The sequence below is a fragment of the Giraffa tippelskirchi genome, chromosome 10 (genome assembly GCF_054371585.1).
Source record: "Giraffa tippelskirchi isolate mGirTip1 chromosome 10, T2T-mGirTip1v1.2.pri, whole genome shotgun sequence".
NCBI lineage: Eukaryota > Metazoa > Chordata > Mammalia > Artiodactyla > Giraffidae > Giraffa > Giraffa tippelskirchi.
The window spans coordinates 99,321,108-99,393,196 of record NC_137284.1 but is presented as its reverse complement, the minus strand read 5'-3'; positions in this window follow the sequence as shown (position 1 = coordinate 99,393,196).

The following is a 72,089-nucleotide window of genomic DNA, read 5'->3' as shown; positions in this document are numbered from 1 at the left end:
TAATTTATACAAATGAATAGTAAAAACCCCAACCAAACAAAGAAAAAAACCTCAAAAATAAAACAAACAACAACAATGAAAGGAATTTGATTCAACAATGGGCAGAGAGGATCTGAATAAACATTTTTCTGAAGTCATGCAGACAGCCCATACATACATGAAAAGTTGTTCAATATCACTCACAACCTCAAAAACGTATCACCTCACATCTGATCAGTTCAGTTCAGTTGCTCAGTTGTGTCCGACTCTTTGTGACCCCATGGACTGCAGCACACCAGGCCTCCCTGTCCATCACCAACTCCCAGAGTTTACCCAAACTCATCTCCATCGAGTCGGTGATGCCATCCAACCATCTCATCCTCTGTCATCCCTGTCTCCTCCTGCCTTCAATCTTTCCCAGCATTGGGGTCTTTTCAAATGATTCAGCTCTTCTCATCAGGTGGCCAGAGTATTGGAGTTTCAACTTCAACATCAGTCCTTCCAAAGAACACCCAGGGCTGATCTCCTTTAGGATAGACTGGTTGGATCTCCTTGAAGTCCAAGGGACTCTCAAGAGTCTTCTCCAACACCACAGTTCAAAAGCATCAATTCTCTGGCACTCAGCTTTCTTTATAGTCCAATTCTCACATCCATACATGACTATTGGAAAAACCATAGCCTTGACTAGACAGACCTTTGTTGGCAAAGTAATGTCTCTGCTTTTTAATATGCTGTCTAGGTTGGTCATAACTTTTCTTCCAAGGAGTAAGCGTCTTTTTATTTCATGGCTGCAGTCACCATCTGCAGTGATTACACCTGATGGAATGTCTATAATCAAGATTTCTGGGAAAAATATCAACAACCTCAGATATGCAGATGATACAACTCATAGCAGAAAGCAAAGAGCCTCTTAATGAGGGTGAAAAAGGAAAGTGAAAAAGCTGGCTTAAAACTCAGCATTCAAAAACATATTTCACGGGAAATAGGGAAAAATTGGAAACTGTGACAGATTTTATTTTCTTGGGCTCCAAAATCATTGCAGACATTGACTGCAGCCATAAGATTAAAAGATGCTTGTTCTTTGGAAGAAAAACTGTGATAAACCTAGACAGTGTACTAAAAAGCAGAGACCACTTTGCTGATGTTTCTGCATTTCAGGTTCATACAGTCTGTATAGTCAAAGTAATGGTTTTTCCAGTAGTCATGTAAGGATGTGACATTTGGACCATAAAGAAGGCTGAGCACCAAAGAATTGATGCTTTCAAATTGCAATGCTGGAGAAGACTCTTGACTGTTTCTTGACTGTTTCTTGACTCTTGACTGTTTGACAGCAAGATCAAACCAGTGAATCCTAAAGAAAATCAATCCTGAATGTTCATTGAAAGGACTGATGCTGAATCTTCAATACTTTGACCACCTGATGTGAAGAGCCAGCTCACTGGAAGAGACTTGGATGCTGGGAAAGATTAAGGGCAAGAGGAGAAGAGGGCAATAGAGGATGAGATGATTGGATGTCATTACCAGCTCAACGGACATGAGTTTGAGCAAGTTCCAGGTAATAGTGAAGGACAGGGATACTTGATGTGCTGCAGTCCATGGAGTCTCAAAGAGTCAGACATGACTTATTGACTTGATAACAACAAATAATTATAATGATAAATAACAAGTTTTGGAGAGGATGTGGAGAAAAAGCAACCCTTGTACACTGTTGGTGTGAATGTAAATTGGTTCAGTCACTATGGAAAACAGTATGAAGGTTCCCTCAAGATTAGCAATAGAATTAACATATGATCCAGCAAATCCAATTCTGAGTATTTATCTGAAGGAAATAAAAATACTAACTTGCAAAGATATTTGCATCTGTATGTTCATTGCCTCATTGTTGATGATAGGTAAGACATGGGGGAAAAAATCTGTTCATCAATGAGAAAAAATGGATGAAGAAAATGTGCTAAATACATATTACATATATATATATATATTTGTCAAATACTTTTCACACAAACACACACACAGAGTATCATTTGGCCATAAAAAAGGAGGAAATTCTGCCATTTACAACAACATGAGTAGAATTTGAGAGCATTATGCTAAGTGAAATAAGTCAGAAAGAGAAAGACAGGTACTGTATGATCTCACTTATATGTGGAATCTGACAAAACAAAATCGGACCAAAAAAAAAAGGAAACTCCAACTCAGATAAGAGAACAAACTGGTGGTGGCTTGAGGCAGTGGGTGGAGAGTAGGCAAAATGAGCAAAGGTAGTCAAAAGTTATAAACTTCCAACTTAAAAAAAGGTACTTTTTATAGAATTGTGGAAATGTTTATGATTAAGCCTTTACAAGCTTATAAATTGACACCTATAGTTTATTATTATTTTTCACATGAATTTAAATCCAACAGAATTCTTTTATTAGAAGAGCAACTATTAATTGTTTTTCCAACTTCAGAATTTTCTTCCAGGTCCTGATAACTTGATAACCTTAAATCACTTACATACTTGCATATATAAAATATTACTATCTGCTGCTGCTGCTGCTGCTAAGTCGCTTCAGTCGTGTCCGACTCTGTGCGACCCTATAGACGGCAGCCTACCAGGCTCTGCCGTCCCTAGGATTCTCCAGGCAAGAATACTGGAGTGGGTTGCCATTTCCTTCTCCAGTGCATGAAAGGGAAAAGTGAAAGTGAAGTCGCTCAGTCGTGTCCGACTCTTAGCGACCCCATGGACTATAGCCTACCAGGCTCCTCCGTCCACGGGATTTTCCAGGCAAGAGTACTGGAGTGGGGTGCCATTGCCTTCTCCTACCCAGTCATAATTACCCAGAATCCAAATCCAATTTTTTAGGAGGTGGGGACCAAGGAGGCAGAAGAGTTGGAGAATCAGTATGCTTAATTTTTAAATGCATCAGTTCAATAAAAATTAAAAAAAGAAAGAAAATATTTTTTCAGGCCAATCATAACCATCTGTGGATCCCAAATAAAAACAATTAAAAATAAAGAGTAACATTTGAATAAGCTCCAAATTCAGTGAAAGCTTTTATCATTTAGAAATCTGAAAAAATATAAAAAATTATTTAAGAAATATGGCAACGCAAAATACAATAACATAGCTTTTAATTTCCTACTGTTATTTATAAATGGAAGAAAGCATAATTATTAAAAAAAACTTCCAAAGTTTCAATAAATTGTTAGGTACAATTAGTGAAGGACAATGCAATCAGATTTTGAAGGACTTTTCTAATGTTGTGTATTTTTTAACTTAGATTGTCACTTTACCTAGTGACAATGTGAACTAAAATAAGTTATATATATATTTATATATATATATATAAACAGCAGATCTACATATCCATATAGGAAATAGTTAGATAAACGTATAAAATACATCCTTTAACTAAATCGTTACCTTAGAATAAAACCTGGAATCTAGCCCCAGACAATTTCCCTATTCTACAAATCCCTTTGAAAAGATAAGATTTATTGAGAGATGTTTTTACCTAATTCTTGAGAGAAGCTACCAGAACTGTAAGACATAAAACTTGTGTTGCATTTTACAATAGAGTAATGATGGTGCTCATTGAAATGCAGTTCCATACTGTTACCAAATCTGGTACATTTTTTCTAAATCTCCTTAGGACCTAGTAGTATATAGACAGTTAAAATCAAACTTTTGAATTTCTTAGATCAGTAAAATTTCCAGAAACAGTTGTGAGAACAAGCATAAGATTTTCAACAATTTTTTTTTTTGCTAAGAAAAAAAAAAATTAAAAAACCATGCTATTTAATATCATCAAAAGATTTCAACAACAAAAAAATGAATCAAAGACATAATGTCAAAATAAGTTACAACTTTTCTTAGGAAGAAGTGGTTTGGAAGCTTTATGATAAAACAAATACTACTTGCATTTCCTGTTTTGAAGTGAATCCATGACATTTCATTGTGGACTTATTATTCAAAAAATATTTACTGAGAGCTGTTGCCCTAGGTTTTGCTCTAAATGCTAAGGGATAAAATTGAACAAAACAAAGTCCCTACTTTTGTATGATTAAATTCCAAGGAGAAGAATAAACAAATGGACAAGTATAAATATCTGCTGGTGGACTTCCCGGGTGGCTCAGTGGAAGATCCACTTTCCAGTGCAGGACACATGGGTTTGATAGCTGATCCAGGAAGATCCCACATGCCAGGGAGCAACTAAGGCCGTGCACCACAACTGTCGAGACTTGATCTAGAGCCCAGGAACCACAACTCCTGAAGCCTGCCCCATAGACCCCATGCTCCACAACAAAAGAAGCCATGGCAATGAGAAGCCTGTGCACCGCAAGTAGGGAGTGGATCCCACTTGCTGCAACTAGAGAAAAGCCTGCAGAGCAAAGAAGACCAAGCACAACCAATAAATAATTAAATAAATTTATTTTTAAAAAATCTCTAAAAATGTAATATCAGCTGGTGAAATTCAGTTCAGTTTGACCGCTCAGTCGTGTCCAACTCTTTGCAACCCCATGGACAGGCCTCACTGTCCAACACCAACTCCCAGAGTTGACTCAAACTCATGTCCATCAAGTCCATGAGGCCATCCAACCATCTCATCCTCTGTCGTCCCCTTCCCCTCCCACCTTCAATCTTTCCCAGCATCAGGGTCTTTTCAAATGAGTCAGCTCTTCACATCAGGTGGCCAAAGTATTGGAGTTTCAGTTTCAGCAGCAGTCCTTCCAATGAATATTTAGGACTGATCTCCTTTAGGATGGACTGGTTGGATCTCCTTGCAGTCCAAGGAACTCTCAAGAGTCTTCTCCAACACCACAGTTCAAAAACATCAATTCTTCGGCGCTCAACTTCCTTTATAGTCTTACTCTCACATCCATGCATGACTACAGGACAAACCATAGCTTTGACTAGATGGACCTTTGTTGGCAAAGTAATGTTTCTGCTTTAACTTTTTTCCCAAGGAGTAAGCAACTTTTAATTTCATGGCTATGGTCACCATCTGCAGTGATTTTGGAGCCCCCAAAATAAAGTCTCTCACTGTTTCCACTGTTTCCCCATCTATTTGCCATGAAGTGATGGGGCCAGATGCCCTGATCTTAGTTATCTGAATGTTGAGTTTTAAGCCAACTTTTTCACTCTCCTCTTTCACTTTCATCAAGAGGCTCTTTAGTTCTTCTTCAATTTCTGCCATAAGGGTGGTGTCATCTGAATATCTGAGGTTATTGATATTTCTCCCAGCAATCTTGATTCCAGCTCATGCTTCCTCCAGCCCAGCATTTCTCATGATGTACTCTGCATATAAGTTAAATAAGCAGGGTGACAATATACAGCCTTGACCTACTCCTTACCCTATTTGGAACCAGTGTGTTGTTCCATGTCCAGCTCTAACTGTTGCTTCCTGACCTGCATATGGATTTCTCAAGAGGCAGATCAGGTGGTCTGGCATTCCCATCTCTTTAAGAATGGTGAAATATCAGATGGAAAAAAAAAATAAAGCAGAGTAAATGGAATAAGGTTTGCCAAATTAGGAAAGCTCTTTATTATTTCATATGAAATGGTCAAAGACCTCCTTAATAGGGTAAAATTTGTGCAGAGGCCTGAAGAAGTCAGAGAATAAAGCATGCTGCTATCTGGGAGAAGAATGTTCTTGGCAGAGAAGAAAGCCAGTGCAAAGGCCCTGGGGCAAACACAGGCTTACTGTGTTAGAAACAATAGCAGAGAGCTCTGTGTGGCTAAAACAAAGCGAGGCAGGGAAAGACTACTTAGGAAAAGATATTAGAAAGTTCATGGGTGGTCAGATTCTCTAGGGATTGTGAATACTTCAGTTTTGAGTGAAATGAGTAGTACTTGAAGAATCTTGAGCAGAGGAGTGAAATGATCTGCCTTAAGATTTTTCTCTCCTAATAAAGCTTTCATTTTGAAATATTTTTAAGTTTACTGAAGACTTGCAGAGGTAGCAGTGAGCGTTCCCATACATGTACATCTCACAAGTTTGTCCCATTGTTTACATATTACATAGCTTCTTTGGCAAGGTAAATAACCAACATCAGTGTATTACTATTATTTACCTTCCTTCCAGACGTATTTGGATTTCATCAGTTCCTCCATTAATGTCCTTTGTCTGTTCCATGATCCAGGCCATGCTTTGAGTGGCTTTTTTTTTTTGACAGGTCCCCAGTCGCTTCTAGTCTTTGATAGTTTCTTCATCTTTATTTATTTTTCATAACCTTGACAGTCTTGAGGAGTAGTGGCCAAATCATTCTCAATAGTATCTCCTATTCTGCTTTTGTCTGATGTTTAGTTCATGATTAGACTGAAGTTATAGATTTTTAGAAAGAATATTCAGAGGTGAAGTGCCCATATATGTTGTGTCATATCAAAGGGTTTATGATATCTACATGACGTCACTGATGATCATGACCTTGATCACTTGGTTATGGTAGTATTTGCCACATTTCCCCACTTACAATTACTATTTTTTTCCTTTCTTTATATCATCCTTTGGAAGCATAATTTATGTTTTAAAAGGATAATTTTGCTTATGTTTTAAAGGGATAATTTTTATTACTATTTTGAGAATAGAATAGATGTCAGGAGACAGTTGTGAGGCTGATGCTGTAAACAAGGAGAAACAGGGATGCTGCCTGCAGTGCGCTCATCTGGAATGAACCTCCACATAAATTAAAAGAAGGTGACTTTTCACTTGAGAATATCTTTGAAGAAGCAGTAATAATTATTAACAGTATTAAATCCCAACCCTTAGGCACAAGACTTTTAAAATATACTGTTTGAAAAAATCAGAAGAACACTTCTGCCTGCTGTAATGAAATGACTGTCTTGAGGTAAAAAAAACATTTATATGATTGAGTTGTGAGCTGAACAAGCCAGTTTTTTTCATGGTACACCATTTTTTACATAAAAGAATTATTAATAGACAAACTACAGTGATCCAGACTTGGGTACCTGGCAGACATTGTCTTTTAAAAATGGATGAACTAAATTTGTCATGTCAAGGAACACAACTGGTGTTATTTGTTGCCAATAATAACATTTGAGCTTTCAAGTGAAAATTAGAGCTTTGAACTTGTATCCAATATTCAAGATCTTCTTTTTAAAATTAAATCAGCCAAGATGGCAATGAATGTGATTTTTAAAATATTTTACAATGAGATGTGTCAACATTTGGAAGATATAAATTTGGGGAGCCAAGTTTTCTAAAGACCAATGAATGATGTTTAAAAATCATGTATGGGTCAAAGATCTTTCAAAGTGTAAGATAGGTCAATGGGTTTTGTGCACATAAGGACAAAAAGTTTATTGATATTGCTTCAGATTTCTCATTGCAAATAATCTTTAAGAAGTTACTACTATTTGCAATTTTTTTGATGAGACATAAAAAAGAATACCCATAACTATATGAAAAGACTATTATAGTACTTTTTCTATTGACATATTCATGTGAGGTTGGATTTTCTTCCTTTATTTCAACCAAGCACCATACTGCAACCAACTGAATACAAATGCAGATATAAGACTTTTTCTTTCTTCTATTAACTCAGGCATGAAAGACATTTGCAAAAGTGTAAATCAATGAAATTTTTCTTCCTGAGTAATTTTCTCTTGGAAAATACTGTTTTTTTTCCCACACAAAAAAATGCTATATGTGTTATTACATGAAGGGCTTACTATGGCTGTTTTTGGATGAGTTAATAAGTACAGATTTTTAAAATTTCTTGATTTTAATTTCTAACATAGAAATTATTAACAGGTATAAGTGACATAAATACACATTCTTTGGATTTCTCAATAATTTTTAAGAGAGTAAAGAGATCCTGAAAGTAAATGTTAGAAAATTCTTGCTCCAAAAGATAGTTCTGAACAGGTCACACCTTTTATATAAATCTTTAGTGACTTGGGCTTAAAAGCAATTGAGAGATCACATTAAGAAAAAGAGCAACCGATGTGAATGCACAAAAAAAAGACTATTACTCAAAAATACAAAGACAATTATTAGGCAAAATGTCTGAGTGGGAAAACTATTACCAAAAATATTTACAGGCAAAGTGTCATTATATTTTATGTAGAAATATGTTGGGTTTTTTTGTTGTTGTTTTAATAGTCAGTCCTTAATTTCATAAAATATTCTCTCTCTTTCGCCCCCACCCTAATCTTGCTCAGACTTTTCCTCTGTCAGGAAAATATACTAATACTAAAGAGTGGTCATCTCTAATTGGTGACATTATGTGTGTTTGTGTGTGTGTGCATGCTCAGTCACTTAGGTGTATCTGACTCTGTGCGACCCCATGGACTGTAAGCCTGTGGGTAAGAATACTGGAGGGGATTATCATTTCTTCCTCCAGGGGATCTTCTCAACCCAGGGACTGATCCTGCATCTCCTGTGTCTTGTGCATTGTCAGGCAGATTCTTTACCATTGAGCCACCTGGGAAGTCCAGTTGGTGAGATTAGGATACTTGAAATGATTTTTCTTCTTCTTTTTCTAGTCTGTATTTCCCAAATCTCTAGGTTTCAATGGGACTTCCCCAGTGGCTCAGATGTTAAGGAGTCTGCCTGTAACGCGCGGGAGACCCTGTTCAATCCCTGGGTCGGGAAGATCCCCTGGAGAAGGAAACGGCAACCCACTCCAGTATTCTTGCCTGGAAAATCCAATGGATAGAGGAGCCAGGCAATCTATAGTCCATGGGGTCGCAAAGAGTCAGACACAACTGAGTGACTTCACTTCTAGGTTTTAATGCTGGGAAAAACTGCTAACAATGTTTAAACTGCTAGCAATGTTTAAACCCAGATATTTTAAAAATCATTTTAAACTGATGATTTATTTATATTGGTATTCTTTACTATGCAAAATTGAAAATCATTTATCTTGAATCTTTAAAATTATTTGAATAAAATAGTAAGATTGCTTAAATTCACTGGTATGTGGTTTCCTTACAGATACTTATAAATGTTTTTGATGCTTCCTTCAAGCACTTAGCACTTCATCAACAGTAAAATACATATAACTTTCAAAAACAGAGTCCTAGTTGTTAGTAAATTTATACGTGTCTTTGATTAAAAAAATAAATATACTTGATAAAAGACACATGGAAAACATTGGTCTAAATAGATTTGGGTAATGGATATTGATTTTAATTATTCATGTCTTATCAGACAAGTCAAGAATTGTCACCATCTGGTTGCATATGAAAGATTGGCCCAATATTCTGAATTGTAGAAGAATTTGAGTAGTTTGCTATGTTCATTATACTTATTTCAGTACAAGATGATAAATAATAATATTCTGAATTCTTAAAATTTTATCTTCATATTTACTTACATGTTTGACATTTTAATAGCTCCATAATTTTTAACAATTAAAAATTTAAAAGATAATTTAAAATAGAAAGCTAAAACATTCTATTTTATGTCTTCTCTGTAGTGAAGTGAGATTGGAACATTTCTGTCCCACAAACCATAAAATTCATCAGCAGAACTTCTGGGTAATAACTTAAAAATGTTGGTTAATGTACAGTTTGAATTTTTTATTTCTCCTTGAAAACTAGCCAAATTCGACCTCTTTTCCCCCCATAGTTCATATTTTTTAAAAAATGTGCTTTCAGAAGACTTGAAACGAATGGCTTAGCACTATATTTTCTGTTAAATACTCTAGTACTTTGAGAAATTAAATGGTGATTTTACTACTAGTATCCTCAATTTTTAATTTCTTTTATTTGCTTCAGTGTCTGAAAAATAGTTGAGCTTCTAGTGACCGTTGACATGCAATCGCCTTGTGAGTGTTGTCTTTAGAAATTCTTGTTACACTCAACACTCAACAGAATACTCTCCTAGGTGATTGAATTTATAATAATTATACTTGTTTCTTATTGTGTTATCCAATAACTAATGCCTCCGTATTTCCATTTTTATGAGGCAGTGAGGTATCCATTTCTATTGTAGTTTCCTACAGTTATGAGTCAGAAGAAATATCTACCATTTGAATTTCTTCTCTTAATGCTGAAACACAGCCTCAGTTTCTTCCCTTTGTTTCCCACTGTTCTTCCACTTCTCATTTGCTTTTGGTTTCTTTTATTTGTTTGCACCATTTTTTTTTTTTTTTTTTTGAGAAGCCTGCCTCAAAATATATTGCCAAGATAAATTGTCGTCAGGTCAAAAGTGACAGTTTCCTTTAACTTGAGTGTGCTTTTCAGCTTCCTTAACCAAGCCCATGAGTAAATGGTCATATCTGTTGTTGAACAAATTAGACAACAGTACAGAAAAAAATTACTTAGGGGTAGTTCAACCCTTGACCATAATTCTCCTAAAAGCAAAAATCTAAGGCAGTTGAAGGGAAGTTGGTATTTTTCCTTTCATCTTACCATTTGGTTTGATCAATTTGCCTTCTTTTGTAGAGGTACTGAAGAGGTCTCATTTTCATGTTTATTTCTCCCAAATGGAACAAAACTTTTGATATGCCTTTATTCAACTTTGTTCCTAAATACATTTTTATTTTAATCAAAAGCTTTCTTGGAGTGAGCGAAGGCCACCTACAGAGCTAGTTTATGTCTTTAAAAGGCTTTGTTTATCACCGAGAGTGATGGTCTATCATAGAGGATTCATTTCGGTTCAAGGACATATTATTGTCTTGATTGGACTTACACATCAAAGGGAAGAATTAAAGGGTTCTGATGAAAACTTTCCACCTGACACACAGGTGGCTGAAAGTATGTGCTATCCTTTCTTGGGTCCTTTTGTCACCTTTCTTAGCTTTCTTGTTTTGAAACATGATAATAGTAGTATTTGAGTTTTCTGGGATTTTTGTTCTATATTGCATGCTGTGAAAGGATTTTTCTAGGTTCTGCTTCTGGGCTCCCTCTGATCTTGTGATGTTAAACACACTGCTGCCTTCCCTCGGCATTACTCTCATCATTTTCTTCTCCACTTGTCCCACTTCTGTCCTGTGTGTGTGGGAGGGGGCTGTATAGAAGATGTGAGAGGGAATTTAGTAGAATGGCAGAGTAGGGGGATGTCAGGGAATCACACTGCTGAAAAAAAGGCCTCCACAACTTCTAAAAGAAAAAAGGATAGGCTGTGCCGGTCTTTGCATTTTTTTTTCCAACATAACCACAAAAGTTAAACTTTTTCCAATGAAGCCTTTAGAAAAGAAATACTGTCACTTGTCTTTGATTTTTGCTATCATCTTGTTTCTAGAGTTGTGTCTCAAATTCATGAAAATTCATGGCTTGTTTTCTAAACAATAGAGAATGATTTATGCAATACAAATCCCATATTTTCTAGTAAGACTAGTGTCATTTTGACCTTGAAGAACTGTGCAAATTGTTATGAAAATAAATATTTCAATAAAGCATGACATCATATCTTGATTCATTTTATACTGTGTGTGTTTAAGGAAATATTAGAACTTCCTTCTGATAGTTTTAATACCTTGGGAAATATGTTGACTTTTGCTTTCTGTCTTGACCCAGGTCATGTTTAGAAATTCCATTTTGTATTAGATCCAGATTTAGTCAGTCAATAACAACAAAGGAAAGGAATGTTGGGTTTCTTGGACTAGATATCACTTTAAATTTTTTTTTCCTATGCCAGTCATTTTGGTGAGAAAAATATACACAAATGGAACACAAAAGGATTTAAAATGTTGACAAACATCTTGAAGAATAATTTAACAAAGATCAAATTTCTTGCACATAGGATCTTTCTGGTATCACTTTCTGCTATTTGGGGCTTCAGTTTAATCTTTCTTTGATATTATTTTCTGGAATGATTGGCTGGAATTATATAATTAAAACAATCTGCATGTGCTAGCATAAATTTGATTGTTCTAGACATTAGGACTAAAGCACTAAATTTAATACGAATCATGATAAGCTTTGATGGTTGAAGAAAAAAATAAAGTCAGATTTGGGGAGTACTTCATATTTCATCATCATCAGAAGTTTTTTTATCTTCATTAAAGAGCTTAGCACAGTTTCAGGTACATAGTAGGAGACAGAAACATAGACATAATTTTGTTGAATCAATACATGAAGATATACATCAAGTAAATTCAGTAGCTAAAAATTTTTCAAAAATTTTCATTTTAAGAGAATCAACGCTTGAAAATAAACATGTGGTGGGCAACTAAGACAACTGGAAAATAAAAGTGAGCAAATCATAAGCTGAAAAAATTAACTTTTTGCAATTTCCTAGCAAAATATTAGTGTTTATGAGTAATAACAAGAATGTTGCTAAAATCTCAACTTTGGCTCCTAGCTCCTTCATTCAGTAATGAACACAATGTGATGGATTTATATTTTAAAATATCTGAGATAAACTACAATTGCTTTTATTAACATATTCCAATATAAAGAAAACCATTTGCTGTATTAACATGTTGGTTTATTCTCTCAGTCAATCTCTCTTCTCTCTCTGTCTTGAGGTCCAGACATATTGTAATTGGCTAAAAGAAGAGCTTTCTTTAGATTCATTTATTGTTTATTCATTCATTGTTTCTTTTACCCACACCCCCCACTTTCTGCCTCAATCTTAATATAAATTAATAAATATAAACATGTACATATACATCATATTTCTGCTTTATTGACTATGCCAAAGCCTTTGACTGTGTGGATCACAATCAACTGTGGAAAATTCTGAAAGAGATGAGAATAACAGAGCACCTGACCGGCCTCCTAAGAAACCTGTATGCAGGTCAGAAAGCAACAGTTAGAACTGGACATGGAACAACACACTGGTTCCAAATAGAAAAAGGAGTACATCAAGTCTGTATATTGTCACCCTGCTTATTTAACTTCTATGCAGAGTACATCATGAGAAACGCTGGGCTGGAAGAAGCACAAGCTGGAATCAAGATTGCCGGGAGAAATATCAATAACCTCAGATATGCGGATGACACCACCCTTATGGCAGAAATTGAAGAAGAACTGAAGAGCCTCTTGATGAAGGTGAAAGAGGAGAGTGGAAAAGTTGGCTTAAAGCTCAACATTCAGAAAACTAAGATCATGGCATCTGGCTCTCTCACTTCATGGCAAATAGATGGGGAAACAGTGGAAACAGTGGCTGACTTTATTTTTCTGGGCTCCAAAATCAGCGTAGATGGTGACGGCAGCCATGAAATTAAAAGACACTTACTCCTTGGAAGAAAAGTTATGAACAACCTAGACAGCATATTGGTGATGAACAGGGAGGCCTGGTGTGCTGCAGTTCATGGGGTCGCAAAGAGTTGGACACTACTGAGCGACTGAACTGAAAGAAGTCCTTATTTATGCAAATATTATTAGAGCAAAAGAAAAAGTTAATAATTTTGATTGTGAGAAAATTAATATTGTATCAAAAAGACATTTTGAAAGACAGACAAACTAGGAAAAGTAAAAGTTTTTAAAAATGAGATTACATGTTGCCATAATCAAGCTGGAAAAGTTGTTTTCAGTAAGGACATTCATTGTCAATGGGGTAAGAGATCAAATATGTACAAGCTTCCTCTAAAGCAATCTGGAAATATCTACTGAGAGGTTTTTTTAAAGTCCCACTGACAGTATAATTAAAATTCTATTAATTAATTTTCTTAGGGAGAATTTCAGGGAAAAAAATGTGTTTATAAATTTATTTTCAAAGAAGTAGTTACAAAGAATGTCTTTTGTATCTATCCCATCTTCTCTGTCTTTACTGATTCTATTTCATAGAGGCCTTTGGCTGGATTCCCAAGATGTTCTTCTGGACTTTACTCTTGTTCCCTTCCAATGCATCCTCCATTCCTGGCACTAGAATGAGTTTCTAAAACATTGCAATCAATGGTACTTTCTGTGTGATGGGAAAGTCCTGTATCTGGACTGTCCAATACTGTAGCAATTAGACACACGTAACTGATCACGTAAAATGTGACTAGTGCAACAGAGGAAATGGATTTTTAATTGTGTTGTTTTAAGTTATGAGGTAGATATATCATCTCCCATTTTATAGATGAAATTGAGGTTTAGTTTAAGTAATTTATCCATTCCTATATAACTGATAGAAGGAGAGCAGGAACTATAGGCAGGAGCAATGAATGAGATATGCATAAAGCAGCATGGATGAATGCTAAAAACTTGATCTGAGTGGAAAATACAAATATTTTATCCAATGTGCAATAACTGGATAGTAAGTATTCAGTTATTATAATTAAAAGCATATGTGAAAAAACACTCAAGACACATTTAAATTATGTGCACACATATGATATAACAGTTCAGTTCACTTCAGTTGCTCAGTCGTGTCTGACTCTTTGTGAGCCCATGGACTGCAGCATGCCAGGCCTCCCTGTCCATCACCAACTCCCGGAGTCCACCCAAACCCATGTCCATTGAGTCGGTGCTGCCATCCAATCATCTCATCCTCTGTCGTCCCCTTCTCCTCCTGCCCTCGATTTTTCCCAGCATCAGGGTCTTTTCCAATGATTCAACTCTTTGCATCAGGTGGTCAAAGTATTGGAGTTTCAGCTTCAGCAGCAGTCCTTCTAATGAACACCCAGGACTGATCTCCTTTAGAATGGACTGGTTGGATCTCCTTGCAGTCCAAGGGACTCTCAAGAGTCTTTTCCAACACCACAGTTCAAAAGCATCAATTCTTTGGCGCTCATCTTTCTTTATAGTCCAACTCTCACATCCATACATGACTACTGAAAAAACCATAGCCCTGACTAGACGGACCTTTGTTGGCAAAGTAATGTTTCTGCTTTTAATATGCTGTCTAGGTTGTTCATAACTTTTCTTCCAAGGAGTAAGTGTCTTTTAATTTCATGGCTGCAATCACCATCTGCAGTGATTTTGGAGCCCCCCAAAATAAAGTCAGCCACTGTTTCCACTGTTTCCCCATCTATTTGCTGTGAAATTATGGGACCGGATGCCATGATCTTAGTTTTCTGAATGTTGAGTTTTAAGCCAACTTTTTCACTCTCTTCTTTCACTTTCATCAAGAGGCTCTTTAGTTCTTTTTCACTATCTGCCATAAGGGTGGTGTCATCTGCATATCTGAGGTTATTGATATTTCTCCCAGCAATCTTGATTCCAGCTTGTGCTTCTTCCAGCCCAGCGTTTCTCGGGATGTACTCTTCATATAAGTTAAATAAGCAGAGTGACAATATACAGCTTTGATGTACTCCTTTTTCTATTTGGAACCAGTCTGTTGTTCTATGTCCAGTTCTAACTGTTGCTTTCTGACCTGCATACAGGTTTCTCAAGAGGCAAGTCAGGTGGTCTGGTATTCCCATCTCTTTCGGATATTTCCACAGTTGATTATGATCCACACAGTCAAAGGCTTTGGCATAGTCAATAAAGCAGAAATAGATGTTTTCCTGGAACTCTCTTGTTTTTTTGATGATTCAGTGGATGTTGGCAATTTGATCTCTGGTTCCTCTGCTTTTTTTAAAAACCAGCTTGAACATCTGGAAGTTCATGGTTCACATATTGTTGAAGCCTGGCTGGAGAATTTTTAGCATTACTTTACTAGCATGTGAGATGAGGACTTCTTTAGATGACAATACATACATTGTGGATCTCTAAAGTGTTCTGCATGTCAGTGAAATCATGTTTATGAGAGTCTTTGGTAGGATCAAGGATGATGGATGGGGTAACATTTGGGAAACTATTACAATAATATAGGGATGAGATGTACTTTGTCTCAGGTGATGAGTGTAGGAAAGATAAGTGAGGATTTTATATGAGAACTAAAGGAATCATTAACCCTTTTCAAAGATTGCCTAGATATATATCTATGTATGGGATCAAAAATTAGAAATCAGAGAGACTTCCTGTTTTAATCTAGGATAACTGACAGACTTATGGACTCATGATTCAGACAATTAAATTGGGTGGTGACAAGATAAGCATAGACACACTGATTTGGGGAAATAGACACATGACCAAGGGAAAACTAGGATTGGAGGCAAGAAATCACAGCCTAATTAGAGGAAAGCAGCAGCAAAATGACACTGAATTTAGAGGAGGAAGAATGTACCTGAATTAAGAAAATGAATGTGCTTTCTGAAGGAGATGTTTAGAGAGAGCAGTAAAATCTCCAGGGCAGCACAATTTCCTTTCTCCCTTCCAAAGTCCATATTGTTTTATATGCACATGGAAATGACTCCATGAGAGGAAGCATACCACACAACTCTCTGACTTTCCAGGTGAGCAGCTCAGAGCATGTCTTCATGAAGATGACGTCGCTCTTTTTTTCTATACCGCCAGAGCCGCCAGCAAGCTACCTTGCCCACTCCTCATCTATTGGCAACATGTATGTGTGTTTAGTCACTCAGTTATCCCACTCTTTGTGATCCCATGGACTGTAGTCCACCAGGCTCTTCTGTCTATGGGGATTCTCCAGGCAAGAATGCTGGAGTGGGTTGCCATGCCCTTCTCCAGGGGATCTTCCCAATGCAGGGATGGAACCCAGGTCTCCCACATTGCAGGCGGATTCTTTACCATCTGAGCCACCAGGGAAGCCCATTGTCAACATGGAAGTTCTAAAGTCTCTGAGCCAATCACAGCACTTTTCTGTGAAACCCTAAAGTGAAACCCTGTCCTCCAGGCTCAACCTGATTATGTGATTTACGCATACTCGTTTCCTACAATCCCCACTGGTTTTTGCTTTTCCAGCCTCTAGGCTCCTTCCTGTCCTACAACACTCCATGCCCACTCACAACTCAGGACTGTGGCTCTAGCTGTTCCTTCTGCCTGGAACACATCTCCCCCACCCTTATCACTTGGCTAATGCTCTCAGATTTTAAGTCTTTGCTTACATTTCAATGAATCTTACCCTGACTATTCTGTCTGTATCCTCTTCGGGTAAAACAAATACTTCATAACCATACTTTTATTATTATTATTGTATATCCCCTTCTAACATACTTTACTATGCTTATTGTCTGTTTTTCTTTCTCCAGAATGTAACACTGAATCCCTCCTCCCGCCCATCTGAAGGGCCTGGCACATAGTAGAGATTCAATAAATATTTCTTGAATTATTTCTTTCCTCTAAACTGAGTATCTTCTGTTAACTACTTTTTCTATTAAGTAACTTTGTCATTTTTACCAGAACTCAGAACCATGTTCTGAAGAATTCTATTTTTAACCTTGTTTTTCTCAAAGTACACTGACTGAGGCAGTCATCTCAATGCTGGATTTTAGCATTTGCATTTTATATAATCCTCTGGCCTGCTTGTCTAAATGACATGTGTCGGGAGAATGGTGCTTACCAGCCACTCACACCTGTCTTGTTAATGTTTGATGACTTGGCTTATTTTGTCTGGTTCACTTCACAATTTCTTGAGAAATTTGGCAGAGCCTTTACCGATGGTGTGAAAGCGTTTTCTATGGGTTTGCTGTTGGTGTGACTATTTCCCTCTGGTGTTGCAGCTTTTGAGTGGCTTAAAATAAAAGACCGAATTATCCCTCTACCTGGCAGTCTTTATTGCTGCACTTCACCAACTCAATCCTACTAAAATAATTAATTTATTTTACTGACGTGCTTACACAGGCATGGTGAAAAGGAATCTGCAAAAACGCCACCAAATAAAGTACCTTCTTTATTGCATCCTTGGCATTTGTATAGAGCAGAAGACTTCTCTTGCAAATTCTCAATTTTCCTATAAAATGAAAGTCTGTCTCCTGAAATTTGAAAATGGCAACAAAAACCACTTCAATCAAAGAAAAAACATTTTTAACATTTTAGAAAGGCCTTGAATTGGTATTATGTATTCAGGTTCTGAAATCACACCGTCAGTGGATGAAGAAAGGCTCAAGAACAATTCAGACTCATCTTTTCTTTTCAGATCTAGGCTGTTGTCGCATCTTTCTAGAAATTTAGTATGCCTTTTTTCATATTTGTCTAATTTATAGAATTTTTGAATTATTTGAAATAAAGAGACTGAGTTACAAAACACTAAATTCCTTGTCCAGTGTCTTTTCCATATTATTTCACTTTCCATTCATATATTCTTCTTTTTTTTTTAACCTTGAAGACCTGCACCAAGGGGGAAAGTCTGACTCAAACTGTTGCTGTCAGGTAGAAAAATATTATTTTCTGCAGTTTACAGATCAGGCAACTGAAATCTAGAGACTTTATGAAACTCAGTGTTACAGTTAAATTGTTGCTGGAATTCATGCTGCTCAATTCTTCAAGCCCTCCAATTTATAATGACATAAACAAAACTACTTAACGCTAAGAATAATTGCAACTCATCTCAATTAATCTTCTACTCCAATGAACTGTTATTTTGTTTATAAATATTTACAGAATTTTTGGCACTGGTGATAGCCTGAGGTCTGTATTTCATATTTTGGAGGAACACCTATTCTTCTAAGTATAGGCACTGTAATTTTTGGTTGCTCATTAAATATGTATTAATGCTAATGCCAATAAAAATAATGCCATGGTGATTATGCTCTTCAGTCATTAATGCCCTGAAAGAAGTAATTTGCAAATTGGTATACTGTCACTCAAAGTATTAATTTACCACATGTGGGTAACAAATTATTTCTGGAATCAGGCTAGGCACAATTGTCAAGGCTCTCTGAAATTTTTGTCCCCTGTAGCACTCACATTCAATCAGTTGCCAAATCGCATAGCTCTGTTTCAGCAATGTGTCTCACATACATTTCCCATTTCCTCTTTTGTATTTAGACTGTTACCACCTGAGTTCATGTGCTTCTTACTGCATTAGCAATAGGTTGCTTTGCTGTCATTTGACCACTACTACCCCAAACTATTCTATACAGCTGCATGAGGAGTCTTCTCAAAAGAGGTACACAGTTGTAGATATAAAATAAACTACAAAGATATATTGTGTAACATGGGGAATATAGCAAATGATTTATAATAACTATATATGTTTTATAATAAGTATAAATAGAATATAACCTCTAACAATTGTGACTCACTATATGGTATACCTGTAACTTATATGATAGAATACACAACGGCATTTCAATCAAAAACAAAACAAAACAGAACATGGCTTTACTTCTTAATTGGTTGCAGAATGAAATTTAAACTCTGGGTCTACCCTTTCACATTTGCTTGTGTATGCACACACAGAATGGTCATGAACACATACATGCGTTTTCAATCTTAATGTACTTTAGAATCTTTCAGAGAACTTCAAACATACTGATTCTAAGTAACTGAGGAGTGTGGTTTGAGTGCTAGGGTTTTATAAGGCTCCCATGGTGATTCTACTATCTTCTGAGGGCTCAGAAACACATTAAAAACAACATATTAAGAGAGATAACTTGTTGTAAAAGGAAAATAATACCTCCTAAGAGCCAGGAGATTAGTGCTCAAAGTTCTGGATTTTGTCACTGAAAAAAGATCTCTAATATATCAAATAATTTCACTGAATCTCACTTCCTCCTCTGTAAATGGAACATGAAGGAATTAAATGGTTAGTTATTTGGGGGTGAATTTAACTCAGATGACCATTATATCTACTACTGTGGGCAAGAATCCCTTAGAAGAAATGGAGTAGCCATCATGGTCAACAAAAGAGTCCAAAATGCAGCACTTGGATGCAATCTCAAAAACGATAGAATGATCTCTGTTCGTTTCCAAGGCAAACCATTCAATATCACAGTAATCCAAGTCTATGCCCCGACCAGTAATGCCAAAGAAGCTGAAGTTGAACAGTTCTATGAAGACCTACAAGACCTTCTAGAACTAACACCCAAAAAAGATATCCTTTTCATTATAGGGGACTGGAATGCAAAAGTAAGAAGTCAAGAAACACCTGGCGTAACAGGCAAGTTTGGCCTTGGAGCACAGAATGAAGCAGGGCAAAGGCTAATAGAGTTTTGCCATGAGAACGCACTGGTAATAGCAAACACCCTATTCCAACAACACAAGAGAAGACTCTACACGTGGACATCACCAGATGGTCAACACCGAAATCAGATGGATTATATTCTTTGCAGCCAAAGATGGAGAAGCTCTATACAGTCAGCAAAAACAATACTAGGAGCAGACTGTGGCTCAGATCATGAACTGCTTATTGCCAAATTCAGACTTAAATTGAAGAAAATAGGGAAAACCACTAGACCATTCAGGTATGACCTAGATCAAATCCCTTATGAGTATACAGTGGAAGTGACAAATAGATTTAAGGGACTAGACCTGATAGACAGAGTGCCTGATGAACTATGGACAGAGGTTCGTGACATTGTACAGGAGACAGGGATCAAGAAAATCCCCATGGAAAAGAAATGCAAAAAAGCAAAATGGCTGTCTGAGGAGGCCTTACAGATAGCTGGGAAAAGCAAAGGAGAAAAGCAAAGGAGAAAAGGAAAGATATTCCCATCTGAATGCAGAGTTCCAAAGAATAGCAAGGAGAGATAAGAAAGTCTTTCTCAGAGATCAATGCAAAGAAATAGAGGAAAACAACAGATTGGGAAAGACTAGAGATCTCTTCAAGAAAATTAGAGATACCAAAGGAACATTTCATGCAAAGATGAGCTCAATAAAGGACAGAAATGGTATGGACCTAACAGAAGCAGAAGATATTAAGAAGAGGTGGCAAGAATACACAGAAGAACTGTACAAAAATGATCTTCACGACCCAGATAATCATGATGGTGTGATCACTATCACTCACCTAGAGCCAGACATCCTGGAATGTGAAGTCAAGTGGGCCTTAGAAAGCATCACTACGAACAAAGCTAGTGGAGGTGATGGAATTCCAGTTGAGCTATTTCAAATCCTCAAAGGTGATGCTGTGAAAGTGCTGCACTCGAAATGCCAGCAAATGTGGAAAACTCAGCAGTGGCCACAGGACTGGAAAAGGTCAGTTTTCGTTCCAATCCCAAAGAAAGGCAATGCCAAAGAATGCTCAAACTACCGCACAATTGCACTCATCTCACATGCTAGTAAAGTAATGCTCAAAATTCTCCAAGCCAGGCTTCAGCAATACGTGAACCGTGAACTTCCAGATGTTCAAGCTGGTTTTAGAAAAGGCAGAGGAACCAGAGATCAAATTGCCAATATCCGCTGGATCATCGAAAAAGCAAGAGAGTTCCAGAAAAACATCTATTTCTGCTTTATTGACTATGCCAAAGCCTTTGACTGTGTGGATCACAATAAACTGTGGAAAATTCTGAAAGAGATGGGAATAGCAGACCATCTGACCTGTCTCTTGAGAAACCTGTATGCAGGTCAGGAAGCAACAGTTAGAACTGGACATGGAACAACAGACCGGTTCCAAATAGGAAAAGGAGTACGTCAAGGCTGTATATTGTCACCCTGCTTATTTAACTTATATGCAGAGTACATCATGAGAGACACTGGGCTGGAAGAAACACAAGCTGGAATCAAGATTGCCGGGAGAAATATCAATAACCTCAGATATGCGCATGACACCACCCTTATGGCAGAAAGTGAAGAAGAACTAAAGAGCCTCTTGATGAAGGTAAAAGAGGAGAGTGAAAAAGTTGGCTTAAAGCTCAACATTCAGAAAACTAAGATCATGGCATCTGGTCCCATCACTTCATGGGAAATAGATGGGGAAACAGTGGAAACCGTGGCTGACTTTATTTTTTTGGGCTCCAAAATCACTGCTGATGGTGACTGCAGCCATGAAATTAAAAGACGCTTACTCCTTGGAAGGAAGGTTATGGCCAACCTAGATAGCATATTTAAAAGCAGAGACATTACTTTGCCAAGAAAAGTACGTCTAGTCAAGGCTATGGTTTTTCCAGTGGTCATGTGTGGATGTGAGAGTTGGACGGTGAAGAAAGCTGAGCGCCGAAGAATTGATGCTTTTGAAGTGTGGTGTTGGAGAAGACTCTTGAGAGTCCCTTGGACTGCAAGGAGATCCAATCAATCCATCCTAAAGGAGATCAGTCCTGGGTGTTCATTGGAAGGACTGATGTTGAAGCTGAAACTCCAATACTTTGGCCACCTGATGTGAAGTGTTGACTCACTGGAAAAGACCCTAATGCGGGGTAGGATTGAGGGTGGGAGGAGAAGGGGACGACAGAGGATGAGATGGTTGGATGGCATAACTGACTCTATGGACATGGGTTTGGGTGGACTCCGGGAGTTGGTGATGGACAGAGAGGCCTGGCGTGCTGCAATTCATGGGCTCACAAAGAGTCGGACACGACTGAGTGACTGAACTGAACTGAACTGAACTGACTCTTTGCAACCCCATGAACTGGATGTAGCTCGCCAGGCTCCTCTACCCATGAAGTTCTCCAGGCAAGAATACTGGAGTAGCCATTTCCTTCTCCATATGAAGGAACTGGACTAGATTAATTTAACAATGTTAACATAGCACTTATTATGTATTCAGCTCTGTATTTTGCATCTGAAAATTTAGCACTTAGCAAGAAAAAGTCTCTGTGCTAATCAAAATTACAAGCACGAGATACAGTGAATCTGTTAAGAAATAAAAGCAATTAATGAGTTGCTATAAAAACTATTAAGGAAATAATTTATGATATCATGAGAACTTAGGGTAGGGAAGTATTACTATAGTAAAATAGTCAGAAGTCATGGTGTTCACTTTTTAGATGATCTTCATCTTGATTTTGTAAAAATCAACCAGGTAAACCACATCAATAGAGGGAAACAATAGATTCATGAAGATCTTCATATATAATGCATAGTAGCTCATAGACAGAAAATTCTTTTTTGGCATCATTAAGTAAAAGATTCTGTTTTGCTGTTTCCCCTACTTTATACTCCCACATTTTGGTAAAATAAGCTACCCTTTTGAACACTTTAAAAGCAACAAAAAGATTGGATTAGGATGACTGAACTCAAAATAAAGAAGTGTCCATACTGTACAATAAGACTCTAATACAAATACCCAACTCTACTGGAGATTGAGGATAAATGAGTTCCTTGTTCCTGAAGCATAGTCTCTGAGCAAACCTTATAAATTGTCCAGATACTGGTTATCCTTCATTGGTTGTCCACATTGGCAGTGCTGAAAATCTACATTTCTTTTCCTAGGGCCATCTTTGTTGATCTCTTATGGTGGGAGTTCTAAGATCCCATTTAGAGCTGAGAGAGGCAATACTGAGGACAATTTCCAGTGTTAGGATGTCTTGTGCTTTGTAAGCTATTCATGAAGTAGACAGTCTGGATCCTTGTTAACAAGTCCAAATGGAATAAGACAAAAAGTGTGAGCCAAGATTTCCAAGCCAAGTGAGTTTGGAACCATGAGTTGGTTGCCATCTGGAAGAATCCCACAAGTCAAGGAGCAAGCATATAACTGAGGCTGAAGATGCAGATGCATCTGAAAGTCTAAGGAAAGGCCCAGGCAGTGAGTATTTTTACTTTTTATCTAAGAAAATATATGCAATTTTGCTGTACTAGTCTCATCCCCTTTAACTTTTTTGATGCTATTCTCAAGGAGAATTGATTTCTTCGACGCCCTTGAAAAATTCTCATTTTTTTATGTCCTTGTTCTTTTGCTTTTATGTCCTTGTAAATGGCTACTCTACTTTAGCCATTGTCGTCATCATCAAACCACAACTAGCATTTATAGACTTGTTACCTGTCTGGCACTTGGCAAAGATCTTAATCCCTCAGCCTCTACTCTGCTTCTAATCTGAAAGTTAAGCCTGAACTCAAGTTTTAAAAAAGGCTTTTTATAGCTCTCTCTGCTTTTGGCAGAGAGCAGGTGCATTCTCTGATGCATTCTCTCTGCATGTTTTTGGAAGATGAACAATCTTCCTGCTCTCAGGGTTTTGCCTGAAGAACTTCATGTCTGTGATTACGCTGCATGCCTTATGAGGGCTACACAGTCGAAATGCTGTCAAATGTTAGGGGCAAGAAAACAGTAAGCTTAGGCTGATTGGTTCTGCTGCCCTGAAGCCAGATGGCAGGGTCAGGGAGGCATGCTGAGAGGATAAGGCAGCAGAGATCTGGGGTCTAAGATCTGAGAAATCAGGAGAGGACAGTACTTCACAGTAAGTGTTCTGAGTACCACAGAGCAAGTGTTACCTTCTGACTTGGAGCAGGAAGTGCCTCAGGAGTTACTGCATTCTCGGGGCTCTTGCCTATTGTTTTCAGCCGGTCCCTTTCTTTGGCTAGAGAAGATGTGAACTACTAAGGGCAATCAGGCACCGAATTCCTGAAGCTCCCATCTCTGGCACCCTCCTACACAGGCTGAGGAGCAGCCCAAGTCAAAGAATGTGAATGCCCTTTCAGGTCCTTTGTTTTAAATATGCAGATATTATATATATAATAACTGTATAGGGGCTCAGAACATTAGACAAAGGTAGAGGAAACGTGTTGCAGCCTCACTAAAAAGAAATGCAAAAGAGCAGCCCTTTCTCTAGAGCAGACACTGTTATAAAGACTCTAGATATATTAACTCATTTAATCTTCTTAAGCTTATGAGGTAGGTTTTATTATTATTCCTATTTCATGGATGTGGAAACTGAGGCAGAGAGAGATGAAGCAACCACCCAAGGTCACAGAGTCACTTCGGGCTTCAACATAGGAAAGACATTTGGCTCTACCAGCTGTATTCATAACCAATATACTCTGTATACAATTTATAAATATCACTCTGTGTTTGTTTTATGTAGAGTGCTTCATAAGGTGGATGAGGTGAGGTCTTCCATAGCCTACCACTTAGACACAAGATTAATGTGTTGAAGAAACATCAGGGTCAACTATCATGCTGTTTTATAAATTAACCTTGGTTGTCCACTAGTCAGGCTGTGTTGGGAAGTGAAAGGTTTTTCATCTTGGGTCTTCCTCATTTACTCACAGGTAATGCCAGCTGTGCCCCAAGTGGCTTACTTAAATGTAAATTACCAAACATTGCTATAAGATTATACTCATTTTGTTCAGAAGATTGAAATGTGGTTATAAAGGCTTGTGGGGTACAGAAATACAACAGGATCTGGTGATGGCTGGGAGCATAATTTAAAGAAAATGCTCAAAAATATTCAGTGAGAAATATGTCAGGGTTCTTTAGAAAGCATATGCCTGTAAGACCTTTTGGGCTGTTATTTCTGTGAAAAAAAAATAGGTTGTCTTGGACACACAGGGCATCGTTATTGTTAAATTAAATGCCTCAGCAGAAGAATTATGAACTGCTTCAGTGCATTGTGTCTCACCCTAGCCAAGGGTGGCTACTCTTAATATTAAGCAATTTATTATTTTCTAAGGAGTAGTAAGGGAGCGGTTAGCCCATGTAAGTTAAAAAAGTACCATCACAAACGCAGGGCAGATAGAGTGGCATGGAACTCGAGCTTACAGACTGAACATTAAGTAGCTTAATGTATGTCTACAGAAATAATTTGCATTAGACTCATGGTGGTCTGTCCTTATTTCAATGGAGAAACTTGATACATGTTTATTATACCCATTAGTCTCACTTTGTAACCTATTTCATGCTGTACCAAAAGACCCTCAACTCATGATTATAAATCATAATATTTAGCGTGATTCCAAAATGACTCCCATAGGAAGCCACTTCCCTGTGCATGTTTCACTGGGAACTGACATTCTTCTATTTGAATATGATGAAACCTCTCGCCATTGGTAGGATGGTGCCATATGACAACTGAAAATTGTTCAGCCAGAATCTGAGTTGCAGTCAATAAGATGCTGAGATTCATGTAGGATGGAACTCATTCTGTAAGGATACTCTTGATCAACTTTCAATGCTTTTGCCCAATTGGTTTTACCTTGACACAAAAATTTATACATAAGTAATTAAGAAACTTCTAGCATTCAAGTCAAGAGGTTAGGCACTAATAAATTAAAACTAAAGAGAGCAGTTGAAAAAGATTTTTTCAAGGTAGAAGTTCATGCTTTAGAAAATGGTAAGTTTTTCAAGTAAATCCAAGCACTCATTTTTTGAAAAACCAGTAATACAGACAACCCATGAATCCAGGTTATAGAGAGGTAAAACACAGAGAGGGACAGTATTATTGTGGCTATTTGTCTTTTACCTCCTCCTATCATTAGCCCTGATTTTCACTTAATGAGATACCCTCCCCTACCAGCATTTCAACAGCTACTATCCAACCCTAAAGAAGGAGCAGGTAACTTAGATCTAAGCCAGTCAGCATTGCCTAGAGTAACTCAGATATTATAGTCACAGACCAACGTTAGTCCTAAGAGAAGCTCTCAGGATATTTGTTAAAGCAAAAGCTCTTGCTGTTGTATGCTTTATGTGAAGCTGGAAATATCTGTTCTTGGGAGATGTGCATAACTGTGTTGTGTATGCTCAGACACTCACTTGTACCTGACTCTTTGTGACCTAGCCTGCTAGGCTCCTCTGTACATGGAATTTTCCAGGCAAGAATACTAGAGTGAGTTGCCATTTCCTACTCCAGGGGGTTCTTCCAGGGACCTAACTCATGTCCCTTGCATCTCCTTCATTGACAGGTGGATTCTGTACCACTGCGCCATCTGGGAAGCCCTCTTGGGAGATACTGGCTGCCATATTGTAACATAAGAAAGAACCTATTTGAGTCTAGTCAAACAGAGGCAGTGGATAGGAAAGGACAAAAACTTTTCCTTTTTTTTTTTTTTGGTAACATGTATTGAGCTTCAATATTCAGTAATGCCTAAAGTGAGATATAACTGAATTTTTAGCAGTGAAAATCAATCAATTGCCACTTTTGCTTAAGCCAACTTGAAACTATTTGCAACTTGAAACAAAAAGAATTCCACATTAAATATATACTAGATTAGCTGAAGGCACTAAATCCGAAATGAGATGAGAAATAAAACTATAGGCTTGGAAGAAACTCTTTGAATTGAAAAAGTGAACATCATGCATAAAAATTTGAAAACCTCAGTAAAATTAACATTTTCCTAGAAAAAATGTAATTTGCCAAGATAAAGTCAAGGAGAAAAAACAATTTTAATTAGACCAATAATCAAAAAAACACAAAAACAAAAACAAAAAAGAAACACTATAACAGAAAACAGATGAGTATAAATAGGAAATTCAAAAATGGACACAGTAATTAGTAATTAAGTGAAATAAATCATAATTAAAATACAAATGTAAACCATGAAAACTCTTCTTTCTTTTAACAAAAAAAACCCTTATGTTGGTACCAAAGAAAAAGAAAGTCTCCCTTCAGTGCTGGTTTGAGTATACAGATATAAGTCCTCCTCTTCAGTGTGGAATATAAACTGATAGCGCTTTTCTGAAGGACAACTGAGAAAACTGGGTCAAGACATGAAGAAACTTATAGTCCTTTGAATCTATCCCCCCAAATATTCCGAGGTGCACATAAAGATTACACAGAGAAGGATGTATATATATGATATATATGCATATATATCACAGAATTAGTTACACTTATGATTAATTCATACTAGTCTAATGCTCTAAAGCAGAGAATGGTTAAGTAAATTATTATACATTTTAAAAAAATGCAACTTTATGAACCGTAAGTTGCTGAAATAGAAGAATATATATTAGCAAGAAGAACTATTTTAAAGCTTATGTCATTAAAGTTTAGAAAAACATAAACCAAAATGCAAGTAGGTTTTATAAAGGAGAACAATTTATAAACATTTAACTTTCCATGCTTTCTTCTGTTTTCTATACTTCTATTGAGGAGGCACTATTTAAAAAAAAAACAAACACATGCTAAAATGTAACCTTCACACTTGCTTATTTCAGAGTTTAAAAATAACAGATATAACCAGAGCATCTCTTTGCAAATGCAGTATTTTGTCTGAAAATGAAGTACTCCAAGTTATGTGCCCCTAAGAAAAATCTCTGAAACTAACATTGTAGTTGAGAACTAAGACCACTCTCAAGTGACTCCAAGTTCCATGTTGATAAATTGGCAAGAGTTGAAAAAAATAAAAAAGACCATACCCTACCCCCTTATAAAGTATTAGTTAATTCCTGAAGTGTTTCAATGGATATCACATGGAGGGATAACTCTCAAAATTAAAATTGGCTCTATTTAAACATTTAAATCTGTTCATCCCATTTCCCCTTCATTCCTTTATCCCCCTCTCATTTCTTTGCAAACAATATGAAACAAAAAATAAGCTTCCTGTTATAATTCTTCTCTAAGTGAACAATGCTATTGACTGTCATAGTGATCTTAACTGAGAAGAACTCAATATGTATTTCCTGGAGAGCCTCTGAAGACTTTCATCATTCTTTGACTTGTCTTGTATCCTGCCTTTAACTGTTAAGCTTTCTTCTCATGTTTATCTCTTGTTGCTGTCATTGATATTGTTGAGGGATATTGAGAGAATTTATATAAGTAAGCTGTAGCCATATACACACTCATCTTGTTTTCCTCTCTACTCTGTATCTATCCTCATTCCTAAAGCACTAACTCTTTGGTTATAATACTTTCATATCCCATCTACTGACAAATATTTTGTTGACCTTTAATCTTTAGTTAGGAAATTATTAGCTGATACTGTTTTCTACCCTGAGCCTGAAGTAAATTGCAGGAGGGAAAAACAAAAACAAAACAGAACAATTAACTATTAAAATCCCTCAGAAATTGTATTTTTGATTTCATGAATTCAGTTCAATAATTATTAATACCAATTATGTTAGGAATCTTAACATGCACACTCCCTGAGGGCAATGACTTTGCCATTATCACTGATGTGATATTCATCAAAATACCACAGGTATGATATAGCCCAGAGTGAGAACTCAGTACATCTCTGTGCATATTCACATAACTGGATGACACCTCCCTGCTCTTTTGGGCTCCTTACCACTGTGACTAACCTTTCCTCTGCCAACTCACAGCTCACACATGAAACACTGCTGCCTCTTTTTCATTTTTTTGGGAAAAATACACAAATATTTCCAATATACTGTTTTATTACATTTCAAAAATAGAGTTCTTTGGGAGCCCAGAAGATGGGCACTCAAATTAGTCTGATAGTTCTGATAAGACTTCTAGGAGGAAAATATATGAGCTGTATCCTAAAAGAGGTAGAAGAATTCTCTAGTAGAAAAAGGCCAGGCTGGTGCTGGTGTGCAGACCTCACATGCTCATGAGATGGGTAGGTCATGGATCTGACCGGGGACAAATCCGGCTACCTAATTTGCAAAGCCCAGTGCAACTGCATGGGCTGCATGCCCATAGAGCTTGCCCTGGCAGACAGGGATGTATGCAAGTTCCTCCCGGCCCACACAGTTTGAGAGGTGGAGGCCATGGCAACCTGCAGAGCCTGGATACCTCTGAAAGGAGAGCATAGTTCAGTCTTAGGATAAGCAGGCCCTATGCTGCCTGAATGTCTGCTTCTCCATGAGAAGCTAGAAACTGGATGGTTTAACTATAACTCTTAAAACCTGAAAACATTTAGCTCAGTTAAAAGCAAGTTAGGATATACTAGGCAAGACCGAACAGCAATGCTCCAGGCCTCATGTGGCAGGCCACTGATCTGCTCTCTGATCCCAGAGCATTGTTCCAGCCAATCGTTATTGATAAATCCTAACAAGTGGAAAACACTGCCTGAGAGAATCCTTTCCAGGTTTATTTCAAGGAATTATAAATAATAAATTATTTAATTATTATTAAATTATAAATTTATAAATAATAAAGGTTTAGTACAATGTTGAGAATATGCTTGCATATTCTGAAGGCTCAGCAATGTTCATAATACTTAAAAGGATGCCTCCTTTCTTATACATTAGTCTGAAGGAACTTAAAGAGTGATGATGCCACCCAGAATCATCTATGAAACTTTAAAAATATAGATAATCAGAGACCTACCTCAAGCCTACTGAATCAGAATATACAGGAATGTAGACCTGCAACTTGTGCTTAGAAAAGATTCATCCACATAGCTGAGAACGCCTTACTACTAGTCTTTGAGGTCTTTCTATAAATATTTCTATCGAGATTCTAAGTAATACAGTAATGTTGACTATTTTGTAGTTAGTAATGTTTCATGTATACTAAAGAAATATAATTATGACTAGAATATTGCCTTCAGAAATAGAATGGAACAACCTACTGATGAATATTAATATACAGTACACATACAAATAATGTATTACATAATCATTAAATTTTATACGTCAAAATTATATCATATATTCGTGATTTCAAGCAGTCAGAGAAAGAGTCACCTGAAATACTGATACTTGTCCCTCCACAGTAAGATTCCACTTACTATGTATACGTATAGCTGATAAATAATTTATAGATTCCTGTCTAGCTATAAGGGATGCATACTTCTGTCAATATAAGTTTCTAGATATGCATAAATGTACCAGATCCAGTGCAATGCTGAAAGTAATTTTCTTTAAAAAAGTAATAAACAGTTGGTCTCCTAATTTTTAAAAGGCTTTGAGGAAGTAATTCTTCTAGAAATCTTTTGAAACATTCTGGGGACAATTATAATCACGTAACAATGAGTGCATTTTAAACAAAAGGCATTGTTCATACATGATTACCAAGTTAGAGTAACTTCTGGAGAACCACCCTTCTCTCAAAATGTTTTGCAACTTTGGTTGCCATAACAACACAATATTGTCTACTACTGAAGAGAAAAAGTGCTATATTTTTTCTTATCCTTGAGGAAACTTAAAAAATGATAGCTGAAATGTCACATTTAATACTACCAAATTTGATGCAATGTAAAGAAAAATTTGGTGAAAACTTACAGAGTTTCATTAACCATGTTAATTTTCTCTTTTTCTCTTTGGGTACTTCAACATGTTTTTGTCAATATTGTATCATATTTTAAAGTAGTAAAATTATTCTGTTTACTAGTACCTATATTTTTAAGAGTATAATCTTAAATCCAGGTAGCTATCATGCTAAATTTTCTTTAGGAAATTTTATGTATATAAGTACAAATGACCCTTGAACAACACAGGTTTGAACTGTGCCCAGCCACTTATATGTGGATTATACTTTGGCCACCTGATGCGGAGTCGATTCATTAGAAAAGACCCTGATGCTGGGAAAGACAGAAGGCAGAAGGGGATGACAGAAGACAAGATGGTTGGATGGCATCACTGACTCAATTTACATGAGTCTGAGCAAGCTCCAGGAGATGGTGAAGGACAGGGAATCCTGGCATGCTGCACTTCATGGAGTCACAAAGAGTTGGACATGACTGAGTGACTCAACAATAACAACAGTACTACATAACCAAGGTTGGTTGAATCTGTAGATGTCAAACCACAGATACAGAGGGCTAACTGGAAAGTTATATGAGGATTTTCAACTGTACAAATGGTTGGTGCCCCTAACCCCTGCACTGTTCAAGGGTCAATTCTACTTGCTTTAAATAAGGTAAACTGTCAAAAAGTTGAGACCCAAGTGTCTCTTCCATTCAGAGCCATTTTTTTTTCCCATAGCTGAGTCACTTTAGATAGCATATGAATTGCAGGTTAAATATCTAAGAACTTAAAGAACAAAAAAAGCATTAAAAATTAGGCTTAGTGTTGTGGAAATTTAACTTTAAAAAGCTAAAATTAAACAAATAGGGATAAAGGAATATTGAAATAAATAGAAACCCTGATTGAAACCCATGTCCCTTCTTTGGAAGTCGCCTCTGAGTCTCCATTGAAAAGGTGAATCCTAATGACCAGGTAGGCACTGTGTGATCCTAATCTGAGGGACTAGGTACCCAAATTTCAAATTCTCTAAAATGAATCAATTTCCTTGACACCAAAGCTACAAAGGAACCTTTCCCTGTATGTTTTATGGGATGATTACTAGTGCTGAATGGTGAACTAGAGTAAGGTGTAGTGACCATCCTCCCCTCCCAGATTAAGATCTTCCTGAAAGGGAATTAGTCTTCTAAACCACCATCCACTGGCTCAAAGAAGAAGAAAAAAAAAAAAACCTCATAAATTATTTCTGACTCTTCCCCTCTTTACACCTCTGACATATGATTCTTCTACAAGTCTTGCCAAATATGTCATCTTTCCAATATATATGTTCCATTTCTTCCCATTTCTGCCACCATCATCCCTTCCAAGCCACACCATCTCTTTTAGACAAAGGGAGTAACTTCCTAACCGATCTTTCTGCATTCATTCTTGTTCCTCTTCAAACCATTATTTACATAACCATCAGAATAATCTTACATCAAATCAGATCATGTTATTTCCTGACTTTAAATTCGTCAATGATTTCCTATCAAGTAAAATACAAAAGATTCAAAGTCAGTTTCATCAAGAGAGAAGGCAAGGATACACCTGATACTTTCATTACAGAGAGAGAAAGATGGAGAGGGAGACAAAGAGAAAGAACAAGAGCTAGACCAAAAAGCAATGCCAAGTATGTAATTTGGGTCTATATTCCAATGGAGAAATCTTGTCCCCTCACTTCTCTCCCTTTAAATAGTCGGACACTAGACTGACCTTATTAATGAAGGATATCAGACTGCCTAGACACAAAGGAATATGGATTTGAGGGGCCAAAGTTATAAAAATGGGAAATGTCTATGAACTTCATGTAATACACATGGAGACTCTGGGACCCAAGTGGCAAAGACTGATTTCTTGTGATGCTGAGATCAGAAGCAAGCCCTCCATTGGAAGAAGAGCCAAGGGGTGGGACGGGGCTGGTCGTAACTATCTTGCCCACACTCAGGCAATCTAGAATGAACATCAAGCCATTTTTGGACAGTCCTGCTCTTTGAATAACATCCAGATATTCTCTCCTATAATTTAATTTTCTTCTGAGTATTTATCAAAATCAACCTTATCCTGTTTATTTAAATAAAGAATTAGGGCCCACACGGAAACTTCCTGCTTGGCCACGTAGTGAGGAGTGGCAGCAGCTGTGGCAGTGGCAGGAATGACACATGTAAAAGAATGAAGCTAGAATAAATATTCTCTAGCATCACACATGAAAATAAGCTCAAAATGGATGAAACACCTAAATATGACTGGACACTGTAAAAACGCTTAGAAGGAAACATAAGCAGAGAACACTCTGACATAAATTGCAGCAATATCTTTTTCAATCCACTTCCTAGATTTATCCTTTATCCTTAATAAACATAAAAACAAACAGAAAACAAATGGTTAGACTTAAAATCTTTTCTATGGCAAAGGAAGCCATAAACAAAACAAAAAGACAACCCACAGAATGGGAGAAAATATCTGCAAATAGTGTGACTGACAAGGGATTAATTTACAAAATATACAAACTCATGTATATTATATTCATGTATATTTATACAATAAACTCATGTATATTGAGTATGTGTATATATACTCACATGAAAAGCACATGAAAAGATGCTCAACATCACTAATTATCAGAGAAGCAAAAATCAAAACTATAGTGAGGTATCTCCTCATATCACTCAGAATCAGAATGGATATCATCAAAAAATCTACAAACAATAAATGCAGGAGAGGGTGAAAAGAAAAGGGAACCCTATACTGTTGGGAATGTAAATTGGTACAACCACTATGGAGAACAGTATGAGGGTATCTTAAAAAACTATAAACAGAACTACCACATGATCCAGCAGTTCTCCTCTTGGGCATATATCCAGAGAAAATCATACTTTGAAAAGATACATGAACCCAAATGTTCACAGCAGCATTATTTACAATAGTCAAGACATGGAAGCAGCCTACACGTCCACTGACAGATGAATGGATAGAGAGGTGGTACTTATATGCAATGGAATATTACCCAGCCATAAAAAGAATGAAATAATGCCATTTACAGCAGCATGGATTGATCTAGAGATTATCTTACTAAGTGGAGTAAGTCAGACAGAAAAAGACAAATATCATATGATAATGCTTATATGTGGAATCTAAAATGAATGCATTTACAAAACAGAAACAGACTTACAGACTTCGGGGGGGAACTTATGGTTATGAAAGGGTAAAAGTCAAGGGGGGGGATAAATTAGGATGTTGGGATTAACATATACACACCATTATATATAAAATAGATAATTAACACATTACTATATATAAGATAGATAACCAACAAGGACCTACTGTATAGCACAGGGAACTCTACTCAATACTCCATATTAACCTACATGGGAAAAGAATCTGAAAAAGAATAGATATATGTATATGTACAGCTGTTACAAATCACTTTGCTGTACACCTGAAACTTACATAACATTGTAAATCAACTATACTCCAATATAAAATAAAAATTTTAAGAAGAATTAAGTATTTATTCATGCCTACTCTGTGTCATTATTCTAGATACATATTTGTTTACTTGTTAATTACCTATGTTCTCCACAAAAAGGTAAACTCCTTGGAAAGGAAGCTTTTCTGTCATGCTCAACGTTTTACCCTCAAAATGGGCACTACATAATACTTTTTAAATGAACTAAGGAATGAATTACTAATTGCCAACAGATGTTTTATAAGTCTAAATGAAACATTTTATTTCAATTTATCAGGTAACATTAAATTAAAAAATAGGTCTAAGTTCTAACTTTAACCATGTCTTTCCAAGTTACACAGATCTGTTCTCTTAATTAAAGAGTATTCATAACATTTATCATCCAAACTGAATTACTTTTGAGAGTGAAAGATAAGCTACTTAAATTATGTCAAGATACAGAATAACTGAATAGACATTTTTCCCAAGAAGACATTCAAATAGCCAACAGGTACTTGAAAAGATGTTCATCTCTAATTATCAAGGGAAATGCAAATCAAAACCACAATGAGATATCACCTCACATCTGTTAGAATGGCTGTCATCAGGAAGACAAGAGAAATATTTGGGGAGATGAGGGAAAAAGGCAATACTTGTGCACTGTTGTTTGGAATGTAAACTGGTATAGCCACCATGGAAACCATTATGGAGGCACCTCAAAAAAATTAAAAGTAGAACTGCCATATGATCCAGAAGCTCCACTTCTTGGCATGTCTCCAAAGGAAATGAAAACAGGATATCAAAAAGATATCTGCACTTCCATGTTCACTGTATCTTATCCACTATAAATTCACTTGGCTATTATTCACAACAGCCAAGATAGTGGAACACTTGAGTTTCTATTGACAGATAAATGGATAAGGAAGACATACTGCATATATATAACAGAATAATACTCAGTCACAACAAAGAAGGAAATCCTGCCATTTGTGACAACATGAATGGAACCTGAGGGTGTTAGGCTAAGTGAGAGAAGTGAAATACTGCATGGTATCACTTATATATGGAATCTAAAAAGTCAAATTCATGATAACCAGCTAGAATAGTGGCTTCCAAGGCCTTGGGGGTGAGGGAATTGGGGATATGTTGTTTAAGGGGATAAACTTGCAACCAATACATAAGTTCTGGACACACACAGAGAGCATAGTGATTAGAGTCAACAATAGTGCATTATAAACTTCAAAGTTGCCAAGAGACTAGATCGTAGTTGTTCCCACCACAAAAAATAAATGATAATTCTGTGACATGACAGAGGTGCTTGCTAAAGTGATGTGGTCATTACACTGCAATATACAATGCATCAAATCAACATGTTGTACACTTTAAACTCACACAATGCTATGTCCCAATTATACCTCAATTTTTAAAACAGTATGCCAAGACAACAAACAAGCTGAGATTGCCTTGGGCAATTCAAACTGCCTGGTTAGCTGATTAAATTATATTCTATAGTTTTAAAGTTTGTTTTGAGTCTCTAAGTAATTTTAAAATTAACACATGGCATTTCTAAAAATCACATATTTCACATATGCTCTTAAATTTTGGAAGAGTAAGTTATATTGTGGCAGTTGTTACCATAATAAAGATAAAAATTAACACACCATGGTTACTATGTACCGGGTGATACCTCAGTGTTTGACTTATTTTTAGTTTATTTAGTCCTCACAACCTTATAAAGTAGAGATTGTTATTATCTTCATTACAGAAATAAAAATGGAGGCAAAGAGTGGTTATTTAGTTTAAGTCACATAAGTGTGATCATGGTGATAGAGACAGGATTCAAACTCAGCCAGTTTGCATCCACAGTTCATGATCTTGTTTACCATAGTTTATGTGTCATGTACAGACGGCAACTTACACTCACTGTCTAACTGCTCTTCTCCACATGGTAACTGGTATGGGGTAGACTGTGCACTGGTTTGAGAAATGCTTAAGAACTTGACATAGGCAAAACAATGACAGGGAATTGAAGGCTAGCTGCAAAGCATAGCTTACTCGCTAAGAGCATTCTCACTATGGGTGGGTCTCTGTTAAAAATAAAGGGGAGAAAAGAAGATTTTGTTTTTTAGTTGGAAACATGTCATCTGTTAATTTTTCAAATAGTTGACTTAAAGAAATTTCAGGTCATAAGAAGCAATGTGAAATTAGAATAACAATATTCAATGAATTTATTAATAAATAAGAATGTGGTGTCAGGCAAATGAAATTAAAGTATGAAAGAATTTTAAGTATGATATCACTGACTCAAATATAAAATAGTATTCTTGGTTAAGATATTGAAATCTTAGATGTAAATTGTAACATGTAAGAAACCAAAAAAAGCCTCAAAGAAGATGTTTTATGAAGAAATTTCCACAATTTTTAAGGAAAATCATTTTATACATTAAAAAATATCTCCTTACACAGTCCTATCAGCCATGTTATTCTCTCATAATGTTACATTTTAAACTTTGTTTTTAAATTTCTTGTTCCAAAATTATTTAAAAAATAATACATACCGACTTCCATGTTTTCATGTAAGGCACTTGTAAGTTGCCACTCCATCCTAACAACAAGTGAAAAGCTGAACAGACTGAAGAGCCAACAACTCTTCTTGGGTTCTTAAGAGACAGGAGGACACAGGGCAAACAGGTGCTCCCAAAATTGCAGAGACAGATAAGAGATAAAAGAAAGTGAGGACTTACCAGAGCAGAGATTCAAGAGCAGACTTCACCGCAGGAACTAGTCCAAGGGCAGGAAAACCTGAAAAGTTATTGACAAATTGCTGAAGGCTCAGTGTGGACAACTCTGGCAGTTAAAAAGCTTCATGGGGACCCAGTCATGGAGAGGGAGGTTCACAATATTATAAGATTTATCTCCAGAAGCTTTCCCAGGGTAACACATTGGAAAAAACTTGTCTCCTGCTTCCAGCATGGGGAGTGGGAAAGGAACCATTCTGAAATACACTAGAGCATCCAGGCCTGCTTAGTAAGGCTTCCCCTCAGGGGAAACTAAGTACCTGGAACCTAACTTGCTGGGGTATTATCAGAGCATAAGTGACCCACAGGAAGGGAAACACCTAATTCAAGCCAACTTTATCTAGCCTTACATGTAATAAAGCTGGTGTCTGTGGTGGAGAATCCACCTGCCAATGCAGGAGACACAAAAGACTCAGGTTCCTGGAGTAGGATATGGCAACCCATTCTAGTATTCTAGCCTGGAAAATTTCATGACAGAGGAGCCTGGTGGGCTACAGTCCATGGTGTTGCAAAGAGTGGGACATGACTGAGCATGCATGCACACACATGTAGAAGAAGGGATACAGTCAATTCCAGACAAAACTAGCCATCTGGTCCCATTCAAGGAGGGGAAAAATCTGAGAAACACTTGTGAAGTTCATGGTCCAGAAGCACTATCCCAATTAAAGGACTCCAGAACATTCTCCCTCCTATTACAGCACATTACTGAAGGACTACTTATAGCTGTTCCTTTTCCCGGGTATATCTGGTTATCAAGAAAAAAATTACAAGGCATTCCAAAAATAAAAAATACAGTTTGAAGAGAAAGAGTAAGTATTAGAACCACAACATGATAGGGATATCAGAGTTGTCAGACAAGGAATCTAAAACAATTTGTTAGGCTGTACCCCAAAGGCCTACAATGCCTGCACTTGCCCAGCTTTAAGAACCAAGAAAGAAGAGCCAGGAGTCAGCAACAGAGACATCAATGGTTTAATGCATGGGGGAGCTTACATGTCTGAAGCCAGGTCTTGGAGTGGCACCCCACTGTATGCAGCAGATATTGGGCAGGAGAAGGCAGCAAGCTTCACTCCCTGGGGAAGAGAAGATGACCATGGGTAACTGACATCAGGTGGGCTCATTAGTTACCGGGGAAACCTGTAGAGAGGCATACCCCTGGCCACCCCTTTGATAGTAATAATCACCAGCTGGGGCCTGGAGCAAGTATGTTGGAAGGTAGTCTTATATGTAGGGTATAGGCAAAGCACACACTGGTTAAGCAGGGGATGTACAAAGAGCAAGAGAGCAATTATCTTGAGTGGCCTGACTGTACACAACTATAATTGATATATCAAAGGCTTTAATGCACAAAATAGATAGCATGCAAAAACCAAAGGACAGTGAAAATAAAGAGATGGGAATTTTCAGGAAGAATCTAAAAGAAATTCTAGAGATCACAAGTACCATGACAGAAATAAAGAATGCCTTTGATGGGCTCATTAATAGACTGAACAATGTTGAGGAAAGAATTTGTGAATTTGTGAGCTTGAGGATATATCAATAGAGTCCTTGGGAAAAAAAATCAAAAAGCAAAGAAAAAAAAAGACTGAAGAAAAAAAAATAGTTGTCCAAAGGAAACTATAAACAAGGTGAAAAGACAGCCTTCAGAATGGGAGAAAATAATAGCAAATGAAGCAACAGACAAACAATTAATCTCAAAAATATACAAGCAACTTCTGCAGCTGAATTCCCGAAAAATAAACGACCCAATCAAAAAATGGGCCAAAGAACTAAACAGACATTTCTCCAAAGAAGACATACAGATGGCTAACAAACACATGAAAAGATGCTCAACATCACTCATTATTAGAGAAATGCAAATCAAAACCACAATGAGGTATCATTTCACACCAGTCAGAATGGCTGCTATCCAAAAGTCTACAAGCAATAAATGCTGGAGAGGGTGTGGAGAAAAGGGAACCCTCTTACACTGTTGGTGGGAATGCAAACTAGTACAGCCACTCTGGAGAACAGTGTGGAGATTCCTTAAAAAACTGGGAATAGAACTGCCATATGACCCAGCAATCCCACTGCTGGGCATATACACCGAGGAAACCAGAATTGAAAGAGACGCGTGTACCCCAATGTTCATCGCAGCACTGTTTACAATAGCCAGGACATGGAAGCAACCTAGATGTCCATCAGCAGACGAATGGATAAGGAAGCTGTGGTACATATACACAATGGAATATTACTCAGCCATTAAAAAAAAAATACATTTGAATCGGTTCTACTGAGATGGATGAAACTGGAGCCCATTATACAGAGTGAAGTAAGCCAGAAAGAAAAACAACAATACAGTATACTAATGCATATATATGGAATTTGAAAGATGGTAACGATAACCCTATATGCGAGACAGAATAAGAGACACAGATGCATGGAACAATTTTATGGACTCTGAGGGAGAAGGTGAGGGGGGGACGTTCTGGGAGAATAGCATTGAAACATGTATATTATCATATGTGAAACAGAACACCATTCCATGTTCGATGCATGTGACAAGGGCTCAGGGCCGGGGCAATGGGATGATCCAGAAGGATGGGATGGGGAGGGAGGTGGGTGGGGGGTCCAGGAAGGGGAACACATGTAAACCCATGGCTGATTCATGTCAATGTATGGCAAAAACTATTACAAAATTGTAAAGTAATTAGCCCCCAACTAAAATAAATTTATTAAAAATAAAAAAAAAAAAAAAAAAGAAAGTTGGAGAGAAAGTGTTATGTAGTGTTTGGAATAGGTTATTTTGTCTTTACCTATGCAAGACTTATTAAGTTATTAAAATCATTCTGTATTCTAAAAAAAAAAAAAATAGTTGTCGTATAATTCTAATGTCCCCTAATGTGGGACAACTATAAAAGGTATAAATTACACGTGATAGGAATAACGAGGGGGGGGCATAAAAATAAGCGGAAGAAATATTTTAAAAAATAATGACAGAGAATTTCCCCCAATTAAGTCAGACACTAAAATCACAGATCTAGGAAGTTCAGAGAACATCAAAAAGATAAATGCAAAAAACCAAAACACACCTATGTATGCCATTTTTAAACTATAGAAAATCAAAGGTAAAGATCAAATTCAGAAAGAAGTCATGGGGAGGTGGAGAAACACCTTACCTACAGAGGAACAAAAATAAGAATTACATCCAAAAATGATGACAGCAACAAGAGACTGGAGTGAAATATTTGAGGGAAAAAGACCAACAACCTAGAATTCAGTACCCTGCAAACTTACTCTTCAAAAGTAAAAGAGAAATAAAGACTTTCTCAAACAAAAATTGAAAGAATATGTTGCCAGTAGATCTACATTGCAAGTGTGTTAAAAGAAGTTCTTTGGAGAGAAGAAAAATAATATAGGTCAGAAACTTGGACCTATATAAAGTAAGGAAGAGTATCCCAAAAATGAATAAGTGAGGGTAAAATTAAAACATTTAATTTGCTATTCATAAGTGATCTAACAATTATGTAAAAAAAATACCAATTATGTACTTGATTATGTATGCTTATATATTATATCTATCCTATGTGCATATAAGCATATTGATTTATGCATGCTTATAAATAAGAAATGTGTGACAGCAATAATGCAAGGGATGGAAAGGAGAAATTAGGATTATTTTGTTATTCACTATCTGTAATGAAGTATACTATTATTTGAATGTGGACTTCGGTTAGCTGTGAATGTATATTGCAAAGTCTAAAGAAGCCACTAAAAAATGTGAAAACTGAGGCATAAATAGTATACTAAAAAGGGATAGAAAATGGAAACCTATAAAATGCTTAACCTCAGATATGCAGGTGACACCACCCTTATGGCAGAAAGGGAAGAAGAACTAAAGAGCCTCTTGATGAAGGTGAAAGAGGAGAGTGAAAAAGTTGGCTTAAAGCTCACCATTCAGAAAACTAAGATCATGGCATCCGGTCCCATCACTTCATGGCAAATAGATGGGGAAACAGTGGGAACAGTGGCTGCCTTTATTTTGGGGGGGCTCCAAAATCACTGCTGATGATGATTGCAGCCATGAAATTAAAAGACGCTTGCTCTTTGGAAGGAAAGTTATGACGAACCTAGACAGCATATTAAAAAGCAGAGATATTACTTTGCCAACAAAGGTCCATCTAGTCAAGGCTATGGTTTTTCCAGTAGTCATGTATGGATGTGAGAGTTTTACTATAAAGAAAGCTGAGTGGTGAAGAATTGATGCTTTTGAACTGTGGTGTTGGAGAAGACTCTTGAGAGTTCCTTGGACTGCAAGGAGATCCAACCAGTCCATCCTAAAGGAGATCAGTCCCGGGTGTTCACTGGAAGGACTGATGTTGAAGCTGAAACTCCAATACTTTGGCCACCTGATACAAAGAGCTGACTCATTGGAAAAGACCCTGATGCTGGGAAAGATTGAGGGCAGGAGGAGAAGGGGGTGACAGAGGATGAGATCGTTGGATGGCATCACTGACTCAATGGACGTGGGTTTGGGTGGACTCTGGGAGTTGGTGATGGACAAGGAGGCCTGGCATGCTGCAGTTCATGGGGTTGCAGAGAGTCGGACATGACTGAGCAACTGAAATGAACTGAACTGAATCTAACCATATCAATAATCACTGTATTTCAATGGTCTTAATATACCGATTAAAAGAGATTGTCCAAATGCATCAAAAATTAGGGCTCAACTAGATGTTGTCTATAGGAAGTCCATTTTAAATATAAAGACACATAGATTAAAAATAAATGAATGCAGAAATATATCCCTAATATGGTAACACTAATTAAAATAAAACTGGAGTAGCTATATACTAATTTCAGACAGTCAACCACAGAGCATGGAAAGTTATCAGGGATAAAGGGCATGTTAAAGATAAAGGAGTCAATTTTCCAAGAAGACATAATAATCTTTAATGTATATACACCTAACAACAGCGTGTTAAAGTATGTGAGGCAAAAACTAATAGAACTGCAAAGAGAAATACAGGAATCCACTGTCATAGTAGGAGACTTCAATACCTCTCTATCAAAAATGGACAGACTAGCCTTCCCTGGTAGCCTTCTCTGGTGGCTTAGTGGTGAAGAACTTGCCTGCCAACACAGGAGACATGGGTTTGATCCTTGGTCTGGGAATATCCCACATGCCAAGGGGCAACAAAGCCTGTGCAGGCTGCAATACTGAGCCAGTGCTCTAGAGCCCCTGAGCTCCCTCTACTGATGCCCAAGCCCTCTACAGCCTGAGCTCCTCACAAGAAAAGCCACCACAGTGAGAAGCCTGGTGCACCACAACTAAAGTACAGCCCATGCTTGCCACAACTAGAGAAAAGCTCACGTAGCAATGAAGACACAGCACAGTCAAAAATAATAAAATAATTGTTTTCTTTTTTTTTTTTAATGGACAGATCACACAGGCAGAAAATCAGTAAGGACATGGTTGAACAAGATCAACAATCAACTGGATATAATTGATATTACAGTCAATACTCTAGAGATAGACTACTTAGTGGAAGTGACAAATAGATTCAAGGGGTTAGATCTGATAGAGTGCCTAAAGAACTATGGACAGAGGTTTGTAACATTGTACAGGAGGCAGTGATCAAAATCATCCTCAAGAAAAAGAAATGCAAAAAGGCAAAATGGTTGTCTGAAGAGGCCTTACAAATAGCTGAGAAAAGAAGCGAAGCGAAAGAGAAAGGAGAAAAGGAAAGATATACCCATCTGAATGCAGAGTTCCAAAGAATAGCAGGGAAAGATAAGAAAGCCTTCCTCAGTAATCAATGCAAAGAAATAGAGGAAAACAGTAGAAAGAGAAAGACTAGAGATCTCTTCAAGAAAAATTAGAGATACCAAGGGAACATTTCATGCAAAGATGGGCACAATAAAGGACAGAAATGGCATGAAAGTAACAGAAGCAAAAGATATTAAGAAGAGGTGGTAAGAATATACAGAAGAACTATACAAAAGAGATCTTAATGACCCAGATAACAATGATGGTGTGATCACTCACCTAGAGTGAGACATCCTGAATGAAAAGTCATATGGGCCTTAAGAAGCATCACTATGAACAAAGCTAGTGGAGGTGATGAAATTCCAGCTAAGCTATTTCAGGACAGAATACTGGAGTGGGTAACCTTTACCTTCTCCAGGGGATCATCCCATCCTAGGGACTGAACCCAAGTCTCCTGCATTGCAGGTGGATTCTTTACCAGCTGGGCCACAAGGGAAGCCCAAGAATACTGGAGTGGGTAGCCTATCCCTTCTCCAGCAGATCTTCCTGACCCAGGAATCAAACCAGGGTCTCCTGCATTGCAGGTGGATTCTTTACCAATTGAGCTATTAGGGAAGCCCATGACCAGCCTAGACAGCATATTAAAAAGCAAAATCATTACTTTGCCAACAAAGGTCCATATGGTCAAAACTATGGTTTTTCCAGTGTCATGTATGGATGTAAGAGTTGTACCATAAAAAAGAAAGGCTGAGTGCTGAAGAATTGATGCTTTTGAACTGTGGTATTGGAGAAGACTCAACGGTCCCTTGGACTGCAAGATCAAACTAGTTAATCCTAAAAGAAATCAATCCAGAATATTCATTGGAAGGACTGATGCTGAAACTGAAGTTCCAATACTTTGGCCACCTGATGTGAAGAATCGAGTCATTAGAAAAGACCCTGATGCCAGGAAAGATTGAAGACAGGAAGTGAAGGGGGCGACAGAGGATGAGGTGGTTGGATGGCATCACCAACTCAATGAACAAGAGTTTGAGCAAGCTCTGGGAGTTGGTGAAGGACAGAGAAGCCTGGCGTGCTGCAGTCCATGGGGTCCCAAAGAGTCAGAGATGACTGAGCAACTGAACAACAATAGACTACTTCATTCAACAATGGAAGAAAACACATTTTCCTCAAGCTCACAGGGAACATTAACCAAGATAGACTACATCCTTGGGTATAAAACACACTTTAGCAAATTTAAATAAATAGAAATCAAACACTATATGCTCTCAGATTACAACAGAATTAATGTATAAAATAATAACAGAAAAATAGCTAGAAAATCCCCAAATATGTGACAAATAAATGACACATCTCAAAATAACAATGGATCAAAGAAAAAATTTCAAGAGAGGAATGTCTTTATCAAATGAAAATTAAAACATAGGTTATCAGCATGGCATGGCCAAAAACAACAACAACAATAAAATACCCCTACAGCTTCATTAAAAAGACTGAAATTCAGAACACTGACATTCCTATATATGGGTGACAATGTGGAACAAAGGGAATTCTCATTTATTGCTGATGGGAGTGCAAAATAGTCTAGTCACTTTGGAAGACGGCTTGGCAGTTTATTGAAAAACTAATACACTTTCACCTTTTGATCTAACCCTCATAGTCCTTGATGTTTACCCAAAGGAGCTGAAAACATGGCCACACAAAAACCTGAGCATGGATGTTTAAAGAAGCTTTATTCTTAATTGCCAAAACTCAGAAGCAATGAAAATGTCCTTTAATAGGTAAATAGATAGATAAATGGGTACATCCAGACAATGGAAAAGTATTCAGTACTAAAAAGTAACAAGGCATCAAGCCATGAAAAGACATAAGGGAATCTTAAAGGCATTTTACTAAGTGAAAGAAGCCAATCAGAAAAGGCTACATTTATATGATTTCAATTATATCACATTCTGGAAAAGGTAAAACTAAGAAGATCATAAAAAGATCAGTGGTTGTTCAGGGTTGGGGAAGAGGGACAAATAAGTGAGTATAGAGGATTTTTAAGGCAGTGAAAATACTCTGCCTGATATCATAATGATGAATACATGCCATTATACAGTTGTCCAAACCTATAGAATGTACAACGCCAAGAGTGAATTGTAATGTAAACTATGGGCTTTGAATGATTATGATATGTCAATGTAAGTTCGTCAGTTGTAATAAATGTTCCACTGTGGTGAGGGATACTGATAATGGGGGAGGCTATGCAAGTATGGAAGCAGAGGACCTGTGGGAAATCTCTGTACCTTAAAGTCTTAATAAAAAGTGACATATTTTAACTGTAAATTATTCACTCAAAATAGAAAATAAAGAAAATATTTGATGATCAATCAAAATCTAACCATCTGAAGGAATCACTGTTAATGAAATTGAATATTATTTAATGTGGCACATTTACATGTAGAGGGATGGATAAATTATTTTATAACAAAACTATGCTATTTTTAAAATAACAATATAAATTTTCATTTTGATCGCTTTTAACAGAGTTTAAAAACAGAAGTATAACTGATGGGATTTCTGAACCCTAGATACAAATTTATCATAACCAGTGATATCATTTCTCAAATGATCTTATTAAGACAAATATGATGAAGAACATTGAATATGGAGTAAAATTTCAAACTATGTTCCAATTTTTTAAATGTTATGGAGTGTGTTCTGTAGAATGATGAAAAATAAACACTCAAACACGCTCCCACATTTCCTCTCCGGATCCAAATATCTGGAGCTTACCATCTTGAAAAGAGAGCACTGATGACTTCTATAAATATATATTAACAAAAAAAAATATTGGAGTAGGAAGTGAAACTAGTCAAAGAGCTGTTTTCTAGAACATCAGTTCTCAAATTTTGTAAACCATCTTGTTATATACATTATCCAAGTTAATAATATGATTTTTTCCCCTGGTTTGTACATTTTAAACTCTCATTTTATATTTAAGTGTATTAAAACTCACCAACAGTTCTTTTTCTATTGTCAGTTGCATTGTTTCTTAGTATGGAACTCAAAAAAATATTCACCCCTTGTAACAGGATTTTAGTAACTAGTATTTTATTTTGCTTGGTTGGTTTTGTTTTTGTTTTCTTCTAGAAAGTTCCTACCTGCTGCATTTCCTCCATGAAATTCTGTGTCCTTGATAGCTGGATGAAGAGATGTTTTTGGCTCCTGCTTTTTTCTTAACCTCATTGCTTTGTACTTACTACTTCATCATCTTTGGATACTGACAGACGCCTTTCTTCTTTTACCACAGCATCGTCAATAAAGCACTGATGATGTTTTTTTAACATCATTTTTAATGTTTAATACTTCTTTTTAAGAGAGGTTCATGACTTGTATATTCTCTGAGTGTTTTTTCTTTGTTGGCAATTTTTATTCATAAAATATCTTCCTATTGCCCTAACATTTGACAACTTGATTATATGCAATAATCTAGTTATACTTTCTTTCCCACTAGAGTTAAAAACTTCATCAGAAATATTCTTGTATAGATTTTTGCTGAATATTTTCCTAAATAGCTTTTAGGTCTGTAATTCATTTCTTCCTTATTTTGCTTGATTTATACTTTGAAGTCTTTTATTGTGCCTTTGTTGATTACTTTAGTGACACTAATTTAGATACACTGGTTTTAAGTCTGTCTATTCACTTTTAGTTCAAATTTCTCCAAACTAGGATGGTCAGTACAGTATTAGAGAATAATCTTAGGAATCATAAAGGTATTCTTTTCCTTAAATCAGGTAAACCCATTTCAGTATTCTATTGTACTTCAGTATTCCATTTCAGTATTTAGGAATTCAATTTTCCATCATAACCAATACAATTTTTTGTCCAATTATTAATATATGAATTTATAAAGAGTATATAGTCTTATTTATTGAATAAGTCTGTAAAATGGTACATGGCTATAGGGTGCACTACTAAGAGAAATACAAAAACAGATAAATAGAGACAGAAATATACATATATGATATCCTTTGATATTTTTTGATTTGCAATGAAATATTCTTACTCTAAAGATCTAACTTGGAGCTTTTCCAGAAAAAAAAGTTACTCATATTCCAAAAATTCTAAAAATTATTTTCAGTTCTCATTCATGCTATACACTGCAATGCATACTATATAATAGTAACATTATTAAATAGTAAAAAATAACACTGGAATCCCTTGGTGTCTTGAATAATTTTGGTGAATGTTGTGGGTAGAGAACAGTAAAACTCTGAAGTGCTTATACACACAGGCACCTCACTTAGTTGGGTCTCATTTGAACTCCTCAAATTACTTATTTTACGTCATGTCAAAATTGCCTTAATTGATTTTCAGATTTTAAGTGTCATCACTCTTGTTGTTGTTCATTTGCTCAGTCGTGTCCGACTCTTTGAGACCCCATGGACTGCAACATGCCAGGCCTCCCCATCCATCACTATCTCCTAGAGTTTGCTCAAACTCATGTCCATTGAGTCAATGATGCCATCCAACCATCTCATCCTCTCTCACCCCTTTCTCTTCCTGCCTTCAATCTTCCCCAGCATCAGGGTCTTTTCCACTGGGATGTGTTTTTATTTTACTACTTTGTCTCTGCTTCATTGTTTTTCTCAAAACTAGCCCATTGAGATCTCTTGACACGGGGCATTATGTTCTCAGCCATATTTTATTGAAATGTCAACCAGTAGGAGAGATTTCCTTCTCCTGGAAAGGAGAGATTTCCTTCCCCTGGATTTTTGAAACTCAGTGGATCTTGGTTTTTACATGATACTTAAATAATGATGCCAATCCCCTGATAAGTTGTTCACATCAGCTATTTAGCCCTGGTATCTAAAGTTTGTGAATAGCAATGATTCTCTTCACACTCTGCTTCTGCATTCCAAGAGTTATGAATATTAAGTTGTATTTTCCCCAAAGCAAAAGTATATTCACCAAGGTATGTGCTGAGAACAGGAGTCTGCACCTCATTTTGAAACAATAGTATTAATAATAAAGCAACACAAAATATATCACATTTGAAAAGTCACAGAAATAAGAACTCAGAATTTTTAGTAAAGTTAAAAAAATCCTTTGGTTGAAAGTTACCCTGAGTATTGTAACAGAGGAACTTACACAAGGCTGGTGTTGAATTCTCTCAATTCACAAAGGATTCATGGATATTTACACCTTAATTACTATCCTTGGATTGCATTTGTATGAATTTCCATAAATTTTTAAACATTTTAGACAGTAAAAGTTTCAGAAACTGATTCTACATAAGTTCCATTTATATTTCATTCAGATCATATAGTGATATTTTCAAAGATAAGACACTCTAAACATAAAAATTACTTATTCCTGTTGAAAGTCCTAGCTAAAGTAATTACAGCATTATACTAAAATATTATAAACTATTTTTAAATAAATAAGAATTGATTTCAATTCCAATTAGAGTTTTTTGATCAGACCCTTGTTGCCTCAGAGATCATAACAAAATAGTTTATCCAGGAGGTTAAAGGACTCTGGCACTGTGATGGGGGAAACTTTGAATTTTGCTTGCCTTCTTTGAGCTAGTGTGCATATTTACCTTATTCAACTTATAAAGGAAAAACTGGGACTATGTTTTATAATTTTTTTGTCCAGCTTTTGAAAGAAAGCAGACTGTTGATTTGGAAGGTTCCCCAGACACAAATGCAGAAACTAAAAAATCTCTAAATTTAAATTCCAAAGCATGCACACTGTGCTGGAGAGTGGAATAACAGCCACAGTATACCACAATCAAAACTTCTAAGGCAAGTAAAGATCACCTACTCTCAAGAACTCTTCCTTCTGTAAACCTCCTTCAACAGAAGTGTCTCTCTTGGCCACCATTTTTTTTTTTTTTTAGCTTTCTTACACTCAGCAGGGAGAAATTTTTAGGTACTTCATTGCTCTTAAACTATTCTCAAATCTCAGGGCAAATCCAAAGAAGTTCAAAAAATCTATAAATAAACAAAAAATACAAACAACAAAAAAACCCAAATAGAATGCAAAATTTTTTTTTTTTAAAAGAGAATAACAGAACTCAGCCAACCAAGCTGACAATTTGGCTCCAGGTCAACAACAGCAACAACAAAGAGAAAGCTCGTACCTTACTGAAAAGACATAAGAAATAGGGACTTTAAAGTGAGGCAATTAAAACATGTTAGTTCCAATAACTGCATTCCACGGTTTTAAAAGTTTAATAGTTATGCATTGCCTATGAATTGAATCCAATCCCTAGTTGGATTGATGTTTAAGGGCTGCCAAAAGTTGGCAGCAACCTACTTTTAGAGCCTCATTACACCAAAATGCTTTTTAAAATGTTCCATCCAAGTACCTCTATTGCCAATGAAAGCCATGATATATCTCAGGGGTCTGAGATACCTAACTTCTATCTTTGAAACTAGTACATTTTGTTTTAACAGAGAGAAAAAAATGCTTTCACCTAGTTGGCCTTTGAATTAAATCCACATTTCCCAAAACGTGCCCTATTAACTCTGTACCTCAACCTGATTTCTAGTGCACCGCCCTATGGACTGGAAGACATTAGCAATCCAGACATTAGCAAGACATGAGAAGCCAGGTAAGAGCTAGAGCCTCAGGTTCTAGTCCTGGGCTACCTGTAACTATATATGACAGCTAGGCCTCGTGTATCATCCTTGCCACCCTTTTTCCATCTAAAAAATGAAGCCAGATCTGGCTAGTGGATTTCCTTTCTCTTCATTTTGTTACACAAGTATGCATAACAGAAAATGTGGAGTGCTTTGGGAAGTAGAAGCCAGGATGGTTACAGGCAGTTCTGGGGAGGAAGTTTAAAATCATAGGGCTAGAGAGTATGGATCCCCCTGGTCCTTCTCTTCTGATTATACTTGAACAACATTATTTATCATTGATTTTTCTCATCCTATTTGCAATATTTGCACTCTCCCTAAAAGCACTACAGTCTCCTCATATCTCCATGTTTTTCTACCATCTCGCCTTTGGCTGAATTTCTTCTGTACATGCTTTTCTCTCATTGGCTATTAAAATTCTGTCGACCTCTCAATAGCCTTGTTTGTTACTGTCTCCTGAATACTTCAGCTTCCTCTATCAGAAGAAATCCCTCACCCTAAATTCACAGAAGATTTTGTGCTGCTTCAATTTTACTGTCTTGATTAGTTATTTGTGTACAGATGGTCCCCAACTTAATGATGGTTTGACTTTCAATTTTTTGAATTTATGATGGTTCTAAAGCAATAAATAATTCAGTAGAAACCACACTTTGAATCTGCAACTTTCCCAGGCAGCTATATAATCAAAGGGTAAATAACTGATACACTTCCAATCATTCTGTACCCATATAACAATTCTGTTTTCATTTTGAGTACAGTAGTCCATACATGAGGAAGTCAATACTATAATATAAAATAGGTTTTGTGTTAGATGACTTTGTCCAGTTGTAGACTAATGTAAGTCTTCTGAGCATGTTTAAAACAGGCTAGGCTAAGCTATGATGTTCAGTAGGTTGTGTGTTAAATGCGTTTCAACTTAGTGATATTTTCAATGCACGATGAGTTTACAGGGACATAAACTCATTGTTATGTCTCTGTAAATTTAGGGCTTGCTCGGTGGGGCAGACAATAGAGAATCTGCCTGCAATGCGGGAGACCTGGGTTCGATCCCTGGTTTGGGAAAATCCCCTGGAGGAGGGCATGGCAACCCACTCCAGTATTCTTGCCAGGAGAATCCCCATGGATAGAGGAGCCTAGTGGGCTACTGTCCATTGGTCACAAAGAGTCGAACATGACTGAGTGACTAAGAACAACCCCACTGTAAGTTAAGAAATATCTGTATATGCTTCCTGGATCTGCTAGATTGTGAACTCCTTTAGCAACATAACTATATTTTAATCTGTAGCAGGAAACAACAAATCACAGCTCCTTACCCCCCAAATTGTCAAATCTAATAGAAACTGATGTTCCTCCCAGAAGACTAAATGAAAGCAATTTAATGTCAATATAATTGTTTTAATATGGGTTAGGATCTGGACTAAGTCACACCCTCTACAGAAAACTAAGGCTCACTTTGGTGAGATTTGCTTTAGGCCACCTGTGGGCCAGATGGTGCCTTTGAAATAAGAAAGAGGCTCCCCTCTTGGTGGACATGGCCCAGATACAAGACATGCACTGGAAGAGTCAGGAGCAAGCTACAGCTCAGCCTCAACCCAACTAGGTGACTTCACAGAGCGCAGCCTATACACCTGCACAAATTTGTGTGTTGATTTTGCAGGCTACCTAGGTAAGTAGTGAGAAATTTAACTGGTGAAGTGAACTTGAACCAGTACTTGCTCTCCTACTGTGCAGTAGTCAATTTTCAATTCCAAGAGAACCACTTAAAGCTTCCAGATAAAGTCTGAGTTCCTTACTTTGCAAGTTACAGTTAGGGCAGAGTTGGAGTAGAGGGCAAGAAAGGAGCGGGACATTGGTTTGTGGGGTGGAGCAGGTTGAGAGAGAACACTAAGTAAGTGCGCTGGGACCAAACACCCACGGAGGAGCCAAGGAACATGCCAGCCTTTCCTAGAAGACCTTAGTCTTTATCCTGAAAGACCAAAAATGACCCCAATATTTGCCTGCTGTGATAAATTTGACTCTGCTCTGCTATAAGTGAATTTTGCCTTCTTCTACTAGACCAGAATTTGGTCCTGGAAACTTGATGAAGCAGAACTCATTTGGGTAGGGTAACATTCTATTAGAAACAGGGTGAACTGGACATGTCCTCACTCCTATGACTACTTGGCTCAGTAACCACTGGTTATTTAAATGGACTTGGAGACCCAAGAACTAAGAGTAGCAGAGATGACTCTATTGGACAAAAAGTCCAGATGTAACCATGAATATCCTTTGCTGAAGGTAAGAATAGGCACCTCTCACACTGCCTGATTCAATAAACTTCTCTTCAATGAGTTAACAAGTCAAGGCAAATTAACTATCTTATTCATACTTAGTGTTTATGTATCACAGTATGATTGCATTTTGATTTCTTCTAGAACTGAGTAGACAACTCTAAACTTAAACTGAATCTTTTACCTTAGAATTAAAAGTTTTCTCAGGATACATTTCTTCTCTAGGGTAATAGCCCCATCTGCTCATGCACCCTAGCCAGAACCCTTGTCATTGATATTTATCCTTCTTTTCACTCCAACTTTAATTCTTACTTTTGAGTCTTGATTTTTTCCAACATGTGACAACCACATTTGTTTATACTTTTTTGGGGGGTTGTACCGTGGCTCAGATGCTAAAGCATCTGCCTGCAATGAGGGAGACCCAGGTTCGATCCCTGGGTCAGGAAGATCCCCTGGAGAAGGAAATGGCAACCCCTCCAGTACTCTTGCCTGGAAAATTCCATGGACAGAGGAGCCTGGTAGGCTATAGTCCATGAGGTCACAGAGAGTCGGACACGACTGAGCGACTTCACTTTTCACATGGTATATGGGATCTTAGTTCCCTAACCAGGGATTGCACCCACACCCACTACATTCGAAGTGCAGAGTCTTAACCCCTGGACCACCAGAGAAGTCCCCAATTCTGGCTTTTAAATTTGCTTTTAATTCTTTAAAGTCTTCCCATCACCCAGAACAGAAGATCTTGACCCAGGATTTACAACTATCTATATCAGAATTACTTGGTCATTGTTTAAAACATAAGCCAATAAAATCCCTACAGTCCTGCCACAGAAGCACCATGAATGAGAATCTCTAGAGCTTTTGAGATGAGGAGTCTAAGGGTCACTGCTTACTCTCCTACCCTCATAAACTTTATCTGCCTCTCCTTCCTATCTCCATCTTTTCCTATATCCTCAGTTACAATGTGTGCAGAAATTTACCAAGGAATATTTACTTACCACTCTCCTCCTTGTCATATTCTTGGTGCAATCCTACTTATTTTTTTAAACCCTACTTATTCAGCAATAATACTGTTCAGACATGCTTATAAACCCATTCCTCACATTTTCATAGAAAGCAAGGGACTTCTCTCCACCTTCCAGGAGGACAGGGTATTAGAAAGACATATTTAATCCCTCGGCATTCCATAAGAAAGACGGAGGGCTATACAATTATGAGCAAGTGTCTCAGTCCTGTTGGACTGTGTCGTTTTGCTTTAGACTTACCTGGATAAAGTACGTGTGGCTTTTTCTCCTTCTGAATCTCAGTTCTCTGATCTCCTTGAGAGCAAGGACTCTCTATGGTGCAGGCTAGCTTGGTGTCCACTTTGCAGGTCCTATTTCCCTATAGGGTGGAAACCAAAGTCAAATACTAGGGAAGTGGGGTAGGAAGGTTGAGTCTGGCTACAGTTCTCTGCCATGATCTATATAATTCACCTTTAGCAACAAATCATCAACTTGATCTCTCTCTGACTTCCCATTCACTGATACCTTAACTTAGTAAGCATTTGATATACATTTTTGGTTGAATCAATGAATGAATGATGTTGGTCAATTCTGATGCTTTTATACATACTTTTTCTAATTTTCTAACCTAATTTTTCTCAAACTCATAATCACATTAACCTGATAGAATTAAATAAAGGAACATTTTCTAATGTCTTTGTTCCCCTTCCTCTTAGCATGAACCTAGTAAGTAGTCTCTTCTGTAATCAAAGGACCATAGCTGCTGATAAACTGTCTCAAGCTTTCTTCTTCTAACAGAGTTTACCAGTTCTGGATTTATAAATTTCTTTCAATGCAATGATTAGTAACTTCCCTAAAGCATCACATAAACCACCCACTTACATCCCCAGACAATTCCTTTCCGTACGTGTTTGGGATTCCCAAAAACAAAACAACAACAAGACACACACAAAAGACACCACTATGAAAACCTCAGAATATCAGAAATAAAGCAAAAAAGTTATTTTATATTAAAATGTATATATATATATATATAACTTATCCTTGACAATGATGATTTTAAGCAAAACTATTATGCACCTTTGTTATAGTCTCTTCTCTAAATGATAAATATTCAACAACATTTTATGGCCATTACTTTATTTTGACAATGCTTGTGGATTCCTGGTAAGTCTTAGATTATCAAATTCTAAATCTGAAGTTGAGCTGTAAACCATGACACCATTCAACGTTTCCTCTGACCCAATCCAGATAACATTCCAATATCATGAGGCACTTTGGCAGTGTTTTGACTACTGCCTTTTCAATTGCGTTCCCAGCCTGAAGTGCTTTTATATGACCAATCCAGTCTTTTCAACTTTCACTTGCTAACAACAGCTGATTGCTCTTGTCAAAAAATCATGTCACAATAACTATGCATTAAATTCTTAACCTTGCTGATAGTTGCATATGAAGAGCTGTTGGAACTGAAACAATACTGCTGTGAAATAGTGGTATTTAAAAAATTAGCTTAAAATAGGTGAAAACGTCTCCCTGTTAACTCTCCTTTCTCTCTCAGAAAAGTTATGTTTGCTGTTGTATTTCTAGCCAAGGCATCATCTTGTGAGTAGATTGGCTGCAAGATAATCTGCATTTCCACCAACGGTTAACTAACTACTGATGGACAGCTTTAGAGGTCACAAGTAAGGTCCATTATCAAATGTAAGAGTAAAATGAGTTTTATGTTTCTGAAGAAACAGGAAAAGTAATTTCTATTCTTGGCAACAATATTATTGCTATGGGAACTACATTTTAGTACCTGCTTCTCTGAGTAACATCCTGAGTGCATTATCTAATCTCATTCTCATGACAACACTGTGAAATACAAATGATTCTTCTCAACATACAGATAAGAAAATTCTGGAGAGAAAAAATATTTTCCTTATTTTCACAGAGTCAAAAAAATGAAAAAATTATAGATGAAATGTTGTGTTTTAACTACTGTTCTTTTCCTGAAAAAATATCCAGAGTTTTTTGTTTTCATTTTTTCTAAACAGGTTTGGCATTCGGATTGAAATTGTTTTCCCCTGTTGTGAAATGCAGTAAAAACTCTTGCATTAAGATAAATGACCTATTTTATGACCAAAAGAATGCTTTGGAAAAAGCTGTTTTAGTTAACTTTGGATTTAGTGAGTTTGGCATCAAATATCCTCTCCTACTGCTAGATACTTTCAAGGTGTATCCCACTTGTTACTTTGGAAAACACAGCTTCCATAATAACAGCCCTAGAATACTCAGTGGATTTGTCAAGTTGAACAGAAGTAAACATCTCTAGCAGAGACAATTTAGTGGATATTTTGGGATGTGTTTCATGGGGGCTATTTGTAGATCCATAAATTATACTTTGTACGTGGCTATCAACTCTGCTCCTTGGTTATCTTGGACCCAAAGCTATACTTTTTCTGAAAAAATTAAAGAGTTTCTAGAGAGTAGAAAGAGCAAGATTCTGGCTCCTGAGAGTGAGAAAACCAAACAAGAACTCTGCTCACAGGATGAATGTTTTGTTGCTGTTCAGCCACTAAGCCATGTCTGATGCTTTGTGACCCCATGGACTGTAGGCCACCAGGGTCCTCTGTCCATGGGATTTCTCAGGCTAGAATACCAGAGAGGTTGCCATTTCCTCCTCCAGGGGGATCTTCCTGATCCAGGGATTGAACCTGTGTCTCCTGCACCGCTGAGCCACCAGGATGAGTGCATAAGTCAAGCCAAAGTGTTTCAAAGCATTTTTAGATTCCATATGTAAGTGATATCATTGTGGTAATCATATTGCAATAGATAAATGTATGAAATGGATATGCTGTACACCTTAAGCTTACACAATGTCATATATCAATCATAATTTGATAAAAATAAAATTAATTAATTTAAAAAGTGTTTCAGAGCAAGAAATTTATGCATGTGGGGACAAAACAGAAATTCATTTCCTGGATCTAGAGGCCAAAGTCACATGGTAATAGAATGGGGCTGAGCTTCTGAGTAACAGGTTCAGGTCCTTTAAGCACGTTTTAAAAGGGACAAAGGAAAGAGCTTAAGATATTTCTAAGTACATCGATGTGTGCTGGTGTGTCAGGCTGAAATGGAATGAATATGTTTTTATTACTTAAAATTGGCTTTTCAAGGGAAAAGACACCCTTTTATTTTCATAAATTAAGACTATAAGGTAGATGTCCTGAATTTCTCTTATTCCTCATATTCATCATCATATCATTATATCATCATATTTAAATATGGTTCTCAATTTTAGCTGCTCACTAGAACTACTGGAGAAATTTTAAAGATCCCAGTGCCCGGGCAACAATTAAAACAGAATTGCTGTGGGAATTAGGCAAGAGTATTTTTTAAAATTCCCGGGTGATTCTGAACTGAAGCCAAGCTTGAGAACAATAATCATTATTATCATTTCCCATCATCATTCTCATATAATTTTTACTTGATATTTAATTGTGCAAGATATCAAAGTACAGAATTCATAAGGAAGATTTCTTAAAAAGGATGCTTGCTTTGTAGCTCCTCATAATCCAGAAGTTACCATTCATTTCTTCCTTTATTCAATAATAAACATATTCAATAAATATTGTTAAAGGCTGGAAGCAATGCTAGGTGAAGAACAGACAGTAGGAAACAGAGTAGAAATAGCTTGTAACCTCTTAGAACTTTAGTGGAATAGAACATAGTTAGAACTTTCGTGGAATAGAACATAGAGGGGACCATGGGATTTTTTACTTAATTTTCAAGACTCATAAACCAAGATGCATATTTTAAAATTTTCCAGCTATATCCTTGACACTGGTAGAAATCAACCAAAAACCCTTGTACCTAATACATTAAATAAATTTGTACCTCCTGGTGAAAATTTTGGGCAGTCACAATTACCTTTATTCAATGCAGTAATGATTATAGGAAAAAGACTAATAAAAACCTGAATTCTTTGTTAGCTGACTGTGTATGGTTCTGTATCCTTCAAAATCTAAGTGGTCATTTAGAGATGTTAAAATAGTGATTTCAGGTGAAAAATATATTAAGTGGATCTATTAAATAGATGCACAGAACATAATTAAATTAGCAAAAATGCTAGAAGAATTTTAGTGAACATAAAGCTTTTCTTTTTTATTATAATGAAATTGTAAGAGTTAAAAAGTTTTGATTATGTTTCCTGGTCAAATATCATTAGCATATAATAAAGGTATCATGTGGCATACATCTGTGTCAAAATTACTGTGGGCTTTGGGGTTCCCTCGCTGGGACTAATACATAGTTGAGCTAATTAGTCTTCTATTGTTCTTTTAACAGCAAGGCCAATGAGATATTCTTATTTAAAATGGCAACATAAGAATTATTTTTTTCTCCAGTGGTCATATTTAATAGGAGGTATTTTTTTGAGCATGATATTTTAAAATCAGGTATCTTTAAATAAAGCTAATTTGCAGGTGATGGTAGGACTCTATATGTACATGATACGTTGTGAATGCTAGAACATTAAAGAACACATTATAACAAGTTTCTGTTCCCTTTATTAAGCATTAAAACACAAAGAAATTCATACAAGTGTGATGGTTATGGCTGATGCCCTTTGACTGTTGCAATTTTGAAGATGACTTTAGTCAGCTGGAAAGCATATGTGAAAAGGGAATAGCTCAAGTGAAACAAATTCTTCTTGCTTTTGTCTCCAGGTGAACTGCACTGTGAAAGGACACAAAATGCGTACGCATTGCCTGAGAGAATTGCAGTATAAGATAAGGTGTATCTGTCGAATAACTGAACACTTCTTTCTACTACCAGAAATATTAAAAAATTGGAAAAGCCTGTTAGTTTTTTTTAACAAGTGAAACAAGTCATTTGGTTTATATATATAAAAAAAAGCTTCTTTGTAGGAATATACACTTTTCATGTGAGTTGTCCTGGTAGATTTCCTAAAAGCTGATGCTAGAAGGCAAATATTGCTACATGAAGGGATGTGTGACTACTCAGGTGTGTGAAATGAAGTACAGCTAAAGCACATTTTTAAAGAAAAAAACAGAATTTAAGAAATGAAGTTCTTCATTATTTTTTATCTTATCTATTAAAAGTCTTCATTACAGAGTGAAAATTGTTTACTGTTTTACTTCTTGCATTGCTTTTCAGTGAAGCAACTCTTTAACATGATTTGGTGACCCTTCTTCCAACTTCTCCCCTTAGCTTGAAAGATTCTTTTCTATATTTTATATATAAATATATATATATGAATATGTATGAATATATATGCATATATATATATATTAGAGATAGGTCACTGCTTTCAATTTGTTAAGAAATGTTTTCATGCAGTTGAGATATCAAAATATCTGTACATAATGCCAGTTTTCAGTAAATGTCACATTTTACAATCAGATTCTGAGAGGAAATGTACAGAATAACTTCTCCAAATATTCTCTGTTTTCACACAGTAGAATGTGATATTACATTGCTTAGGTAGAAAGCACATCTTTGGTAAAAATTGCTTTTGTTGGTAATGAAAAATGCAATAGTCCAGGAACCTAAATAACTGGCACGTTATTTAATTTGATGAGCATTAAAATATGAATTACTGGCTATTGAGGGAAATACATTTTGAATATTTTAAATTTTTAAGATTAAAGACAATGCAGCAAAGGGCTACTCTATGCTTGAGGTAAGTAATGATGCTCTGGTTCTAGTGCTTTAAATTTTTAATACTGATTTCCAACACCTAACAGATAAATTTAGTGTTCATTTCTTAGTTATGTTTCTGTTCATTGGTCATTTCCCTCTTCCCTTTGGCCATGACTTGTTTCACTCTTCTTCCATCTTATATTCTTTCCTCTTTCCCCCTAACTGCATAAACAAAAGTAAGGTTAAAATTGTTTAGGGCAAAGTTTATTTTTACTTCGTAATTTTCTACACAAGACATAAACTTTTCTAAGAAGCTAAAGGAAAGCAGAGTGTGTACACCTCGGTTGATTTTGCTATACTGGAATATTAGACAAAGAAACATGATTTTTTTTAAACTATAAATGATTGCTGAAGTGATCATAGGGTGAAACTTAATTTGCAAAATACACTTTCTACCATACTCAAAAAATAACTCAGAACCATTGTCCTACCCTGGACAGTGAATCAGTATCACTGCCTTTTCTTGTGCAAGATGATATACAATCATTAAAGAGAGAAAATTTCATAATTATTTTTCTTGACTGATATTCTTCCAAATGGTAGTAACAATACCATTATACATTAAATATTTTAACACAGAACATATTTTAGTTTATCTGGTCCTTTGAATCCTAATTCATGATTTGTATAATCACAGGTGACATGCTAAATGAAATTTTCTCATTTGTTTTTTTAAACAAAGCAGCCAGAACCACAAAGTGATGCTATAGTTTATCTTTATACCACTTATTAGCTTTCTGTAAGTTATTAAAATCAACCAATTCCTTCAAGAAAATATAAGCAGAAAATGTAACATGTCAAATTCTAGATGTTCAGAGAATAAATCCTTTTTAACTTTGAACAAGGAATTATACAATGTCAACTAATAAATTAGAGTTCACCTTTTATTAAAAATAAATCAGCTAGAGTAATTTTACAAATTGACATACTGATAATTATAAGGTACTTGTTAAAGTGGAGAGATGAAGCTTACTTTTCCTTGAAGTACTCATGTATATCTCAAAAATTACTCTTATCCCTAGCCATCAGCTCAATTTTCTACTAGATTTCCACTAAAAACTCTCACTTAAGAATCCTGAGTTCAGTTGCCAAAACGCAATAACAGTGAAAATGAAGTCTGATAGGTGCTCTAATACCAGATTCTACAAGAGCTTGTCATTAATTATAAGGCACAAAGTATCATACAATTCATATTTATCACCACAGATGGCCTTGACTCTCCATTTTCCTGAGCCACTTTGACACCACCTGGGGCAGTCAAGTCACTGGCTACGTTTGTGAAACCAGATAGGCCAGTCTTACATGCCAGACTCGGTTTCACCTGCTATTCCTTGATCAGAATAAAATACACACTTTAGGCCAAAGGGTCTAGCATTATAAATAGCTGCCAAAGGAGCCAGATGATGCCACCTGGAAGTGTGGAACAGTTAATTCTCAGAATAAACTTTGTCCAGTGGAAAGTAAGAGGCAGAAAAGAATTTGCAATAAACCCATAATTGCATGGGGTAAGGTGCAAATAAACCCCACCTTCTCCCTCTATTACATGAACTGCTCTGAGGGTGTTTGTCCACACAGCTCTCCTGAGACCTTCAACATGACAAGAAGCACCTGTTTGGTGCCATTGTTGTGAAGCAGTTATCAGTGTGAGAATGTTTAACTTCGTACTACTTTGAATCCTTCATTACCTCACTTGTCTCATATCTCACTCTTGGTGTCCTGGATTCATGCAACCCAAATAATTCTCGCCTTGGGCTCTGATATATAGGGAATTTGGGTTGAAACACATGTGACTGGATTGAGAAAAATACAAAAAAATCATTCCAAATTTGTAAGTATGTCTACAGCCAGATTCAGTTATTCAGAAAATGTATTGGTTTGGCCAAAAAGTTCATTCGAGTATTTCCATAACATTTTATGGAAAAACCCAAAGGAACTGTTGGCCAATTCAATATTAACTGGGTAGTTGGGGAAGTGTTCTGCTTAATGTGGATCAGTCAGAATCAGTATCTACTCTGACTATACATTCTGTCGAAGAAAGAGAGTTAATTCATGAAAACACCTGGACTGGTGTGGAAAGGGGTAGGAGGGTGAGAAGTACTGACAGTGGCAATACTGTGGAATAATCATCACAAGTAAAACTAGAAAGACAGCAAAGTATACATGAATAATTTTGGTAGAACATGCTGGCAAGAAATTCTAAGTTTCCACATACACTTTGGAATGACATATAGTAAGAAGTAGGAATACTGAAATATTTCATCATAGACAACTAGTAAAAATCTTTCTGGAAACTGAGAAATAGATGGGGAGCTGAGAAAATAAATTTACCCTTGAGATGTAGCAGAGAGAAGGACATCTGTCACAGAAGAAGAAAAGATTCACGATAACCCATCTACTATATCTAATGGGAGATATGAAATTTGAGTATTGTACACAATTTTGGAAGCTGTCTTAAAATAAAATTCCACTATTGAACTGAGGAACAAAGCAATTAAAATGGTATTTATAAGGTTTAAAAGCAGAAAATATCTCCAAAAATTAATAAATGGCCAGAGGAAAATTTCAGGGAAAAAACATGGCATTTGCAACAGATTGCCAGAAGGCATGGCATTTATGAAACTGGAGTTGGGAATCATAAAAAGAAGAATAATGTTAAAAGGCAACAGGATAAGAGGGAAAGACAGCAAGTTGTTATCAGGAAAGATTGTAAGAAATGAAAATGAAATAGCAGCCCTGAGCAGATGATACTAGAGTCAGTGATATAAAGGATAGATAACGCTCTCTCAGACACCAAGAAAAAGAGAAAAAAAAAAAATGCAAAACAACACAAAATAAAATGATGGATATCTAAGAAACAGTCTGGAAAGCCAACATGTAGATAATTTCTATGTGTGAAGAAGAAACTGGACCAAACAAAAATGATGCAGTAATTGATGACAGAATATGAGAAAAAAAATCGCCAAGCCAAAGAGAAACTGTGATACACATTGAGGGAGGGTCACTGCATTTCAAACCAAATGAATGAAGAAACACCAGGCAAATCCCAGTTAATCTGACCATTAAGAAAAAAAACCAAAATACAAATTTACTATTCAAGAGGATAAATGGATTACCTACAAAGAAACAAACAATTTAGTATTCAATCTCTCCTCTACAACATTAAATTCCTGAATATTATAGACTAACACTTAAAAGGATTCTTAGTAGAAAAACTAACATAAACCAAGATTTTTACAATACTAAAGAATTTGTTAGCAAAGGCAAGAGAATAATCTTCTTGGAATTCAAATGCACTAAAAACTATACAAAAATATAATGTTGAAATTGAATGAAAATTCATTCCAATCTAATCTACCAGGAGAGGAATTAAAATTAAGATCTTAACAATGTGCTTCCTTGGTGATGCAGTTATCAAGAATCCACCTGCCAATGCCAGAGACACAAGAAATGCAGGTTCGATCCCTGGGTTTGGAAGATCCCCTGGAATAAGAAATGTCAATCCACTCCAGTATTCTTGCCTGGAAAATTCCAAGAACAGAGGAGCCTGGTGGGCAATCGTCCATGGGGTCGCAGAGTCAGACACGACTGAGCACAACACCACTTTAGAGTGTGAGGACACTGCCAAATATTAATTTTATTGCTCAATTCTAAGCCTAACTTTCTATAATCAGCTTTATAATTCTGCAAACTGTATACATTTCTCTTCTACCTGAGGCAATACCAACAGGGGGTGCTTGAGGGAGACTAGGAAGTTGAAGCAGAGAGGAAGGACTCACTGCTTCCGGTTTGCTTATTGTTCCTGCTAGCACCTCTCTGCAACATCCCTTCACCTCAGAAAGGGCAGTTGGTTCCAGGAGGCTGCCTCACTCAACAGTCAGAGATCAGCCTCATTTTGCCACAGAGGGACACTCTCAGAGGTCTGGATCTCATCTTTGGTGAGATCCCTTCCTCCTCTGAGAAAATGGAGTCTTGGCGGCAGTCAATAGTGCTCTCTCCTTAGAGACTAGGGTCCTAGCTCTGCAGGTTCAGATGTTCCCAATATGTTTCTTTTGTTCTTCTGGCTTAGAGCTGGTTGCTGTTTCTTGCTTTTACTAATCCATGTTCCTGCAGTGTTCTTGTTTGCCTTTTTCGTCCTCTAGAGGCTCTGTAACAACATTTCCCATATTATATTCTTTCAATGAAAATAGGTCATGTGATTTCTATGTTCCTGACTGAACTCAGTATTTGCGGTCACATTAGAATGGATTGGTTCATTGTATCCTTGACCTTGAATTCAGTGCCTGGTTCCTGCCAGCTGGCACCAGGACTGTCAAATTGTTACCTATTACTGGTGGTAATGGAATGCTTGCTGACAAAGTATTTTGGGAATTCAAGTAGCTGCTGAACTTGACTGTTACGGAAATAACGTGGCTATAGGATGAAGGAACTGGAGAACTCTTTTGAGCTACATTGGAGAAACTACAGAAAGAAAATATCAGTCTCAGAGTTTTAAGTACCCAGTTTAAGCCAAAGCCAGAGAACCACAGAGAATCTGTGATGACCCTAAAAGAAACTTTCTTATAGCTACAAGATTATCCTCATTGAAAATTTTAGACTCATGGACATGTTGCATAAATACAACATAGGATGAATTCAGACTTGCTAAATTTTTCATGCAAAAATTTGCACAATGACATTTGGAATATCAAAGAAAGCTGAGGACTCACTGGTGGACTCAGAAAGGTGAGGCTCTTGAACAACCCAAGGCTGTCTAGGTCTCCCTTATCAGTATAAGCTATCTGTCCTCCCATATATTATCTGAGGATATTAGCCCTTTGTTGCTTGAAGACCCAGTAATAAGTTCCTTTGGGGCAGTTGCTCTGCAAGGGGAATCATGATTTTCTCAAGATCTATTCCAACTCTCTTTGTTCTTTCTAGGTAAATAACTAGAAACTTGGTACATTCCAGGGGGGCAAATGTGAAGGTTAATCTGGGGGAAAGTATTGAAAATTTAGTGTGTGTATATATTAATATATCAGCATACACATTGGGATTATGTATGGGAATTAATTCTCAGAAAGATCTTGGACCAAATAGAGGAAGGAATATAACACTGGACTGGATAAAATCTGCTGATATTGGTGCATTTATCTGTATTCTGAATTTAATGGGTTAGCTTATGCAGCTGAAAATGGCTTCAATAGTTTTGCTTGTTTAAATACCCAAAACTCAGATTCAGTACTGACCAAAGATCTAAATGTAAGACTGGATGGATAGCAAGGAGGTCAAACCAGTCAATCCTAAAGGCAATCAACCATGAATATTCATTGGAAGCACTGATGCTAAAGCTCCAATATTTTGGCCACCTGATGTGAAGAGCTGACTGATTGAAAAAGAACTTGATGCTGGAAAGACTGAGTGCAGGAGGAGAAGGGGGTAACAGAGGAAGAGATGGTGGGATGGCATCACTAACTCAATGGACATGAGTTTGAGCAAGCTCTGGGAGTTGGTGATGGACTGGGAAGACTGGTGTGCTGCAGTCCATGGGGTTACAAAGAGTTGGACATGACTGAGTGACTGAACAACAATGAAGGCTGGATACTGTAAAGCTTAGAAGGAAACATAGGCAGAATATTCTTTGACATAAATCACAGCAATATCTTTTTTGATCCACCTCTTAATGAAAATAAAAACAAAAATAAACAAATGGGACCTAATTAAACTTAAAAGATTCTGCACAGCAAAAAAACCCAAAAACAACATGAAAAGACAACCCTTAGAATCTAAGAAAATATTTGCAAACAAAGCAACCAACAAGGGATTAATCTCCAAAATAGATAAACAGTTCATGCAGGTCTATGTCAAAAAAAAAAAAAAAGACACAATCAAAAAGGGCAGAAGATATGAATAGATATTTCTCCAAATAAGATACACACACAATGAACATTTGGGTGCATGTATCTTTTTGAAGTATGGTTTTCTGCAAATACAGGCTCAGGAGTGGGAATGGCCAAAAAGCACATGAAAAGATGCTCAACATCACTAATTATCAGGGAAATGCAAATCAAAACTACAATGAGTTATCACCTCAAACAGGTCAGAATGGTCTTCATCAAGAAGTCTACAAAATAGGTGTTGGAAAGATATGGAGAAGAGGGAAACTTTCTACACTGTTGATGGGAATGCAAATTGGTACAACCGCTATGGAGAACAGAGCGGAGATTCCCTAAAAAACTAAAAACAGAGCTACCATATGATTTAGCAACCCCACTCTTGGGCTAATATCCAGAGAAAACAACACGTCAAAAAGATGCATGCATCACAGTGTTCATTGAAACATTATTTACATTAGCCAAGACAAAGAAGCAGCTTCAATATCCATCAACAGAGAAATAAAGAAGATGTGGTATACATATTACTCAGCCATAAAAAAGAATGAATATTACTCAGCCATAAAAAAGAATGAAATAAAGCCATTTGCAGCAACATGTATGGACCAAGAGATTATCATGTTAAGTGAAGTAAGTCAGAAAGAGAAAGACAAATATCATATCACTTATATGTGGAATTTAATTTAAATATGATACATATTAACTTATTTTCAAAACAGAAACGGACTCATGGAGAGTAAATAAAAACTTATGGTTACCAAAGGAGAAACACGAAGGTGAGGGAGGGATAAACTAGGATCTTGGGATTAACATACATACACTACTATACATAAGATAGGTAACCAACAAGGACCTACTGTATAAACAGGGAACTCTGTTCGATATGCTTGTGATAACCTACATGAGAAAAGAATCTAAAAAAGAATAAATATATGTATCAGTTCAGTTCACTTCAGTCACTCAGTCATGTCCAACTCTTTGCAACCTCATGGACTGCAGCACATCAGGCTGCCCTGTCCATCACCAACTTCTGGAATTTACTCAAACTCATGTCCATTGAGTCAGTCATGCCATCAACCAACCATCCTCTATCGGCCCATTTTCCTCCTGTCCTCAGTCTTTCCCAGCATCAGGGTCTTTTCAAATGAGTCAGTTCTTCACATTAGGTGGCCAAAGTTTTGGAGTTTCAGCTTCAGCATCAGTCCTTCCAATGAATATTCAGGACTGATCTCCTTTAGGATAGACTGGTTGGATCTCCTTGCAGTCCAACGGACTCTCAAGAGTCTTCTCCAACACCACAGTTCAATAGCCATCAATTCTTCTGCGCTCAGCTTTCTTTATAGTCCAAATCTCACAGCCATACATGACCACTGGAAAAACTATAGCCTTGACTAGATGGATATTTGTTGCCAAAGTAATGTCTCTGCTTTTTAATATGCTGTCTAGGTTGGTCATACCTTTTCTTCTAAGGAGCAAGCATCTTTTAATTTCATGGCTGCAGTCACCATCTGCAGTGATTTTGGAGCCCCCCAAAATAAAATCTGGCACTATTTTCATTATTTCACCATCTATTTGCCATGAAGTGATGGGACCAGATGCCATGATCTTAGTTTTCTGAATGTTGAGCTTTAAGCCAACTTTTTCATTCTCCTCTTTCACATTCATCAAGAGACTCTTTAGTTCTTCACTTTCTGCCACATGGGTGGTGTCATCTGCATATATGAGGTTACTGATATTTCTCTCAGCAATCTTGATTCCAGCTGGTGCTTCATCCAGCCCAGCATTTCTCATGATGTACTCTGCATATAAGTTAAATAAGCAGGGTGACAACATACAGCCTTGACATACTCCTTTCCCTATTTGAGACCAGTGTGTTGTTCCATGTCCAGTTCTAACTGTTACTTCCTGACCTGCATACAGATTTCTCAAGAGGCAGGTCAGATGGTCTGGTATTCCCATCTCTTTCAGAATTTTCCACAGTTTGTTGTGATCCACACAGTCAAATGCTTTGGCATAGCCAATAAAGCAGAAGTACATGTTTTTCTCGAACTCACTTGCTTTTTTGATGATCCAACGGATGTTGGCAATTTGATCTCTGGTTCCTTGCCTTTTCTAAAACCAGCTTGAACATCTGGAAGTTCACGGTTCATGTATTGTTGAAGCCTGGCTTGGAGAATTTGGCATTACCTTATTAGCATGTGAGATGAGACAATTGTGTGGTAGTTTGAGCATTCTTTGGCATTGCCTTTCTTTGGGATTGGAAAGAAAAATGATCTTTTCCAGTCCTTTGGCCACTGCTTAGTTTTCCAAATTTGCTGAAATATTGAGTGCAGGACTTTCACAGCATCATCTTTGAGAATTTGAAATAGCTCAACTGGAATTCCATCACCTCCACTAGCTTTGTTCATAGTGATGCTTCCTAAGGCCCCCTTGACTTCGTGTTTCAGGATGTCTGGCTCTAAATGAGTGATCACACCATTGTGATTATCTGGGTCATGAGGATCTTTTTTGTATAGTTGTTCTGTGTATTCTTGCCACCTCATCTTAATATCTTCTGAATCTGTTAGGTTCATACCATTTCTGTCCTTTATTGTGCCCATCTTTGCGTGAAATGTTCCTTTGGTATCTCTAATTTTCTTGACGAGAACTCTAATCTTTCCCATTCTATTGTTTTCCTCTATTTCTTTGCTTTGATCACCGAGGAAGGCTTTCTTATCTCTCCTTGCTATTCTTTGGAACTCTGCATTCAAGTGGGTATATCTATCTTTCCTTTTCTTCTTTGCTTTTTGCTTCTCTTCATTTCACAGCTATTTGTAAGGCCTCTTCAGACAACCATTTTACCTTTTTGCATTTTTTTTTCTTGGGGATGGTCTTGATCACTGCCTCCTGTACAGTGTCATGAACCTCTGTCCATAGTTTTTCAGGCACTCTGTCTTATTGGATCTAATCCCTTGAATCTATTTCTCAGTTCAACTGTATAATCATAAGGGATTTGATTTAGGTCATACCTGAATGGTCTAGCCCTTTTCCCTACTTTCTTTAAGTTAAGTGTGAGTTTGCCAATAAAGAATTCATGATCTGAGTCACAGTCAGTTCCCAGTCTTATTTTTGCTGACTGTATAGAACTTCTCTATCTTTGGGTGCAAAGAATATAATCTATCTGATTTCAGTATTGAGCATCTGGTGATGTCCATGTTTAGAGTCTTCTCTTGTGTTGTTGGAAGAGGGTGTTTGCTATGACCAGTGCATTCTCTTGGCAAAACTCTATTAGCATTTGCCCTGCTTCATTCTGTACTCCAAGGCCAAATTTGCCTGTTACTCCAAGTGTTTCTTTACTTCCTACTTTTGCATTCCAGTCCCCTATAATGAAAAAGACATCTTTTTTTTGATGTTAATTCAAAAAGGTCTTGTAGGTCTTCACAGAACCGCTCAACTTCAGCTTCTTCACTATTACTGGTCAGGGCACAGACTTGGATTACTATGATATTGAATGGTTTGCCTTAGAAATCAACAGAGATCATTCTGTCATTTTTGAGATTGCATCCAAGTACTGCATTTTGGACTCTTTTGTTGACTACGATGGCCACTTCATTTCTTCTAAGGGATTCTTGCCCACAGTAGTGGATGTAATGGTCATCTGAGTTAAATTCACCCATTCCAGTCCATTTTAGTTCACTGATTCCTAAACTGTCAATGTTCACTCTTTCCAGCTCCTGTTTGACTACTTCCAATTTGCCTTGATTCATGGACCTAACATCCCAGGTTCCTATGCAGGTGTATGTATATATATGTATATGTATATATGTATATGCATATGTACAACTAACTCACTTTGCTGTACACCTGAAACTAACACAACATTGTTTTAGTAAATCATGTATATATTCCAACACATTTTTTAAAAAACCCAAATCTCAGGGATATACAAATATTGGAATCTATTATCATATATGACTTGTCCATTCCTCTTCATCACACACCCTAAAAAGTCACTAAAAACACTCCTTTCACTAAAGAATTAAGAAAGACATTGGTGATGGATATATTAATATTCTTGAAAAACTGTGATTTCAAGTGAGTAATGGGGATCTCAGAGTAGAGGCCATGTGGCAGAACCTAACTACTAGAAAGAAGTGGGGAGCATGTACTATAATTAGCAGCAGGTATTAAGTAGTCATCAAAATGTTTTGGCCTCAAGGATCTTTGTGTATCCTCAGTTGCTCAGTGGTGTTTGACCATGGACTGTAGCCTGCCAGGTCCCTCTGTCCATGGGGAATTTCCAGGCAAGAATACTAGAGCAGGTTTTCATTTCCTCCTCCAGGGGATCTTCTCAACCCAGGCATCAAACCCACTTCTCCTGCATTCCCTGCATTGGCAGCTGGATTCTTTAGCACTGAGTCACCTGGGAAGCCCCTACAACAACAACAATCCCTAAGATTGATGGATATTTTACTAAAATATCATTTCATTATTTGATTTTTATAAGTAGAAGAAAAAATGTCAGATCTGGTAGTCAAAAATCTGATTTAAGTCATCACAAAAGGTGACATAGCCTTTTATCCAGTTTCTGATGCTATATTCATAGCACTAGAATCGCTAGATGGGACAGTAGGTAGGATATGTTAGCAACGCTGCCACAAGTATATGTCATGAATCTTGTTTTACACTTGCCCCAAATTGTACCAGGAGAGGGTCAGATAACGACGTATGATACAGGTAGGGGAAATTGTCCCACTGCCAAGGAACTTGAAAGACAAGCTTCTGCCATTTTGTGGCAGATTGAAAAAAAAGTGACTCAGCCAAGATCCTCCTGATAAGAAAGTTCCTAATTATGGCTGCTGTGCTAGGGATATAGATATACACATGTGAATGTCTGGTCTTGAGGGGGCTGGTGGCCAGCAATTCCCTCCAGAAAACTGTAATGCACTGGCAGGGCACCAAGTTTGGCATGGAGAAGGTCAGATCCCCTATGGTCTGTCAGACAGAGCCTCTGTAATTGCCTAGGGTTTGGGCCTAAAAGATGACAAACAAGATTTTGACCTGGAGCTGAGCTTTTCAGAGGCCAGTGTTGATCTTTTTGATAGAGATAAGCCAGGCAGCTGGCTGCAGGTTGACTGTACACCCTTTGTCTTGGCTGGCGCAGAGATCTGCGCTCATTAGAATATACACTTATGGATGTGGATATTTTTCTTTGCCCACGAGGCTCATACAAGCCCCATTATTCATGGGCTTATGAATGCCTTATTCATTGCCATGGCACAAGGAACACTGCAATATTGCTCCTGGCCAAAGAACTCATTTCATAGCAAAATAAATGTGGCAATGACTCATGGAATGTGGAATTCACCACCATTATCATAAGCTCTGTGATCCAAAAGCATCTGGCTAGGTGGGCTTCTGATGATCAAGTTATGGCACTCTAGATGGATTATACCAACCTGACATTTTGGGGGACTGATCTTACAGGATATAGTATGTACTCAGAAACAAAGACCCATAGCATTGTTTCTCTCAAAGCTATAATATGTGAATCTGGGAATCCAGGGATGGAAATGGAAGTGGGCCTCTCAGTATTAAAACAACATACTTGAAAAATATTAGCTTCCTTTCCTCCAGTTTTGATCTCTGCTGACTAGAGATCTTTGCTTCAAATGGAGAAACGTTTTTCACCAAAGGACATAGGAAAGGCAATGACTGGAGGTTGGAAATAGTAACAAGTACTAGTAGCAATTAAAGGTTGAAATGATTATACATAAATCTGAGCTTAAAATGAAAGGTAATACAGTAATTACTCAAATGAAAATCTGTATTATTAAAAATATGTTATACCTATAATCAGTACCAGAAATACCAGTAATATTGTCAAAGTCTGAGTAGTGTGTATGCATGCAGAATTATCAGGAAGGGTGTAAAATTCTCCTGATTAAAGAAGACTCAAACATATTTTTGAAGAAGACAATAAAAGTTTAAAATGCTCTTCAAAACTTTGATAGTTTTTATAAGGATTATAAACTGGATACATTTTCTAAAGCATTAGAGAAAACTTTTAAAAGAGTATAAAGGATATACATTATTTTTCTCACATAAAATGAGACAAATAGGAAATAAATATATTTAAAAATTAAGAATATAAATGATTAATATAGTCAAAGTATATTCCTTAAATTGCAAATAAAATTAGGCTTGACTCATCATTGATTCTAAGATTTGATTTTTAAAAGTTAGCTACATGTTGTTCTTGAGACATTCTAAAACAGACACACAAAAATTCAAAGTAACACAATAGTCAAATTATGCCAGCAAGTGTAATCAAAAACAGAACATATGTTGATATTATAGCGAATGTATTAATATAATATGTAAAATGAGAAAAAGTTACTTCATCTAGGTTAGGTAGTTGTGATGAGGATTAATAAAATGATGCACCTATAGTATTCACTATTCAGTGGATTTCAATATTCCAAATAATACTTATGAAAGCTTCGTTATATTTATACTTTGCAAAAATACAAAAGAGCTCAAAGAGATTAAGATTTAGGCTTTAAAGAGGTGACTACATCCATTCTGTTACTTTATCTACAATATACTATACAGGTAGCCTTGATTATTTTATTTGCTACAAGCTACACAGCATGTGACTCTGCTTCAGAATGAAGAATGTGCTTTGGATTCTAAAAGCACAGAATCGAGAATCAGAACAGAAGCACCAGTTTTCTGGTGCTAAATTTTTTGTCCAGACTATATGGATAAATACCTCCACATATACAAAAGTTAACAACTATTTGGACCAGGGAAAATTTGAAAAGGATTTTCAGAGGTGATTGTAGACAAACGTGAATGAATAAAATCATTGCAGTCAGTGGGAAATCTTAAATATCCAGTTCCCAGATGACAATTTATGAAAATCCCTTTCAACTTTGGCTGATACAATGAAAATAAGATTAGAAAAAACAACTGCAAGTATTTTTAGAGGCGACATTAATTGGATATATTCTCATAACTCTAGGACATACTATTATGGTCAGCCACATTTTACTGGTGAAAAAGATGAGAATTAAATGTATCCAGGGTTATACACCTTGGATGAAATGAGCTAAAAGCTGTGTTCAGGTAGAAATTTTCAAGCTCAAAGTACTCAACCACTACACTGTACTGCCCTAAAACTCATTCAACACAGAAATGGATGGATTAAAAAATTAATTTCTTTTTAGTCATTTGTTTATATATCAACTGAGATAAATCTTAACAATGTTGGATATCTACTCTGTTGATAAGGTTTCAACTTTTGGCGAAGGTTTTCTTAGGCAATTATTTGCTAATCCTTCCTTCCCCAGTGGTACTCTGCCCTTATTTCCAGTCTTATTTCTTTCCACACTGTCCTACTTTGAGGCCTTAGAGAGCTACTTGGAACCTATTCTTCAAAAAGCATAGAGAGGGACCCTACTTAGTCTTGATTTATTCCTGTTTTAAAGGTATTTTAGGTTTGGAAACTTTCAATTATATCATGAATGGGGAAACCTCTCTTAGGACTGGAAGAGAAAAAAATACAGTGATTTTAATTTTTTGTCCCTTAAAACAAGAAAGAAAGAATAAAATTATTTTTCAATTATAGGCTCTGTCTTGGCCTAAGGAGTTGCGATATTCAATCTCTGAAGAATTTGGCTTCCCAGGAGTGGAAATGTCAAATTTAAGCTATAGAACTCACTTGAATTAAAGCAAATTAGAAAATGCATAATTTCACTAGGTTCACATCATTTTGTTTTGGCAGAAACTTAGTTATATGGCATGGATTGCTTTTTTTTGCACCACAGTATCCCATTAAAGTAACTGGATAGTCAAACCTTTTTTTTTTTTTTGCATCATGATAGCAGTTGTTTTGATTAAATTAACCCAATCCCAATCACTGATTCATTTGGTAAACAGTAGAGTCACATGCCAAAGAGAAAACAAAAAAGTGGGAGAAGCATTATATAATTAACTAGGGCATTAGTATTGGTGTTGTTTAAAGAAAAAGGACAA